Source organism: Ochotona princeps, chromosome 8 (assembly GCF_030435755.1).
Source record: "Ochotona princeps isolate mOchPri1 chromosome 8, mOchPri1.hap1, whole genome shotgun sequence".
Classification (NCBI taxonomy): Eukaryota; Metazoa; Chordata; class Mammalia; order Lagomorpha; family Ochotonidae; genus Ochotona; species Ochotona princeps.
The window spans coordinates 5,343,453-5,415,541 of record NC_080839.1 but is presented as its reverse complement, the minus strand read 5'-3'; the positions used below and the strand labels follow the sequence as shown (position 1 = coordinate 5,415,541).

General features: G+C 43.9%; 1 long non-coding RNA gene across 1 annotated transcript; it reads right to left on the bottom strand.

Moving 5' to 3' along the window:
- Positions 1 to 33,845: 33,845 nt before the first annotated feature.
- Positions 33,846 to 70,490, bottom strand: LOC105942314 (uncharacterized). The gene is made up of 2 exons (XR_009245883.1): positions 70,393 to 70,490; positions 33,846 to 34,791 (listed from the first exon to the last, which is right to left on the bottom strand). It is a non-coding gene; the product is annotated as an uncharacterized LOC105942314 (long non-coding RNA).
- Between the last annotated feature and the right edge of the window lie 1,599 nt (positions 70,491 to 72,089).

Genomic DNA, 72,089 nt, shown 5'->3' with positions numbered 1-72,089 from the left:
AGTTGGGAAGAGAAAAGCTGAGTCCCCGTATCAGCCAAATTCCTTAGACCAGTCTCTTCAACAAGACCCATACAACCAGTGTTACCTCAGTGTTAGAGCCTGCAATGGATGCACTATCCCAGGAGTCCTAACCAGCTCCAAGACCCAAGATCAACCCTGGGCGGGTCCTGAACCCTGGCTCAATAGGCTAATCCCCCACCTGTGGCACCAGCATCCATTATGAGCACTGTTCCGTGTTCCAGCTGCTCTGCTTCTGGAACACCTCCCTGCTTATGGCCCGGGAAAAACAACAGAAGATGGCTCAAGTCCATGGACCCCTGCATCCAGCTGGGAGACTTAGAAGAAGTTCCTGGCTCCTACCTTCAGACTGGCTCAGCTCCACTGCCGCGGCCTTTTGGGGGAATGAATCAGTGGATAGGAGACCTTTTCCACTATCTCTCCTCTCTATAACTCTGCCTCTCAAGTAAACATAAGCCTTAAAAAAAAAATCACCTCAGCTATAAGCAACTGTCTAGGTTGCCTTGTACCTAGGCAACTCAAGTATTTGAGTCAACATCTGCTTTTTCCAAGCAGCATTAGCAAGAAGCTGGGTTGGAAGCAGAGACAGCCCCAGCTGTAGGCAACTGCCTAGGTTGTTTGTACCCAGGCAAGTGTTATACTGCTGGGAAAAAAGCAGCTAATAGTTGATGGGCATTCTGGGCCTGGTTAATACCAAATCTGTTAACTATACCAGTGTGCTGGCATAGTTGCCTATTCTATTTTTTAAAAAGATTTATTTATTTTTTATTACAAAGTTAGATATACATAGATGAGGAGAGACAGAGAGGAAGACCTTCCGTCCAATGATTCACTTCCCAAGTGAACGCAAGGGCCGGTTCTGCGCCAATCCGAAGCCAGGGAACCAGGAACCTCTTCCGGGTCTCCCATGCAGGTGCAGGGTCCCTAAGCTTTGGGCCGTCCTCGACTGCTTTCCCAGGCCACAGGCAGGGAGCTGGATGGGAAGTGGAGCTGCCGGGATTAGAACCGGCGTCCATATGGGATCCCGGGGCATTCAAGGCGAGGACTTTAGCCGCTAGGCCATGGCGCCGGGCCCTGCCTATTCTATTTGTTTCTAAAGATATATGGGGGGAGGGGTGATTCCCAGTTCCAACGAAACTGTATCACATAATACAATGTAATCAATGAATAAAAAAAATTGAAAAAAAAAAAAGATATATGAGGAAGGTGAGTAACACTGAGCCAAGACATAGTACCCTGGCCCCCAAATATGGGTGGAGGAGACCTAGACATTGCCTTGGGAAGGGTGTCTTGACACGTGTTGGAGTGGGAGCAGTTGAGGGCATGTTTGACAGGGAAGGAATGACTTCTGGGGGCTTCCATAGAAGGGGCTACTGTACTCACAAGTAGGCGAGGGAGATGAGACTGGGTGGTTTAGGGAGGAGAAATTGGAGGGCATATCGGGGTCAGACCAAGGCATCCAGCCACATGGGAGACTAGCTGGCAAGTGCCAGAATTAGGTGTCATTTCATGCTAGTACCCCCTGGCAGGTGCAAGATCTGGAGCTCGGAGTGAGCTTGGTAGAGAAACTGTGGGCACTGCCCATCTGGGCTGCAGCTCTTGGTGAGCTTCAGAGCCAAGCTTGGGGACTAGCCAGGCTAGTTAAGGCAGCAGCACCCATCAGAATACATGTAGGCTGGGTCTGGGAGTGGGTCAGGCTGAGCTAAGCTGCAGCATCCATGGGTATGCACAAGAGCTAGATGGGATGCTGGATGGACCAGGCTAGGCCACAGAACATGCTGACATATGCAAAATGTAGGACTAGTGGGGTGGGACTGGTGGGGGGTTATCGGGGGTCCCCCCTGAATAGGCCAGGCCTTCACTGGTGTGTGAGGGCTGGACCTATGGTGGGCTGAGCTGGGCTAGACTGCATCACACATTGGTTTATGTGAGAGAGCAATCTAGCTGTCAAACTGAACAGGCAGTATGCATCCACCAATATACGTGTTGGCTAGTGCAGGTAATGGACTGGACCTGACCCTGCAGTAGCTGGTGCACGCAAGAGTCATATCTGAGGTCATCTCAGATGAGGCTTCTTGGGGGACTCCGCAGCTAGATTGAGGGACTCAAATCCAATCCACAGGGAATAGCTCAAGATACATGGCCCAACCTTGGAGAGCATAACCTGGGCTTCCTCAGTTGCTCATGCCTGTGCAGTGGACAGCACACCCAGATGCACACGGGGGGATACCTCAGCCAGCTCATCCAGGCCAACAGAGGATGGCAAATGTCTTGTCAGAGGATGGAAAGCAGAACAGTTTGGACCACTCTCCTCGCTAAGCTTAGCAGCAGGGTACTGGTGCTGTGAATGCACTGAGGTAGACCTGGTCAGTCAGTGCACCTTGGAAAGATTTTCTCAATCATGGTGCAACGAAGCAGACAATAGCTCAGAACTATCAAACCCACTCAAGTAACACTCTTGGAATATTTTTCAAACATCGGAATCTCTAAGGGGCCGTCAAATGATCATCCCCCATGACTGGGTGCTGATCCCGTTTGACAGCAAGAAGCAATTCCCTCCTCCTCCCCGCTGCCAGCAGACCAGGAAAATAAAAAGCACTGAAACACATCCCACCCACTTTCCTCTATACCTGGACCCTCCCCATCCTACTCAAAGGCCCACCCCTCTTAACTATGTAAACAATGCTTAAAATAAAATTTTAAAAAAGGACAGCCCTGTGAATGATACTGAATCATCAGACAACCACCACCCTGGTGACACAGCCCAATGGTGACCATAAGGAACGGACATCTGGACCCTGGAACCTAGAGCTGGCTTGTGCTCATCCCAGGGCCCTAACTTTTCATTTCACAGAACCAAATTGGTTGGATTCCACCCGATTAAGGCAGAAATACATTCTTCTTTTAAAATCACATCTATTCTAAGAATAATACACATAGCTTGTCAGATACTCAGACCATACAAGTATACACAAAATGGCAGTCCTTTCATTTCTCACCCTGCAGAGTGAGCTGGCCTTTCTGGGAGATATAGACAATGGCAAATTTCACTCAAACATGTATTAATGTGTAATTGAAGAAGGGTTACATTTCAACAAAGTTAAATTCGGTATATCTATTGGCAACCATGGAGATAAGATTGGAAATCCAAAAATCAAGGCATTGCCAGAGCCAGGAGTCTGAAATTGTACAGAATAGCTTTTCTTCCAGCTTTCAGGAGCATCCAACAATCCCCGGCCTTGCTTTGTTTCTAGCTCTGTTACTTTAGTCTCTGCCTTCTGTTTCACATGGCCAGCTACTCCCTGTGTGTGTGTCCTTCTTGTAAGGACACCATCACTGGATTAAGGCCCACTCTAATCCAATATGAGCAAAACTTAATTTGATTACATTTGCGAAAACCTTTTTTTTCCCCCAATATGGTCACATTCTCAAGTTCTGGGGTTAGAACTTCATCATAACTTTTGTGGGAACACAGTTCGACCTCTCAAATATTTGACTGCAGATAGCCTGTGGAAGTCACAAACAAAGAGATGGGATTTAAGCTCATGGAACTTGATGAGTTCAATTACATTTTAACTTTGAGGTTTTTGTTTGCTTGATTGCTTCTTGGCATATAAACAATTTTCTATATTTATGTAGCTCAAATTGGCAATCATTCTTCACATGGTTTCTAATTTTTGAATTATGCACAGAAAGGTCTTCCTTGCTCCAAGATTACAGAAATATTCAAAATTTTCTCTTTTTGTATTTAACCCATTTGAATTTATTTTTTCAAGGGGCTAGTCAAATAACCCAACACTATATAGATAATAACCAAACACTGCTGCATAGATGTGCCATTTTTATCATATGAAACAGTGAGTATTTATTTGGTTGTCTTCCTAGACTATCCATTGATATTATTATTATACTTGTCTATTCCTGCCACCATATAGTATCTCCCTGTTTTCATTACTTAGTTCTATTTAACATTTTAGTAGCACATAGCTTTTTTTTGACCCTTATTGTTACTCTCCTTGTTTTTTTTTTCCCAAAATTATCCTGGGTAGTCCCAAATAAATACTATCTTTTCAGATAAAAACTTGGTAGTGTTTTGATCATATTAAAACAAAACATTCAACCTGGTACTTAGCTGAGCAAGTAGTATGTCCACATCCCACATGAGTGGCTGGGTTTCACGTCTGGCTTCAGTTCCTGACTCCAACTTCTTGCCAGGGCAGGCCCAAGAAGCAGTGGTGATGGCTTTAGTAACAGAGTTCTGTCACCCACCTCAGAGACCGAGGTTGTGTTCCCAACTTCTGGCTCTGTAGCCATTGTGGGCATCTGAGGACTGAATCAACAGATGGGAGTGTTATCTATGTATACATTCATCATCTATGTTATCCATAATATATCTCTGTTCCCGTCTCTCTGCTTCTTAAGTTAAATCAACAAAGTTCTCTTGGGCTTGGATTGGCAGGACTGACTGTTTCACTCTGTCCATATCTTTCCAATAAGAACAAAGTTGTTTCCCCCTTATGCAAATCTTTTTTTCCTTTGTTTCAAATACAAGTTCCTTAGCAGACTCGTGCAATTTTCTTCCACTTAGCGTTTGGACATTTCCTGTGGGATGTATTCTTAGACACTTGTTGTTTTTGTTTGTTTTTCTATTGTGAATGAAATCTTTCCTCCTACTCATTCTCCCATCAACCTGTTAGCAAGAACTGGCAGTTCTTTCTGCATCTGAAACATATGTCAAATCTATGCAGCCTTCCCTCCACCTCCTCCTCTCATCTGGGCCATGGGTTTGGGGATTTCCATTCCAATTTCCTTCAATTCTTTTCTTCACATACCTACTGCAGTCAGCATTCCCAGAAGCCCACTACATCATACCAATGCCCCTCCTACCCATTAGCATCCTTGAAGAGTGTCCTCTCGTACCACAATAAAATCCAGGCTCCTACAGGTGTCCCACACAACTCTGAGAATCTCCCCCATGGGCATCACCTCTTCCCTTGCTCTTTAGCATGCCACATTTTTGTCCTGTGGCTATTTCTCTCCTTATTTCTGTTTGTGCTTACTTCTTGATTTCCTTGCCATTACTGAATGGCTGGTCCTCTCTCTTCACAACTCAGCTCCCTTCTGTCTCCCAGAAAAGGCCTTTCCAGGCCACCCTGGCAAATGCAGGACTCTTCCCAACAGTCTGCCCCTGATCTTTCCTATGCTGCCATCCATCCTGAATTTCTTCCCAGCATTTCTCACTGCCTGAAAAGCCTAGTCTATTTGTCTCCTTGCTTGCCCGCCTATTGTGTATCTCCACAATTTCAAAGCAAGATATTGTAACACAAACTACTCTGTTCTCTTGCAGCTATGCCCCCAGTGCACACAGGCACAAGAGGTTAAAGGCAGAGAGCAGTAGCAACTTGCCTTTCCGGTCTCATCACACCTCACTTCCACCTTTTCTTTTTGTTTCACACTGGGATGATAAAACGCTATAGATGTTAATTTTTTTAGTATCTGATTATCTGTTTCTTTTGCTTTTTAAACAAGGCTGTGTTTGTCTACGGCCATACCACCCTCAATGCGCCCGATCTCGTCTGATCTCGGAAGCTAAGCAGGGTCGGGCCTGGTTAGTACTTGGATGGGAAACAAGGCTGTATTTGAGTCTCATAGTTTTCCAGGTAGACAATCAACAATTGCAAATAACAAAAATTTGCCTCTTTTTTCCAGTACTTATATCTCTCATTTTATCTTTAATTCATTTGATAGGTACTTCTGGAGCAATTTAGATGTTGGCGCTAATACAAACCTCTCACTTGCTACAGACTTTGAAATGCTTCTCTTATAGAATTTTACTACGAATATGTTATAATACTCATACTGAAATTATGTGTGTATGTGTGTGTGTGTGTGTGTGTGTGTGTGTGTCTGTGCGCATGGCATATAGTCATCAAATTAAGGACATGTGAATTTAGACCCTCATCCCATTTATAGGAAAATAAAAAAAAAAACCACACAGTTGGCTATTATCTTTGTGAAATATGTTTCTGCACTTATTTAGATCAATAAATGATCAGTGATAATTTATTAAAGTGGTGAATTACATAAGCAGGTTTCTTCACATTGATCTATCATGACTTTCTGGATCTCTGCTGGTTTTAACAGCCACAAGTAGTAAGATACCCTGCCAAAGTATTGTGTTCATTCAGAACATGGCAGTAGAAGAGGAGAGGTGAGGATCCAATCATTCCGGTTGGACTGGAGTGACCACGTTGTCCAAGAAGAATGAGCAGCTCCTTGTTGGCACCTGTTCTCAGGAATGATCTGGATCCGCTGCAGCGACCGACTAGATCCTCTGTGTGCCGACACTGGAACTCAAGCCGAAGAAGAGAAACCAACTTGACTCTCCTCAAGCGAGAGTGAGAAGTTCTCTTTCCCCCAGCTCTGAAAGCACTCAGGCTTACCTAAATCTAGTTTAAACGTGGATCCACTAAAGACTTTCCATTGATCTTCAGCAAAGAATGCTGTAGAATCAATTAGAATCGACCTCTAATCTAAGCAATGAATGAAGACACCAATTATGCTAAAATATTTAACTTACCATTGAGTTGTTAAGACTAGATAACAATGCTAAGTTAATTACAGCCTGCTGATAATACTAGAAAATACCCTGGCAAAATGGACATAAGTATATACTATAAAATTTTTTTCTGTTTTTCTTTCTCTCTCTCTTTTTTTCAAGTATTTGCACTTTTTTGAGATTCCTAGAGAACCAGATGGATAATGAAAAAATCTCAAAATACCCAGTTTCACATGTGATACTAATATTGGGAGAAAAAAGTGACACCAGAAATTATTTAGTTATTCTGAAATCTGTCACTTCTTGAAAACAGCATCAGAATTAGAAAAGAAAGAATTAATCTTGTAACACTGTGTTCTCACATTCTCAACGCAGCTAATGAATTTGGAGCTAAAACCCATCAAAATACTTACCCCAGAGCCCTACCCCTCTACCTGAGAAAGAATCTTCAAGCCATGTGATGAGTTCAAAACTGTTCCTGGTCCAACTGTCTGCAAGAATCCCTGAGAATCCAGACGGGAGTCCAGAAGATCCACAAGAGAAGATTCACAGAGGGTATAAAAACAGAGGACACTTTGAATGTCAGCCGAGGATCGTGTGTGAGTCAATTCAAGAAACCAGCTTGGAGATGGGCAATCAGTGCAATGGTTAAGTCACCGCTCAGAGCACTCTAAGACATGTGCAGTAACAGTCTGAGTCCTAGTTTGAGCTCCTGGTTCCTGCTAATACGGGTACCCTGGGAGGCAGCAAGTGACAGGTGAAGTAGCTGGGCTCCTGTCACCTATATGGGAGACCTGGATTGAGTGACAGCCTCCCAGCTCTGGCCTGGTTTAGACCCAGCCAATACAGGCATTTGAGTAATAAGTCAGGGGATTCAGAACACTCTCAGGCTCTCTTTCTTTGTCCCCCCTCTCTCTTTCTCACTTGTCTGGTTTTTTTTTTTTTTTTTTTTTTAAGCCAGTGTCCTGAGATGAAATCTCTTAGCAATCCTTGATTGAGCTGTCACCTGGGTGCCTAATTCTTCTGCCTTATTCCACTAATCAGAGTTGTCTGTCTTCTGCTTGGTGTGAGCCACTACCATCACCTGGCTGTACCCTGTAGCAGCTGCCAGCACTGGCTGCCTCGGCTGCAGGCTGGGCTCCCAACAGCCGCAGTCAACTCCCATTTTGACATGAAGTCATTTAAATGGAAATCCAGTTTTATAAAGCACAAGTGACTGGTAATAAAGATGTGAATAATGCTTATGAGAATTTTATTTAATTTTAAATCAATTGTGTATTCTAATTCATTAATAAAGGGAAAAAGAAAGAATACAGGAATGCCTAATCTCTTGCCATTATTCAAATAGAAAAGAGTACTCCATCATATAAAATTCTTAGGGAAATTGTCAATTTCCCATTTTCCCTGAAAATCTATTTTTACAGAAGAACTTGGGAGCAACTTGTTCTGTAAAAAATTGAATTTGACTTTATTGGACATTATATAAACAAGGCAAAATAAGATCCAACCAAGTGCTTGGCTGAATTTTTCACTATCTAATCATTTTTGTTGTTGTATAGATGTTCTAAAAATAACACTGTAAGCCACAAACAACTTGAATTCTGTAATAGTGAAGCATCTAAAAAAAATATGCTAAATCTCATGATAGAATTAAACACCCGAAAAGCACTGTGGTGGAGAGAGCTAGGGATTCTCCTTAGCACATCGAGCTCCTTGAGCCCATGGAGTTCTTGGGGCTGCTCTGGCTTTTCCTAAGGGTCAGGCGAAGGTCAAGGTTGGACAACGGTGATTATTCCAGCTTTTGTTAGCTCCCTGAAGACTTATAAGAGCAAGATACCTGCACCTATATGCCTTCTTTCCTCTACCATGTGAGATCAGAAGGAAAGAAAGGAAAAATAAGCTCTTGGCTGGCATTCTTCCTTTCCTGCCATCTTTAGCTGTGGTTTTGTAGGCAGATCACTTAAACTATGAGTTTTAGGTTAGTCACCTGCAAACTAGCAGTGTTTCTATCTCACAGGATAGAGCCAAGTGAGAAATTATGCATCAGCAAAGTAGGTACGCCGCCCTGAAGGCAGGAAGAGAGCTCTCCAAACATGCAGGCGGTTTTGAACCTATTCAGTAGTACAGAATGTTTGCTGTTTTGATTTTGAGTTTTAAATGCGATTAAGTGAACGTTAAGAAAGGGTACAAGTGTGTATGTCTAAAACACATTGGGAGAGCGCTCAGAGTCTGGGAATTGCAAGGGATGTGGGGAAAGGGAGCTGCTTCCTGCGCTGGCCCACAGAGCGGCAAACTGTCCAACAGCAGCAGCGATAAAAACAGGAGACCATTTTCAGAAACTCCTCACTGTGCAACCACATTGATGACAAAAGTGTACCCCTGGTTGAGCAACTCAGGCTTACTCTCAGGTTTCTGCACTGCCCAGGGCTCAAGTCCAGTGCCTACCGTGGGCCTCACCGCTGTGGCCCCCGTGTCAGCCCCAAGGGTCCGGCAGCTCCTGTCATGGCAGCCTTCCCTTCCAGGGAGCTGAAGCGTGTGTTTGCTTGTCAGCACAACACCAGGGAGTGCTGTGTTGCTTCCTGTGGCTGGGAGAAGCAGCAAGCACAGAACAACGGGTACAAGCTCCACATGTGCCCCTGCACTAAGAGAAACAAAAGCTGGGTCATAAGGCACTGGCCACTGTGCCCCCATGGAAGGCTGGCCCTGTCTCCATCCTCGGGTGGACTTTGTATTTCCACCCCAAAGTTGTTAAGTGCCATTTAAAAGGCTTGTGGGTATGGGCGTGCACCACAAAAGCCACCAATATGTGAATAAGAATATTCCGCACACCTGAAATATATGGCTAGCTTGGTCTGGCTCCCTTTCCTTCGTAATTCCAAACAATCATTTTTCTCCTTGTTATTTGGGGTTTGAAAAGAAGCCACAAATGCACGTTTATTGTACTTCTTAATTCTCTCCTCACTTTATTTTGCAGACAAGTTTTCCCATGTCAGAACACTGAGCTGGAGCCTTGAACCTTTCCAACCCCAGACAGGATTGAGTGACATGAGGCCAGAGGAAGCAGCTGTATCTTGCTGGGGTCATGATCACCTATCCTGGTGAGGTCAGGACACAGTGAGTAGCCACCACCATGCTGCCCCGCAGGAATGAACACACAGTGATGTCAGCCTCTGATTCTGCAGTGTGTGACATTGACTGTGCCAAGGCCATTGTCACCTTGCCCAGGAGCCTGGGTTTGCTTTGGACAGAGACTCTGGAATGTATTCAAGTATTACTCATCTCCAATGTTTTTCTTTCTCCAATAAATTTTCAGATCTGAGTGTCTATGGTCAAGAGCCATGGTCTTATTTCATTTACCTACGTTAAAAGAAGAATGTAATAAGCCTACTGAGAAGAGTTCCAACATGCTGCTCACAACCCAGAAGCAGTCTCACCAAGGCTTGACTCAGCCTTGTTCCCCGGCCCCTAGGCCAGAGGTTCTGCAATGAGCACAGCATCCATGTGCGTGTTGGTGTTCTCTAAGAACAGAGTCCACAGCTGGTGCTAACATTCCTGACGCTTTCCTCAAGCCTGTTGGAGCGGGGAAAGCATGTAGGACCAGAAGCTTTCGGCTGCCAGCTCTGAAATCGTCCCTCATTCCAGCAAGCAAACAATCAGGAGCTCTGCTGCCAGATTTAATATTGGAAGCAGCATTTTGCAGAAATACATGTGAGCAATGTTGATCTACCCAAGTCCAAGTGAGAACACTGGGTGTTCTTTAAAATCTTTTCATTGAAGTATTGCATACACACATGCAAAATACATACTACTCTCTCTGTACAGCTCAACACATTTTCTCATTATTATTTTTTGTCTTTTTTTTTTTTAAAGGCAGGGGTTATTTATTTTTATTGGAAAGGGAAATTTACAGAGAGAAAGAGAGACAGAGAGAAGGACTTTCTGTCTGCTGGTTCATGCCCCATGTAGTCACAATGGCAAGGGCCAAGCTGATCTAGAGCCAGAGGCCAGGAGTTTCCTCCAGGTCTCCAATGTGGATGCAGGCTCCCGAGGCTTTGACCCATCCTCTACTGCTTTCCCAGGCCACAAGCAGGGAGTTGGGTGGAAGTGGAATAGGACATGAACCAGCGCCCATATGGGATCCTGACATGTGCAAAGTAAGGATTTTAGGCACTAGGCCATCAGGCCAGGCTCTCCTGTCTGTTTTTAAAGTTTAGGAAACCAAAGATAGAGTCCAGTTCAATTTTAGCTCATTTTAGCTCAATGGCAAACTCCTCACCTTGCACATGTCAGGAACCCATATGGGTGCCAGTTGGTGTCTGTGCTGCTCCACTTCCATCCAAGTCCTTACTTGTGATCTGGGAAAGAAAGCAGTAGAGGATGACCCAAAGCCTTGGGACCCTGCACCTGCATGGGAGACCTGGAGAAAGCTCCTGGCTTCTGATCAGCTCATCTCTGACTATGGCAGCCACCTGGGGAATGAACCAGTGGACAGGAGGTCTTTCTTTCTCTCCTTCTTTCTATAAATCTGCCTTTCAATAAAAATGAACAAATCTTAAAAACAAAAAAAGAAGGAACAGGTGTTTGGCATAGTCGTTAAGATGCTCCTGAGGATGCCTGGATCCCAGGTTAGAGTACCTGGACTGTTTCTGATTCTACCTTCTTGCTGGTTAGCTCCCTTAGGGTAACCGGTGATGGCTCAAGTAGTTGCTAGGTCCCTGGCATCTCTAAAGGAGAACTAGACGGTGTTCTAGGCTCTCACATTCAGCTTAGCTCTGCCCTGTCTATTGTAGGCATTTGGAGAGTGAGCCAGTGGATAGATCTCCCAGTGGATAGATCTCCCAATATCTCTCTGCCTATAAAATAGATGCATACATTTAAAAACTGTTTTAAATAGAGGCTAAGCCCATTTTGATTTCCTTTCCTTGAAGTTGGGAGACGATGTTTATCTTTTTGTTTATGCAAACTCTGTCACTGGATACAGGGTCATTCACGAGTGTCCAGTTTTTTAAGCTAAGACTCCTCCACAAGATATCGAAAAGACAACTAGATTTTTCCATTGTCCCTCATATTGTGTATTCATTCCAACTGCTCTCTCAAAGCTGCATACTTATTTATCCTCTCTGCATATGTTCTTGGGATATTTCTGTTTAGTAGGAAAGCAAAGCCAATGTGCATCTCTGCTTTATTAAGTTTGTCAAACACCAGAATCTCTGGTCTGTTGGCCAGAATTTGTGAATCTGTTATCACGGCTCCATCCCAATGCAGCTTGTGGAGGCTGCTTTCCAGCACCGCCTTGGGTTCCTCCTTGTAAGTAGTGTTAAGCCCCTTGGTAACTTAACAAAGAGTTAATAATGGATGTGGCATCTTAGTGCCACTTCTTTCAGGGCTCCCAGGTACTTTATTCTGCATTAGCTCCTCTGCAGGTTAATTTATTATGGGAGCTAAAAGTTTCTTCCCGAACTCCAGAAGCCTGCACTGTGAGAGTTGAAAGATGCAGAAACTGAGGGAGAAGACTTTTCTTTGTGAGCAAGCACAAAGACAAAAATTTCCTCTCTTTACTTAGTCAAGGAGCCTCCTGAACATGTATGTAAATCACGGATGCTCCTGGACTCATGAGGGCTTCACAAGTTTCCATCCTGATAGACTCATTGCCATTAGTTTGAAATGCATTTAAACTATCTACCTTATTGAACATCTTCCTTTAACCTAGTCAACCTTAAATGTACTCAAAACATTTGCACTGCGGCTATAGTTAGTCATAATAACCTAACACAAAACTTGTTTCGAAAAATAGTTGGAGATCTCATGTAACACATTAAATACTGTACTGAAAGTGAAGGCAGAGCAGTTGGCTTAGTATATTTGTGCACCATCTTCGAACTGAAAAAAAAAAGTTAAATAGAACTTTTGTTGAGTCAAGGACTGTCTGTGTTGTTATCAAGTCACATGAACTAGGTAGCAGGAATTTCATTTGGTGCCTGGGCAGTGTCTGCAGTAAGGGTTTGGATATATCTGCATATGCTTGGTGATTGGAAGGTCAGTTAAAGTAGAATCCAGCAGTGCGTGGACTTTCAATTTAGGTGAAGAAGCAGAGAGAGTGTTGCCTTCCCTGCAGGAGGGGAGGAAAGGATGGGAGAATGAGAAGGTGCCTGTCTGTGGCTGCTTCTCTCCAACCAAGGCTGAGTTCCAGTCCCTGATAGAAGCTTTGTTGGCTGCAAATGCCACAAGCCAGAATGGATTCCCCAAGATCATGGTAGAAGCAGGATCATTCAGAGCACAAGTGACAGAGGATGCCATGGCAACAGGTCTCTGCCTACCTTTTTGTAGAACCCGGAGCTTCTCAGACACAGTGAAGCACCCATAGCATCCCTTGCCCATAGGTGAGACTCTGCATAGTCCATGGCTGGCAGTAAAATGTCTGATGGACATTACTCCATGAAAGAGTCAATAGGAAGACCAGTCTCTACCTGCACAGAAAATTCAGGAAAGCTTCTATTTTTAGGAAATGCAAGCTCATTGGAGTGCACTAGTGGTGAGAGGTAAAAGAGTGGAAGACTGGGGCAAACTGAAGTAATTTGCATTATGCTTCAAAAGTTTTTGTACACACACACACACACACACTCACACACACTCACACACATTTAAGTTTTTTGAAAGGCAGACACGCAGAGAAAACAAAGAAAGATCTTCCATCCAATAGTTCACTTCCCAAATGGCCACAATAACCAGATCTGGGTCAGATTGATATCAGGACCCCAGAACTCTATTGGGGTCTCCCACATAAATGCAGGAACCCAGTACCTTGGGACATCTTATATTCCCAGAAGTTTATCGTGGAGTTAAATCAGAAGTGGAACAGCTAGGACTGGTCTTGAAGCTCTGATATGGTTTAAGGCACTATGCCACAACAATGACCCCAGTGAGACAATCATACAGCTAAGATAATACCTAACGTTCAAACAGGCCACATTGATTTATTTCTTTTTTTTATTCATTAATTACATTGTATTATGTGACACAGTTTCATAGGTACTTGGATTCTCCCCACCCCTCCCCAAACCCTCCCACCATGGTGGATTCCTCCACCTTGTTGCATAACCACAGTTCAAGTTCAGTTGAGATTCCCCCATTGCAAGCATATACCAAACATAGAGTCCAGCATCTTATTGTCCAGTCAAGTTCAACGGCTTCTTAGGTATACCCTCTCTGGTCTGAAGGCAGAGCCAGCAGAGTATCATCCCGATCAATTAAAAGCTCCAACATACCATCAGCAAAAATTTACATCATTATGGAATTAATTGACATAGTAATGAGTAACCAATATGTTAAAAATAAATGTGAGTGGTTATCAAAACTGCCTGGTACTGGCACAAAGATAGAGAGGAAGATCAATGGAGCAGAATAGAAACACCAGAAGGGAACCCACACAGATACAGCCAAATAATCTTTGACAAAAAGACAGACAACAATCCAGGCAAATGCGAAGGTCTCTTCAATAAATGCTGTTGGGACAACTGGTTGATAGCCTGCAGAAACCAAAAGATAGACCCACATCTCTCACCATACACTAAGAGCAAATCTAAATGGATAACAGATCTAAACCTACATCCAGAAACCTTCAAACTTTTGGAAGACAATGTTGGAAATACTCTGCAAGATCTAGGGGTAGGTCCCGACTTCCTAAAAAGGACACCAAAAGCAATAGCAATCAAGACCAGAATAAACAACTGGGACCTCATCAAGCTAAGAAGCTTCTGTACAGCAAGGGAAATAATCAACAAAGTAAAAAAGCAACCCACAGAATGGGAGAAGATCTTCGCGCACGACATAGGTGATAGAGGGCTGATCCCCAGAATATACAAAGAGCTACAAAACAACCAAAATGTCAAAACAAACAAGCCACTCAAGAAATGGGCATGGGAAATGGGCAAACATTTCACAAAAGAACAAACCCAAATGGCAAATAAACATATGAAAAAATGCTCAAGTTCCCTGGCAATAAGGGAAATCCAAATTAAAACATCAAGGAGGTACCACCTAACGCCAGTAAGACTGGCCCACATGAATAAAAGCACCAACAACACTTGTTGGCGAGGTTGCGGGGGTGGAGGGGGGGAAGGGAACACTACTCCACTGCTGGTGGGGCTGCTGCTGGTACAGCCTCTATGGAAATCAGTATGGAGAACATTCAAACAACTCAAATTCAACATACTGTATGATCCAGCAATAGCACTCCTAGGAATATATCCAGAACACTTGTTTTATGAGAAACCAACATGCACTCCTATGTTCATAGCAGCACAATCAGTAACTGCAAAAACATGGAAGCAGCCAAAATGCCCATCAACAGAGGATTGGATAAGAAAGCTATGGTTCATCTACTCCATGGAATACTACTCAGCTATTAAAAAAAACAAAATGCAGTTCTTTGTGGCCAAATGGGCCAAACTGGAAACCATAATGCTAAGGGAAATGAGCCAATCCCAAAAGGTTAAATACCACATGTTTGCCTTAATTTAAGATGATATGATGTTATGTATAACATGTTATGTTATGTATGTTATATGTTGTGTATAAACTAAAATTGAAATGTCAATGAGGTGGTCACAGAAGGTGGTTAAGATTTATTTCTTTTTACAAACTAAACAATCACAATTTTAAAGCAGATCCTCTCGGTGAGGTTCAATCAGTGCAGAGTCCAATGACTGAGGATGGATTAAGCCCTGCCTCCTTTTACAACATAGAAAACAACTGTGTCCAAAATAATAGCACTGAAACATTTTTATTGTTAAATATTTATTAATATAAAAACAATGGATTTAGGGCATTCTGTAGGTAGAGTCCCAAGATAACTGCACTTCCTCACTCCCCTCTCCCTCTTTAATCTCCTTTCTTCTCCACTCCTTCATCAATTTTTCCAAAAACATAATTTCAATCCACTTTAGATTCACAGGCTTAATTTGCCACCAGCCATACTATTCAACAAGTAAAGGTAGCAAGACCATAGTGTCACTGGACTATAAGCATGAGCTAAAAACAACAATCCTGTCTCTAAGTGATCATTTCATTATTATTCATTTTTTGTATTCCATATTAGTGGCTGCATACAAGAGAAAATGACATTTATCTTGAGCCTGGCTTATTTTCTCTAAGCATAATGATTTCCAGTTGCATCCATTTTATTGTAAAAGACAGGCTTTCCTTTTTTTTAACAGCTGAGTAGTATTCCATAGAGTACATATACCACATTGCCTTTGTCCAGTCATTAGACACTGGGCATCTGGGTTTATTCTATATCTTAGCTATTGTGAACTGAACTATAATAAGTATAACTCTTTCAGAAGCTGATTTTATTTCCTTTGGGTAAATTCTCAGGAGTGTGATTGGCTGGGTTATGTGTTGGGTCTATTTTCAGATCTCCAAGGAATCTCCATACTGTTTTCCCTAATGATTGTCCCACCAACAGTGGATGAGTGTACCTTCTCTGCTGGCATTTTTGCCAGCATTTATTCTTGTCTGGCTTTTAAATGATAGCCCTTCTCAGTGGGGAGAGTGGAAACCTCATCGACAGGCAATTCGTTAGCACAAAGGCTGGAAAGGGAACCAGACAGACCTATCCTGAGAGTGTACAGGAATCCCTGTCCTGTCCTGAGCTCTGACATGTGGGTGTTCATGGCAGTCAGCCACCCTCCGGGGCAGCTCAGCAGACAGGCTCGCGCTAGCTCACGGGCCTGGAGAGCAGCTTGAGAGAAGGGTCTTTGAAGCCCTCTCCTCTGGTGGGTGGCTTCCTCTGCTAACCAAAAGCCCCTGATGTGTGGGTTTCTGATGAGAGTCTTTCAAATGCTAAACAGGACTTACAGGATATTCTTTTCAGAAAAATGCACACATACCTTTCATCCCACAGTGGATTTTGAACAGAACTCTATTTTCTGAGGGAGCCAGTTTGTGCTACTTTGGAGAGAAACCTTCTCTTTTGACCTCTTTGCCTCTCCAACAGATTTTTGAAAATGGTTTAAAACACTGGAGTGTCTGGAAGGACCTTGGGCCACAAACTATAGGTCCTCTCTTTAAGCCATAGCTTTACTTCCAGTATCTCATTTTGGGAAAGAAACAGAAACAGCCAGCTTGGTAAAGCTGATTCTTTGGACTCAAGGTAGATTTTGTGCTGCATTACTGGGCCCTGGCCTTTGCAGAACAAATTCCCCTCCTTCACTATTTGGAAACTGACTGTGACAAGATCGAGTTGACCTCTCAGAGGTCTTAATAAGAAGCTACAAGAAGCACTCAGTACCCATCAGAACCCTCAATTTCCCCAACCCATTTTCCCTGGAGTTATACTCCACCAGCCTGTGAGCTGATACCTGTATTACTACAGGACGTGGTTTGATCACAAGTATTTGACTATGGCTTGTAAAAAGTTGCTGGCCCTCCAGTCTGCAGCATCTGAGTCTTCATCAAGTCAAAGCTACGGATTTCAGACACTTCTACTATCAGATTTTTTCTATTTGATTATGCTGTGCATATAACTGCATGTAATGTAAAAGGGACTTAAAATCGATTTAAAGCAAAAGATACTTATTCTTATTTATATCACTCTCTGCAGGTAGAGGAACAGGCTGGTGTGACCTTGTTCTGTCACTCATAGGTGTCTTGCCAAGTCCAAGGTGTTCTTCTTAGTTCTGTGGTCCAAGAAAGCTTCTGCTACATCCATGTTCCAGGCAGCAGCACCAGGAAGAGGGCAGAACAGTGTCCATCCTCCCTTTAATGATTTTATTTGGAATCTACATATACCTTTTTAAAAGATTTATTTGTTCGTTTCAAAGGCAGCATTATATAGAGGGGGACACACACACAGATCTTCCATCTGCTGACTCACTAACCAAAAGGCTACAACGCATATGGTTAGATCAGATCAAAGTCAGGAGCCTGGAACGCTGTCTGGGTTTCCCATATAGGTGCAGAGTCCCAAGGACTTGGTTCATCTTCTGTCTTCCTGGGTGCAATAGCAGGAGCTGTATCAGAAGAGGAGCAGGTAGGATTTGAATTGACACTAAAATGGGATACTAATCTTTGAGACAGTGGCTTAACTTGCTGTGCCACTGCATCATCCCCTGAATCCATCACTTTTCCATGCATGTGTGCTTTGTTGAACACTTAGTGGATAGCCACACCTGACTACTAAGGAGAATAAGAAATACTCTTATGTAAGACAATACACTCAGCTCTCCATTGAGAGTCTATTACTAAGAGAAAGAAGAGAACAGATCTGAACAGCGCTAATGGAAGTGAGAATCTATGAGGTGAGGCACAGACTTAATATACAGCAGCCAAATGGCATGCAACTGAGCATGCAAGAAGGAGCCATCAAAGATGCGTCAAGACTGGACAGGATTTGGGGAGGACAGCAGTCTCCCCATCTACACAATGGTCCAATAGAAGGTCTCTGATATAAAGCTGTTTTTAGAACATTAAAAGGCTTGCAAACTCCCAGGTGAAGTATTGAGCAGTAAATTGCAGTTCATTTTTATCACTATTTTATCACATACTCGCTACCTGACCATGTGGCGGGGACATATAGCCATGCCACCAGCTCTGCAGCAACAGTAGAAGCCAGGTTTATCAACCAGGACCCCATCCTCTAAGAAATTGAGGACTTGTGTTCTGTCTAGTGACTGTTGGTTTTGCTATTAGAGTTGTGGACACATAAGCGGGCACTATTTACAAGTTTTACCCTCCATATGAAGCAACTTCTTGGGGTTTTAAGAACCACTTACATTCCTTTCCTTCACTGTTTCTCCCCCTCCTCTTTTTTAGGAACCAAAACGTCTAGTTTTCAGCAGCAATAACAACAAACCCAGAAACCTCAACAGAGAAACAAGAAAGTATAGCTCCATCAAAAGAATAAAAATAAAAGAACAAAAGCATTTCTTGGGAAATATGCAAGGCAAAGGTTTTTAAACAACTATCTTAAAGATGCTAAAAAAATAACCAAAGAAATATAAAATGTCAAGAAAGCAACATATGAATAAAATTAAAACATCAAGAACTAAGAAACCAAAAAATAAACCAGGGAGAAATTCTCAAGCTAAATAGTATAATGATTGAAATAAAAATTTCATAGTAGGGATTCAAAGGCAGATATGGGCAAGCAGAAGAAATCAGTGAACATGAAGTTAGAGCATCTGAAACGACTGAGCCTGAAACTGCAGGAAAAACAGCTCAGGGAGCCAAAAGACTCACGTGTGTGTCGGAAGGACCACATATGAATTATGCAAGTCTCACTAGGAGAAGAGAATGAAGGAGACAGATCTTTTAAAGAAATAACACCTGAAAGTTTTCCAAATTTGATGACAAGCAATGAATGTTACTGCCTTCTATTTTTTTTTTTACAAATACTATTGTGCTCTAATTATCCATGTATTTAGAAGAGTAATATGTTGTACTAAATATTTTGTACATCACGCAGCATTTGTAAATAACAGGCTGTAGCACTTGTATTTAGAGAAAAACACCCTACAATGTTCATAAGCTGAAAAAAAATCACCTAAGATACTACTGTAAGTCTGTGTCCACATCATCCAGTAACACATAACCGAATAAATGTCTAAGAAGTCCAGTGATGCCAAACAGCATGACCTCAATGAGACTCACACCATGGGACATTATAATCCAAGCGTTGAAATCCAAGAAGAGAATCATAAGAGAGAAGTGTTTTGTCACATACAATTCTCAATAAAGTTACTAAATATATTACCCTTAAGTTTTATATCTAAAATGCTAAAAGAAAAAATAACTGTCAAGCAAGAATTCTGTTCCAACCAAACTGATGATACTCTGCTGGCTCTGCCTTCAGACCAGAGAGGGTATACCTAAGAAGCCGTTGAACTTGACTGGACAATAAGATGCTGGACTCTATGTTTGGTATATGCTTGCAATGGGGGAATCTCAACTGAACTTGAACTGTGATTATGCAACAAGGTGGAGGAATCCACCATGGTGGGAGGGTTTGAGGAGGGGTGGGGAGAATCCAAGTACCTATGAAACTGTGTCACATAATACAATGTAATTAATGAATATAAAAAATGCTAAAAAAAAAAGTGATGGTGAATTTAAGACACCCCCAGATAAGTAAAAGCCAAAAGAATGCATTACCATCAGTGCAACACTGCAAGTCCTTCTGTTAGAAATTAAAGAATGGTTTAAAAAAAAGTAACTTGAACTTGAATGATGTAAAAATAATGATCTGAGCAAAGGTTAATGCATGGTTCATTTATAAAAAGCTAGTGCCATTTTAACTGCAGTTTGTAACTCTGAATTTAAGAGATCAATAAATTTTTTAAGAGCTATTCATTTCAAATCTTATGCTATTGTAATTTTGGTTTTGCATCTGATTTTCTTAAGCAAGAAGTGCATTTAAAATCAGTTTACACTTTTTGACACGACATTTAGGATATCAATACCTGAAGATATGTGGGTGTGAAATTATTTTAAAAACCAGAGCTTTTGTACATTATTGAAGTTAATCTGGCATGTAATCAATGTAGAGTGTAACATTAAATGCTGATGGCCCAGTGCAGTAGCCTAGTGGCTAAAGTCCTCACCTCGCATGTGCCGGGATACCATATGGGCACTGGTTCTAATCCTGGCAACTCCACTTCCCATCCAGCTCCCTGTTTATGGCCTGGGAAAGCAGAAAAGGATGGTCCAAAGCTTTGGGACCCTGAACCTGCCTGAGAGACCCAGAAGAGGCTCCAGGCTCCTGGCTTAGAATTGGCACAGCTATGGCCATTGCAGCTGCTTGGGAGTGAATCATTGGACGGAAGCTGTTCCTCTCTGTCTCTCCTCCTCTCTGTATATCTGAATGTCCAATATAAATAAATCTTCCCCCAAAAAATTAAATACTAGATGTAAACCCCATAGTAATTCCAAAAAAATACAGCTATAGAGTATATTTTATTGCCTTAATGTATTACTCAGGAGGAAATGAGAAGGGAATTAAAACATTTTACCAAAAAAAAAAAAAAATCAAGGGAAATACAAAAGAAGACAGTAATTTAAAAATTAAGAGTTAATAAAAGGTATAAAGAATAGAAAACAAAGAGCAAAAGAACAAGTTTCTCCGTATCAGTAATCACTATAAATATAAATGGATTAAACTTTCCCGACAGAAGACACATTAGTAAATGATTAAAATAAACACATGATCCAGGTATTTGTTGCCTACAAGAGACTCACTTTAGACATAGAAAAAAAAATAGATTGAGAGTGCAAGGATAGAAAGTAACATTCCATTCACAAAGTAAGGTGAGGAGGGCGTGTGGGTCAGCAAGTCAATGAGGGAAAGAGAACTGCATGGCTGCACTGAAGCAAAGTATATAGAATCTTCAGATTCGTTTAGAAAGAGAGTAGAAGATTGGCTTCCAGAATCTGGGGTTTGGGGGGAGGTTGAGGCAGGCAGTATTAGAGTGTAAGTGTTTAATTAGACGTCGAGCTTCAGTTTTGCAAGATGAGCAAGTCCTGGAGCTAAATGGTAGCAGCTATTACTGTGTGATAGTATAAATGTTCTTTGTAGAAAGGTTGATTGATTTATTTGAAAAGCAAGGGAAAAGAGACAGAGTGGGATTGAGAAAGAGATCCTGCATTTGCTAGTTCAGTTCCCAGTTGCTCATAATGGCCAGAGCTGGGCCGATCTGGGACAAGAGCTTTGTATGGATCTCCAACATGGGTGCAGGGGCCCAAACAGGTGGGCCATACTCTATAGCTTTCTCACACACATTAGCAGGGAGTTGGATGAGAAGTGGAACGTTCGGGACTCAAACTGGTTCTCATATGGGATGCTGGAACTGCAAATGGTACTTTTATCCACTATCCTACACTGTCGGCCCCAGCATATATGTTCTTACTACCATTGAGCTGTTTATGTTTTGCCTATTACACAATTCTAAACATGTGTCATGCTTAAAAATCAAACCAGGGCAACAGACACAAATCAGACACAAATCAGACACAAATCAGACATCATGTGTACAGATGATGTCATAAATTTTGGGTTTTCAGGATGAAGGGAAAATTCTAAGTGAGTAAGAGTAAGGGGTATTTGAGTTTGACAGAAAAACATTTTGACTACTTTGTCCAACATTGATTTTGGGACCTGAACATACTGCCAAACTCTCTTCTTATTACTTTGTATGCGAACCATCTCCTCCATTCTTTCACTGTCAGTCTCTTTGGTCTTTATATCCAAACACAATCAGATCCAAGGAAAAGGAGGAGACTCCCTCACTTCCAACTAATCCCCTGATCCAGCTCTCATGCCCTTATTTACATCACCTGGGTCAACAACAAGGTTTGTCTTCCCAGAATGTCTCATCATACAATTTTTCCTGGATTTATATTAATACGATTTTCAAAAATAAGAAATAATTACAGATCCTCTTTAATGCTCTTTAACCATAATACCTTCTTTTCCAATTCAGCTTTTGCGTTTGAGTATTCATCATTTTATGTCTGTCTTTTAGCTTTGTAGTCCTCTATCTGCATAGAATCACTGTTCTTGTAAAATATTATATCCAGCTTTCAAGCTGCACATGTTTCCACTTGTTCATGAAGCACAGCTTCTGCAGGATGCATTACCCACTGTAGAGGCTCCTCTGCTAGCAACAAACCCATCGACGTTGAAAAGATCTTGAGCCACAAAGCATTTAATCCTTGCAATCTATTGAATCAAGATCTGAAATATGGTTTTTACTGAACAGAATCACTTTCACACCATTGTAGAACTGAAAAATTCTAAGTCAAACTATCCCATGTCGGGAGCCAACTGTATTCTTATAAACCAGTACCTAAATTTTGCTAGTTTGCAAAAATGGTTCACTCCACACCTTTCTCTGTGATTTGTGGTATAGTAAGATAACCCTGGACCCAGTGGCTAAATTCTCTCCTTGCATGCACTGGGATTCCATATGGGTGCTGGTTTGTTTCCTCGCTGCTTCACTTCCATCCAGCTCCCTGCTAGAGGCCTGGGAAAGCAGTACAGGATGGCCCAAGACCTTGCACCCTGCACCAGCATGGGAGACCTGGAAGAAGCTCCTGGCTCCTGGCTTTGGATCAGCTCAGTTCCAGCCACTGCAGCCACTTGGGGAGTGAACCAGAGAAAGGAATATCTTTCAATCTCTTCTTCTCTCTGTACATCTGCCTTTCAAGTAAAAATAACTTTTTAAAAACCCTTTATTTCTATTTTCTAGCAAGATAGTAATATTACAAACAAGGAAAGATGGATTGCAAACATATTTTAATCCTGAAAGTTTTAGCACATGTAGGGAGCATGCTATTTAGGGTCTGTCGAGAAGCCCAATCCCTGAAAAAGTGAATCTTCACTCCTGGCCTATCTTAGAGCAATGTGGCTATTCCCGCTCTGGGTTTTGTAATCATGCCCAAGAGTGATTAGAAGCACTGAGAATCTGATTTTTCATTAGCCCTTCCAGCATTCATTTTGGTATCTTGGATATCAGTTGTGCCAGGTAAAGGCACAACTTCACCAGAGAACACAATTGTGATTAGCTTATCGGATCACTGAGTGATAATGAGGTGATACGTCTTCAATAAGAAAGGATTTCGTGGGAAGTATGTGCTGGTGATACTGGCAATAAGAGAATGGAACAGCGTGGGTACTCCTGTCTTGTGATAACCCTCAATACAAGCAAACAGGGAGAAGGAGGCTACTGGACCAACCAATCACTCTCCCCAGAATGTACGGAACTGGGTGCTGTAACTACACACCCTGTGGAACCTGGAGAAAGTGCAGGAAAGAGTCTTTGAAGTCAGAAACAACTTTGACACTGGAATATAAGGGAAATGAAATAACTAGTGGCTATTTTGATTTTACCTACATTGAAGATGAAGGAGCTACAATCCTTCTCTTTGCCCATAGTGAGAGAGAAGTATGGTTTGTGGGTGCAGCTTTGAATCTTGCACTCTGGCTAGAATTTCCTGATGATGAGTTATTTTGTTTGTTTCAAAGGCTATTTGGGGCTAGTATCTTAGTTCATTCTGCTTTAACAAATTACCATAAAGATGCATTAAACAATAAATTTTGACTTTTTCAAAGTTCCAGAGTCTGGAAGTCCAGTTCTTCTCTTTTGGACAGTCGGGAGTGAAAGGAGAAAGAGAGAGAGAGAGAACGGGAGATCTTCCCCACACCAGTTCACTCCCAAGATGGTTACGGCAGCCAGGACTGGGTCATGGGAAACTCAGAAGCCTAGAACTCCATCCTGGTCTCCCATACAAGTGGAAACAGCCCAAGCGCTTGTTCATCTTCTGCTGCTTTCCCATGCACATGAGTTGAGCATTTGGAGCAGCTAAGATTTGAGCTGTAACTCTGGTGTGGGATGCTAGTGTTGCAAGCTGGTGACAGAACCCACTGTACTGCCGGTCTCTCATGATCTTATACACACACACACACACACACACACACACACACACAATATCTAGTGCAGAAACTATTGCACAAAAAGATTAAGCAACCTCCTGAAGAGTAAATGATTTCCTGGCATCCAGACCAAAGTCCAACAAACATCAGTTCTTATTGAGCTCAACTAAAACTGGCTGCCAAGGACCCTGCAGCCAGGTAAATGTAGATTGATGATGGTACCTGGGACCCAGAGCCTTCGCGGGGCAAGTCAAGGCCTGCTCCAGGCTTCCAGCATGGATCTTCTAATAACACCATTTTGTTTGAGAATCCTGTGCTCTGCTAGAAAATTTGAAAAACATATTTCCATAAAGTGTGAATGCCTGTTACTGTAATGGGTAAAATTATACAACTACAGAACATTAAAAATAAAGAACAGCTTTCCCTCCTTTACTTGACCCAAAAGCTTTGTGTATATCTTTCTAGAAGAATGTCCTAAACACAGAGCAAGCTCCATATTAGCAAGGGCTGAATGGTTCAAATACTTTCCTCCCTGAATCAGAGTTGCCTTTCAAAGTCTTATGTGAATGGCGCCAATAAGGTGGGCACTTCATTCAGTTCTGGTGCTTAGCGCTTGCAGTGTGGGCTTAGTCTGCATCTAGTTCTTAGAGGGGCGAGTGCTCCAGTGAGTGATTCTAGCTATCTCTGTGAGACTACAGCAACTTTTTTTTCTTTAAAGATTTATTTATTTTTATTGGAAAGCCAGATTTATAAAGAGAAGGAGAGACAGAGAGAAAGATCTTCTGTTTGCTGGTTCATTACCCAACTGGCCAAACAGCTGGAGCTGAACTGATCCATAGCCAGGAGCTTCTTCTAGGTCTCCCACAGAGGTGCAAGGTTCCAAGGCACTGGGCTACCCTCTGCAGCTTTCTCAGGTCACAAGCAGGGAGCTGGATGGGAAGTGGAGCAGCCAGGACACGAATTGGCATCCATATGGAATGCTGGTGTGTCAAAGGTGAGAATTTAGCGACTGAGCCACTACTCTGGGCCCACCACAGGACTTTTTAAGTTCTTTTGGCATTCTACCAGCAAGAACATCCTCACAGGAGCCCAAGCTAATGGAGTTTGCCCAACCTTGGATGGTGAGCATTCAAAACTGTGAGTCAAAACAAAACTAGGTCCACTTCTCTTTTCTTTACAAAATTGGCCTGTCTCAGGTATTTCGTTACAGTAGTGAAAAGCTGACTGACACAAGGGCCCTCTTTTTATTTTTTTATTTTTGTCTATTACTTTTTTTAATGATTTGCTAGCACGATGTCATAAGTGATTGGTATTATGAGAAGTCAAGATTAATCATAACAGAAAAAAATTATGTTTAACTTTTTGTATCTAATTTTTGAAATTGCAACTAGTTAATGACAATAGTTAAGGCTTTTTAAAATACAGTTATTGTTAATGACAATACTTAAGGCTCTTTTAAAACATGTTTACTTGTTTTCATCTACTTGAAAGACAATGTGACAGAAACGGGGAGCGATGGAAGTTGTTTTATCTGTTGACACACTCCTCAGAGGTATGCAACATGCCAAAGCCAGGAAGCTGGCACTCCAGCTGGGTTTCCCAGATGGGTGACAGGGAGCCAGGACTTGAGCCACTTGCTGCTATTTTCCAGAATGTGTTAGTGGGAAGTTGGATCGGAAGGGGAGCCATCAAGACTCAGACGAGAACTCTGACTTGGGATAAGAGCATCGCCAAAGCTGGCTTAACCAGCTGTGCCACCATGGCTTGCCTGACTCACCAAGTCTTCCTAGTGATTCTTTTTGCATAGGGACTGTAAAAAGTCCCTTCTATACAAGTGTTCTCCAAACGTTTCATGATAAAGAAATGAACTAAAAGATAAGCTTATTTGGGGATGAAAAACAAAAACATGTAATCCACACATATGCCCTGTATTACCTTAGTGATGCGTACTGGTTTTACAGGTAGGACCCAGGGGAGGGGGGCCTGGGAGAGGACAAGCCTCTGAGTCTCCCAGCACCTACGTGAGAAGCAGCAATTGAACCTGGGCAGCAGACCTCCTATCCTGTGTTGTGAACCATGCTGGCAGACCGTAATTCACATGGGAAAAACAGAAAAATCATACTACTCCAAGGCACAATTCACCCCGAAAAAGTACATATTTGCATTGATTTTATCTGACTCCTCTGGGGAGTTTCTTTCATGGATTCCCAGTATAGACACAGACAAAAACTCTCCCAGCTAATACAGCTACCTGGTTTGTGAACATATCCACATAGAAAGTTCTACGCTAGGAAAGGAGTCCAGTTACTGTTAGTTACACAAGGAATCATGCACTCAGCTGAGAGGAACATTCTGGAAACCCCGGGACTTGTCATGTCCCCAAGTGCAGGAAGGGTGGGAGTGCTTCCATTACATGTGGCCTTTCTGTAAGGCCTGTCCTGTCAGGGACCCCACGATAGTGACAGTAGATAAACAGGCATGTGGCTGGGCCCTTGGCATCTGGAAAGTCAACTGGATCCCAGTGATTGAGCCCATTCCAAGCACCTATCAGCCTGCTAACCCTCCCTGGCACCCAAATGCAGCAAGGCAAGGCAGATCAGCTGGTACCACTGAGGACACTCACCACTGCCTCTTTTTCAGCTCAGCTATTGGTGAAGTTACACGAAGTACGATGCTACCTAGAACTGTCTTCAAGAACCTGCTACACGTGGGTATCATGATATTTATAATTTCATTACCATTCAGGTCGTGGCAAATAGCTAAAGAAATTGCTTTAGAAACTGTATAGCTGGGTCTCTGTGTATTTGTTGTTATTAATGATAAAGAAACGAGGACTGCTAATATCCCTCTTACATGACAGTCTTCAGGATGTTGCTATTTTTCTAAATGGGTTTAGGAAAAACTGGGAAGTGTGAGTTGGAAATAGCGTTCGGAGGATGCTACTAGGCAATGCATCCTTCATCTTGCTCCTGGATGTGGTCAGATATAAATAGCAGCACAGACATTTAAGAGCTATTCTCGCTGGGAAAAAAAGTAATTAATTGGTGTTATACACAAAGGACTACTATTTTTTTTTTTTTTGGAACCAGCACAGCTTTAATTACAAGTAATTGTTCTCAAAAATCAGCCTGCTCCTCAGTTGTGCATTCTAGACACTGATTATGCATCAATACACTAATCTATCACTTTCATTATTTTAGTCATTTGGGTGTGTAAATTTGTATTTAATTCAGACAACACACTAGGCACTTCCTAATGCTGGTTTCTCTCTGCATGGGTCTTTTTAACACACAGTTTGGAAAACTCAGGCACCGTTTCTTTTGCTTACGCTTGGGAAGATAGTGCATTTCTGTGGGATTTTTTTTTTTAAATCCTAAGTTAGGACGATGGTACCCAATGTCCAAGAGACTGGGTTTGTTGCTGGTTAGACATTTCACTAGATATCTCCGTACATATGCACTCGCTGCTTCCATGTTACCAGCTGGAGTTGGCAGAAACTCTTCAGAAATCTCTCTATGGATAAACCAAATCCATCGCTTACCCCATGCACATTTGTGTGTTTCCACCCTCCCAGGTTATAGATGAGAACTGTCCTTCTGGACTGCCACACTCCAGGACACTCTTCACTCTTTGTACATCTGAGCGAATTTTGAAAATGAAATTCAAAAGCTTCCGCAGGACATCTGAGGGGAATACATTAGCTCCATCTTGTCCTTGTGGATGACACCACGACGCTGTTTTCTGATCTCTTATGCATGCATGCAGAAAGTCTTTATCTCCTGAATAAAATCAGTATTTTTTTTAAATGCAAGACAAAAAAAAAAAATGCTGTTGCCCTTTGTTCCTGCTCTAACTTGATTTTTGCTATGATAGTCCAATTTTTGGGCTAGAGAGTTTTAAGGGAAAAAGTAGAACCCATATTCGTACACATGCAAAAATGAAAGCTCAAGTGATAACTTTGCTGGTGATTTACTAGGTATAATAACCCCTACAGAATATGCACCAAAAATGTTTCAACTAAACTGGAGGGTACATTATCTGATGACAAATGATATTGTTATCCATGTCAAAATGGATTTAGAAACAGATGAAAAATGTTGAACAAAATTTACATTTAAAATGACTCCTTCTCTTTGTTAAATTTGTATTAGTCTTTCTCATTAAAAATGCATATTATGAAGTTTAAACTAACCCAGAACTAGAGTGTTTTGTGCAATCCTATTTTCCTAGGTACTGTGGGAATTTTGCCTAAGTAGAAAACTGACATTTCCTGAGGGGCTTATCTGATCCTAGATATTCAGTATGAAATAACTCATAGCAGAAGAAGAAAGAGAAGAAGGTATAGTCTTGTCCTTATACAGGAGTTCCTAGCTCACACTGAGATGTTCATGTGTGTTCTGCTTGCACATGTACACACACATGCCCTCACATAGGGCACTTGCCCCAAATACATGTATGTAATAAAAGCTGGAGAACTGAGAAGCAAAATCTGTACAGGAGAAAAGGACCTGAAGCCCTCTACTTACTGTAGTACAATCCATGACAGCAAAAACATGAAAATAACTTACATGTCCAGGGAAAGAGGAGTGGGTAAAGAAACGAGTACATCCACACCATGGAATAATACACAGCCATCATCAGAAATGAAACGTTATCCTCTGCAACAAAATGCTCCAACTGGAGACCATTATGCTCAGTGAAATAACCTAGTCTCCAAAGGACGAATACCATATGTTGTCGTGGATAGAACATAGCTTTCATGCAAAATACGAAGCAAATAAATATATAAGCATGCATATACCTATATTCTCATAAACAAACTGAATAATGGAGATTAGCGCTTTGGGAATTGAAGGTACATTGCAGCATGCATTTCTGCCCCTAAAGAAGAGAAAGGGACTGCAGATGAAATTGTTGAATACATCCCGACAATAGGAGACTGTCTTTCCTACCATTGTCTATACCTGCAATGCCATGATACATTTAAGTAGCAGAATGTTAAACTTGTAACTGTTACTAAATTAGGAGTATACTACTCTAATAACCTGGGGAGAAAGAAGGAGGGAGCAAATGGAAGTGGAGGTGGGAATCCCTATAACTACAAAGCTGCATCATGCAAAATTGTAATAACAACTAAAAGACTTTTTAACGAGAGCAATGTAAATTACCACAAAGAGTTTAGGAATTTATTCCACGCTAATTGTATGATTTGGACTTTTTGTGTATTTGCCTCTGCCTTAGTCAAGAATAAATTTTTTTAAAGATTCATGTATTTTCATTGGAAAGGCAGATTGACAGAGAGGAGAAACAGACAGAACAATCTTCCACCTACTGGTCACCCACCAAGTAGCCACAATGGCCGAAGCTGAGCTGATCCAAAGCCAGGAGCCAGGAGCCAGGAGCTTCATCTGGGTCTCCCACATGGATATAGAATCCCAAGGCTTTGGGCCATCCTTAACTGCTTTCCCAGGCCACAAGCAGAGTGGAGTGGGAAGTAGGAAGTGGAGAAGCCAGAACATGAACTGGCACCCAAATGGGCTGCTGTGCCTGCCGGCTTAAGATTAGCCAGTTGAGCCATGTTGCAGGCCACAAGAAAACAATTTTTTTTAAAGATTTATTCATTTTATTACAGCCAGATATACACAGAGGAGGAGAGACAGAGAGGAAGATCTTCCGTCCGATGATTCACTCCCCAAGTGAGCCGCAACGGGCTGATGCGCGCCGATCCGAAACCAGAAATCTGGAACCTCTTCCAGGTCTCCCACACGGTGCAGTGTCCCTAAGCTTTGGGCCGTCCTTGACTGCTTTCCCAGGCCACAAGCAGGGAGCTGGATGGGAAGTGGAGCTGCCGGGACCAGAACCGGCGCCCATATGGGAACCCCGGGGCCCCCAAGGCGAGGACTTTAGCCACTAGGCCACGCCTCCGGGCCCAATTTTTTAATAAATAAAAAAATAAAAGCTACAGACCACAGGGTGATTGAAAGACATGACAAAGTTTCTAATCCAGCATGAGTCAGTCAAGCAGAAAAGGAAGTTGAGATTGGTGAAACACGGTATCTGCACAAAGCAAGCAGGTGATTCCGTGAGAACAAGTGATGGAGGTGGAAGGAAGATGCAGACTCAGGCAGCTTTGCTGCAGTGAGTGGCGGGGCAGCAGAAGCCTTACGTTCTCCCATAGATCACTTAACATCCATCACCCAAACCAAAGGTGAGTGAAGTTGACAAATGCTGTGGGGACACACGCTTGGTCTCTGCCTATGGATCTCAAAGCAGGTCAGTGTAGTGCAAAGAGATTACATAGAAACCAAGGAAACCCAAGCACATATTTACATTGTGAAATTCTATTTTTGATTTGAGATACAAGCAGGGAAAACCCATCTGCTGGTTCGCTCCCCAAATTCCTCCAATGGCTGAGGCTGGTCCTGGCAAAATCTGAGAGCTCAGAACAGGATCCAGCTCTCCCAGGTGGGTGGCAGGGGCCTGAGGGCTCGGCCCACAAATGCAGCCTCCCGCAGGAGCCGGGGCCAGCACGGGAATACGGGAAGTGTGATGTGGGATACGAGGGTCCCAACGGCTGTGTCTCTCTCCAGGCCAGGTATCCCTCTTACATTTTCATTTCAATCCCAGGATCAGTGAAAGAATGTGTTGCCAGAGAGTGTTGTCATCCCAGTATGATCTTGCCTTTGAACACATAGCAAATGGTTAAGGGAAACGGCACCTCAGTTATGTAAATGAATGTGCTGCTTCCAATTATTGACATGAGCAAAAAAAAGCCAACACAAGACCATACTCCTAACTCAATGTGCTTTTGAAATATCACTTTTCTGTTGCTTATTTGCACTTACTGAGTGCTCTAAATGGTTCTTCAAGAAATGAATTTGCTACTTTGCCATGTGATTTGTATCACACGCAAAAAGAACAGCAGCAGCAACCCATCAATAGACCATGGGAGTGGGTGTGAGGCTCAACCACCAAAGCATGCTAAGGGTGAGGGTGTGGGGCAGCCTCCTAATCACCCCTTTATGAATCTGAGTTCACTTCTCTATGGTGATAGCTTCTGTTTCCGTAAAAGGCTAATTCTTAAGTGGCTAAGTGAGTTACTAACCATTAGAGAACTCTGATAAAAATTAAGGAATTAGAAGCAAAAAGAAGGATGGATGTTATCAGAATGTACAGCAACTCATTGAAAATTCCCAGCTAGAAACCTCAGGTGTTATTTTTATGGTGGTCCTGGAGAATTTTGTGGAGGGAGAGATTGTCTGTATTGTTGGATTGTGAGAGAAGTGGTCAAGAAGCAAACAAGCCCTGTAGCATTTGAAATGTTTATCAAGGAAAGATTGGGTGGCCAAGGGTGCTGCTGGTTAGGGATGCCTGTGTCCTATATAGATGTTCCTGGGTTCAAGTCCTGACTGTTCTTGGTTCCAACTCTGCTGGTGTGCACCCTGGGAAGCCTCAGGTAACAGCTTGAACAGTTGTTCATGCCACCCATGTAGGAGACCCAAATTGAGTTCCTGTCTTGTGGCTTCATCAGGGTTCTGCCCTACATGTAGTGGCCAGACTTGTTCTTTCTCTCCGCTGTCCTCTCTTCCCCTGCTTCCAAATAAAATAGTAATTTAGAAAATTGAGCAGCTAAACAAACTGTCACACGAAGCGTACATGAAAAGGGTGTGTCTTCTACACAGCCACTCAAGCGATTCCCGTGGGATGAGAGTATGGCCACTGTTCCCAGGTAAGGGAGGTGCTACTGCAACGGAGGGAAAAAGGACAGCCCCAAGTCTGTGCTGAAGTCAGGGAGTTCCTCCTGTAGGTGGGGGACTGCACTGTTGTAAAGGGCATGCGGCCTTTTCTGAGGAAGCTTCCATTCGGTCATTCTGCCAAGTAGAGGCTAGCAAAAGCAGTGCCCATGGAGCAGACTTGGAGTCCTTGGGTAAGATTTTCACCTGCGCATGTCTTTTGTGGGCTATTTCAAGCTTTGATCTCCCCCCCACTCTCTCGCTTAATCACACACACACACACACACACACACACACACACACACACATCCCAGAAAGAAAACCATGTTTACCAAGAAATTAGGAGACTGTAGCCCTGACCAGGAATATGAAGACCTTGGCATCCTCACCTTCAGGAGGGGGATGGGTTGTCTTGGGAAGGTCATGTGTACCCTCACTGAGAGCTCAGAAGCCCATTCTCCAAGTGGCTGATCATTTCCACATGAGCAGTGGAGAGCGCTCGCTTCTCCAGGAGCCCCCAGGAGAGGGAACGCCCTCTTCCATCCAGAGCGGCCAGGTCCTGTGCAATAGTATGATAGATTCGAGTTGCATCAAGCTGCATTCACTGGGGGAGGAGAGGGGCCAAGAGCGCGGGTGAGGGGAGCTATGACCCAAAGGCCAGCCTCTGGGATGGGAGTCATCTCAGTATGCCATGCCCTCTGTGTGTGACACGCTGTCTCAGGAGCTCCCTGCATCGATGGTTTCACAGCCCAGTGAGGCCTGTGTGAGCACAGCTCCGCTACACCCTCCTGCTCCAACAATCATCTGCTAGGAATTACAACTCCAATGCTCAGAGAAGAGAGAGCCAGGCGCATGATCACATTTTTCTGAAAATTTGCTTTTTTTTTTTCCTCTGTAATCTCCATCTTCTTTTTTCAATCAACTGATTTGCAAATAGGCCTGACTTCAAAGACCTTGTTGGTCAGCTTTAGCTGTATATAACGTAAGGAATCATCCGTGGTATTGTTATTACTATTATTTAATCTCATCTTTCTATCTTTCCAATAGCATCTGGACGATCTTTCAATTCTTGTCTGGTGATAATAAAATCATTAAAAAATGTACCAGAACCCTTTTGCTTATCTCTGTGCCATTTGGAACATATGTGGATAAATTGAACACCACTTGCTCACTAGGTTTCTGCTTTAACTCGCTGCCTTGTTTTCATAAGTCCCGTTTGAATTCAGGCCCTGACAATGCTGGGCATCTGAGCTAACCATGGTGCCGAGAGGTACACATCGCTGCCCTCCACATGACCTTGATCTAGACAGAAAGCCACAATTGGCCCAGCACATTGTTGTGGCTTCAATGACCTGGAGACTGAGGTTGTCTTTGTTGAAGATTTTCTGTAAGGTTCCAAGTTGATTTTACAGCAATCACGGCCACCCCTGTTGGGGCATTTCACAAACAGCTCCAAGATGACCATGGGAGGTAGGGCTATGCTATTGGGACTAGTAGCTGAAATATCTTAGAGTGTCTGTCATAGATCAAAAAGCATCTTGCCCTTTCGTGGAAGCCACATTGCCAGCCTGTTCCAGCCGCAGCAGAGAGGGGAGGAGTTCTGACTCATCTCAGGAGAGGGTTCCCTGAACGGTGGGGAAGACTGTTCCACACGGAGTTTCTCCAAAGCTTGAAAGGTTGTGTCCCCAGCCTATCATTCAAAAAAGTTTGCAAGACCTTTTTAAGAAAACAATTTAAACCCAGCTGCCCTCATCGATCAGTGATTTGATTTTGCTTTGTTAGGAGGGATTTGTAATCTGCTTTTAAAATGTTTTTTGTTTCTGGCCTTCTTTGATAGCGAGTTCTGCCTGAGGCAACTTCTCAAAAACTTGTCACTGGAGCTTTCAAGTCGGCGTGAAAAACTGGAATAATTTGAATTTGGATCTTTCCCTCTCGAGCCACCCTCTCCCCTCCTTCCCGGCTGTAAACAGATGGAAATGTGGAAGGCTCCTAAGAAGTTTTGCATCAAGTTGTATCAGACCTAGCAGCAAAATCATTTGTCTTTTAAAAATGGTGGTGGACATAACCTAAGAGAGAAAACTGGTTGTATATAATTAGGGAGCGCCAGTCAGATTTCGTTTTCTTTGGGTATATTTCAGTGAATCTCAAAGAATAAACCATTTCTTTGTATCTGCTGCAACTGAAAAATAAATTTCAACACAAGGTATCCAAATTGTAGTGAAACATATGTGACCGAGGTTGTGGGACAGGTTACTCACAGCTGACTGGGAAAGTGGCAGCTGTGCCTTCCTGGGCACCACCATGATCCGGTACTGTCATGTCTCGGTAGACTACCACAAGAGTGACTGTTTCATGATCAACGTTTGAATTAAAGAATGGAAACTGTATTCCTAATCCAATGAATCATTCTGGGTACTTCTCAAGCTTACAGAACCCAAAAGCGCTTGAGAGCTGTCTGCTCTTCGATTTTCTTGATGCAATGCACACACGTGTTATGTCTTCACAACATGTGTGTATGCCTGCACATGTATGATCTCTGGGAGTTTCTTTCCTAAGAAACGTAATATGTGAGGAAAACACATGTTTCAAATGGTACTTCGCTTCTTGCTCATGCATTTCCATAGGTCATTACGGAATGTTTACGGGTCCTGCATGAAACAACTTTACACCAAAGAAGAGGGTAGCATATCGTCATTGTTTATAAAAATGACAGCTCCTAATGGACCCTATTAGCTTCAACACAAACTATTAAATCCCCTTCATTACAGTTTTCTGTGTTCTGTTTCGGCATCTCGTTAGCTCTGGGAAGTAGGTGCAAACTCCTAAGGAAACATGAGACACATTGAGACGATTAGAGAAGATGGTTCTCAGATAAGCCCCGGGAGGATGTTTTTCTTGGGCTGCTCACAAGCATTTTGAAAGAGTCGTGTTCCAGGTTTGAGGTCCCGTGTTTCTTCCTCTTAAACTATGAGCAGCTACAACACATGACCTACTTGTGTAGGGCCCTGTAATGATTTCCTTCCTTCGGAGGCTTCAGGAGTCCTCCTTCTGCCCTGTGAAAAAAGGCACAAATATTTTAATCCAAGCAAAATGCTGAAGCAGGTTTTGTTGGTTTCAGGGAAGAAACTCAATACAGCTCCAGCGCTGAGTGTAAGGCCTCAAATTGGAGCCATCTGGGCTGCACAGGGGGCTCTGAGACCTTTGGGGAAGGCCGAGACAGCCTTGCCTAAGGGCTGCGGCCCATACACCTGCAGAGCCCGCCTGCATCTTGGCAACCGTGAGTTCGCTCACCCAGGAACCAGCACTGCAGCCTCATGTGTGCAGGAGTCTCACTGCCCGACACTTACATTTAGGGCCCTGATGGAGGCTAGGGTGACAAATGCCCAGGTGCTGACTTACTAGGTAAATCCTCCTGGCAGCAAAAAGACTGCCTCGCTCTGTTTTGGAACGTATCTGACACAAACCAGACAGAAACACATTTCCTCATTTTTCCTTCTTAGCACTCAATGAGGAAAGTACTTGGGAAGCTAACAGTTGGTCTACATCATGTTTTCTAGAGTTAGCCTCAAAGCCAGAGGGACACGGGGTGTTGAAAAGAGCAAGACATGGAGGTTGACATCATCCACATTTTTTCAAAAAGTTTTGTTTAGCGAATCATAATACTTGCTGGTTCATCTTAGTTTCCAACTAAGTAAAAGGACTTTTCAAATGTGGCTTTCATATCTAAATATGGAAGACAGGTCAACTGCCCGTAGAAATCATTTTAAAGTTATTTAAAAATATTTTGTATTGCATCATCTCAAAGGTACCAATCCATTTCTAAACAGAAAGGATGAGAACCTGGGCTTAAAGTCAAAGACCAGAAATTTCATCATGGTATTTTAAAACCAGCTTGGGATATGTTTTCTGGAAAGAAAATGGGACATAAAGAACAGATTGAAATTGCAGACAAGTTGTCTCCTCGATAAATATATTTTCCAAATGCTGGCTGATGAGGGAAAAAAAAATCATTCTCTCAACTGGGCTGTAAATTATTTATTGTGATTAGAAGTGTTAATGATTCCAGCGTGCCCATTAAAGAGACCCTAACAACATTTCCAAAGCTGACGTTCTGGGAGACAAGAGCCCCCTAACCACAAGCAAGGAAGAGGGAGATTTATTGAGAAATCAACAGAAAAGACAGTAATTCAGGGACAATCAGGTGGTTGAAGTTTGAGCTTAGTGAAATCCATAGAACTGTAAATTTATCAGCCTTCTTTTAACTCCTAAAATGAACCAATGGACCACAGTTCCATGCTTACTAAAAGCACATTTATTTGTTTATTGTAAGTAACTTGACTGACTGATGAGAATGACAAAGTCAAGTAGATGATACAGAATACTTCCCAAAGTTCATGGAAAATGGACTTAATAGAAAAGCTAAAGAGTTTCAAAATCCACACATTGAAGACACCCTCAGCTACTAGAAGTGCGTATTAATTATGGAAAAAAAAAACTCTGCCTGCCTATTTGTTTTTCGCCAAAATAAATTTACCTTTTCATTCCATTTTTGCATGCACTTGCCGAAGTATCTCTGAGATTAAAAGTTTGTATATTTTTAACATAAAGAATTGTCAGCAAGAATACATAATTTTTTTTTTCTAATTCTAAGAGTGAAAAGAAGCATTTCAGAACAGTATTTATAAGTAGCAACGCTCACAGGGTGGCGTTTTCAGGATTTCCATTGATATCCGAGGTGGAGAAACCAGGGCCGTGGTTGCCTCCGAGATGTTCTCACGGGTTCCTTTCTACAGGAGCCCATAAAGACCCTGATTTGGGCTCCTCCGTGCCACCACTGCCCCCCTTTCCAAATGTATATGAATCTACATTTTTACCCAAGTCTCTATTCTCTTTGCTCTTGAGATGGCTTCACACTCCTACCCACACACCCAGCTGCACCCCGAGTTCTAGTCCCACCCCCTAGCCTCCCCCGGCAGCCCGCACCACGGCTCAGCACTCCCCCTCTCCACTTCCTGTGCAGAGCCAGCCAGCTGCAACTGGGAAAGGCCCAAGCCACCCTGAGCCAGGTGAACATCAGATGGCTAGCCCAGTGTGGGGCAGCTTCCAGAAGGCGCTCCCTGCTGTGAAAAGCCATTATTTTGTTACCTTTGATAGGCCTTGGGTTTCTCTAGCAAACACTGGCATAATCTCATTCATGTCGCTCTGGGCGGACGCCCATGCCTGGTACCAGGGCCAAGCCTGCCCGCAACTCCAATGAATTGGTATAAAAGCCCAGATTCAGAAATGAAGAAAGTGTGTGCTGTGTCTTCATCGGACTTGGTAAACGCAGGGTTTACTGTCATCAGTCTGGTCCCGGAGTGGAAGCAATGGCTCCGGCGATCACTAAGCCGCACAGCCAAGTTTCTGAGGGTTTTATTTGAGGAGTGCCCTTCTCTGCAAATGAAAACTGATCAGTCGCAGCCACACCTGCGTGAGAGAGGTGAGCCCACCCTGCTCTCGGAGAGGGAGGAGAGTCAGGAGTGATTTATGAACTGGGAAAGTACTTCTGATCCCCCCCCCTCCAAAAATATATATATATTTGGCCCAACCGGTCAGGAGGTGATGCGCACTGGCTTCCCAGCCCTTGACTGCCAAATCTTAACTGCTTCAAAACATACAGAAACACCGGATTAAAACTAGAATAAAAATCTCCAGTTGCCTTCAGTAAACCACAGCACAAGGGTGGGAAAACGGTGCCAGGTTGCAGTTTAAGTATAGTTACTTGGCGCCTACTGAAAGCCCTGTTCCCTTCCTGTCTAATAATTAATTCAATTTTAAAACCCCAAGGATCTGGACTCAGCACCCGCCGCACAAAGCAGTACAGAAACAAAATGCTTCCAGAACTGGAGAGGGGTGGGGGATCCAGGAAGAAAGCATCTAACATTTCAAGAAACATCACCACATGAGGCCGCCTAGCGGGGGGGTGGGGCTGGGAGGCGGAAAGAAACAGGGTGGAGAAATCCAAAAATCAAATACAAAGCAAGGTTATTCACGGCCACTGGCACCAGGATGGGGAGAGGTACAGCCAGCCGGAACCCATCCATTCAGGAAGCGGGGCCGGGTGCCTGCAGGCCGTTGCGGACTGGACGGGGTAAGGGACTCAATCTCTGAAAAAGGGACCCAGCCCTGCTCTCCATCAGTGGCCACTGCTCCTTAGTCGGAGTGTGGCTGTGGGGCCTTTTGGGACCAAAGCCGGGCTGGGGCTCCTGCCCCAGCTTCTCTCACTCTCCTGCCACACCCACCACCTCTCCACCGTGCCTTCACCTGAAAAATGGCTGGATAGTGCATACACACACAGACGCATGCGCGCACACACACACAACACACACACGCGTGCACATGCACACTCCTACACAAACACACACAGAGTTGAAGGGAAGAGGGAAAGGACGTGCATCAACAACACAAAACTGAGCAAGTTTCTAGAGTTCAACATTCCGCTGCGGAACTTCACCCAAGACAGTAGCAAGCAGCCCACCTCCAGTGGGAATCGGGCTCTGTGGTGTTTACAAACTGTGGAACTGCTTTCTTTCTCCAAATGGGTGGATCCAGCACAGACAGCAACACAGTGTTGATGCTTAGAACTGACAGGAACTGATAAAAGCATACCAAGTCTCTTACAAGGCCCAGGATGAAAGAGGGGGTGTCTCCCAGTGACGCCATGTGGAGTCGTCTCCAGCTGTGGCATGGAGACGCCAGCATGCCTCTGCACCGCAATACGGTACACACCAGCAACGAACAGATTAATTAAACGAAATGAAGGCCCGAGTGGCCAAAAGGAAAGAAGAAAGCTATTTAAACACCAAATTGTGTTTACTTTTGGCTTATTATTATTATAAAGAAGACGTGGCATCGAACACTCATGCATATCCTCTGAGATCGTAATCGGGAATTTTGAAAAAGACATTCACATAATTAAATGGTTGAGCTGAACAAATGATGACCTGAGTATCTTTCTAATCCTTAAAAAGGGATGTTTTTATACTCCACACTTACCGAAACCGTGTGGGTTTTCTTTATATCTTACCATATACACAAATTAGTCATAAAGTGGTTAAAGTATGCTTCAACGGCGTGTCTCACATCTCGTATTCAGATGGATGGTGTTGCTCTGAAATGCAATAACTGTCTTGAAAAGCAGTTTTTGCATTCCTCTTGACTGATGTCTGAAAGCTGAATCCAACCTGGGTGTCAGTTACTCAACAGTTTCAAGCCCGGAAGGTCAATACGGTTTCTCTGTTTTGGGGTCAGTGAACGTCTAACTGCCATCTGCCGCTTCTTTCTTCCTTTCTTTTTCCTTCTCCATCTTTGTTTGTTTGTTTGTTTTCATTTTGAGTTCAGTTTCTAGCTAATGTGCCTATTTTCTTGCAAAGCTCATATTGGTTCATGTGGGTTGATGAGGGAGCCAATCTCAAGCAAATGAACTAGCCACCCTGTCCCTGCATCTCCCGATCTGTGAAATGGAGACGATTTTGCAGGGCTGTTCTAGGGGTGTAAGGGCAGAGTGCATGGGAGCTGGCTGCTGGCTGCCTCTTCTCCCAGGTGTGTGAACTATGGCCCTTCCTCACTTGGCCATGATTTTCCTCGTATGCTTAAATGTAAATATATAATATCCTTGATATAGACCGAGTCCTCATATGCCTTTTTTCATGTTTTGTTTTAAAGATCTGCTTATTTATTTGAAAGGCAGAGTTCTAGAGAGAGAGATCTTCAATCTGCTGCCTTGCCCCACAGATGGCTACAATGGCCAATGCTGAGCCACACTGAAGCCAGGGAGCAAAATCCAGGAGCTTTAGCCAGGTCTCTTGCATAAGTGCTGGGGTCCAAGACCCTGGGCCATTATCTACTGGTTTCCCCGGCACATGATCAGGGAGCTAGATCAGAAATGGAGCAGCTGGGACTCCAGCCTGTGTCCATCTGTGATTCTGGTATCTCACGCAGGGATTTAAGCCACTGGACCATAATGTCAGCATCCTCCCACCCTTAAGTTTATAAAATACATGAGTTTTAAAGAGTAGTTGAACCCATTATATTTGCAAGCCATAGGGAAAGAGCTTCCTAAGTGAACAGAATGGCAAATTCTTTTGTGGTAGGAATAAGTTTCTGTCAGCTTATCTCCTAAAAAGAAAAGAAAGCAAATCCAGATATTTCCATGGGGTCTATTGTAGGAGGATGAGACTGGCCTCTAAGGCAAGTCAATCCACTGCATGGCCCGGTGCACACAGCTGGACGCACTTAGACAAGTTACAGGCTCAGGCACAAACCCAGGGCCAGTTCACACCACTGCTGCTGAGGGAGGAGTTCGTGTGCCTCTCCAAGTGCACTGTGCCAACCACACAGGGCACCCTACTGTGGGGAGCGGAGGGAAGACGCGCAACAGCCCACTCTCAGCCAGTACAGACTGAGGTAGTGCTGAAGTGGAACCATGAGTTAACCACACAACAGCATTGGAAAGGCCTGTGCTTTCCTCCAGCTCCAACTGACTCCCTGTGAACGATGTATCCACTGACATTGGGGCATGAGCTAAGGCACGGACCTCACTCTATATGCAAGTAAGTACTGTTGGTCCTCATCCAAACTGGATTTTTTTTTTAAAAAAAAAAATGTTTATTCATTCTCACTCAAAAGGCAGATCTACAGAAAGGAGAGACAGAGAGAAAGCCAGATCTTCTATCTACTCGTTCACTCCCCAGATGACAACACTGGGAGCTGAGCCAATCCAAGGCCAGGAGGCCAGAAACTTCCTCAGAATCTCCCATATTCGTGCAGGATCCCAAGGGCTTGGGCTGTCCTCTACTGTTTTCCCATGCCATAAGCAGAGAACTGAATCTGAAATGGAGCAGCTGAAACTAGAAACTGCACCTATATGGGATGCTGACTTTGTAGGCAGAGGATCAGCCTATTGAGCCATCATACTGGCCCTCCATCTTGGCTTTCTAAATCACAGGATTGGGGTATGCACCTGGAAGATTAGCATTCAGGGATGTACCACATGCCCTGAAAAGGACGTGTAGAAGATCACCCCTGAATGTCTGCCTGCTTAGCCCATGGTCATAAGCACACGCACACTGTGTCCCCAGGGGAACCCCCCGACCATAGTCTCGGCTGACCAAGACTTCAACCTGGTCTGTTCACTGGGCATGCCGTGAGAGCAGTGGGCTGCACCCCAGTCTGTCTTCTCTGTCCTTGGACGAGCTGTGCTGGAACTTCCTTGATGAGCAACTCTAAGAAGTCAAGTACGATCCACAGCCTAACTGCCAGCCGTGACCTAAGGCATAGCTTCTAGTTTATGTGCTAGCTTATATGCTCAAGTGAGTCACAACCTGCCTGAGGCACAGCTTCCAGCCCGCAAGAGGAACATGACCTGTAACTTGGTTGAAGGGTCCAGAGAGATGGACATGTCTTCAGGCCAGTTACAATGTCATTGTTGGTGGGGGGACTGTCGAGGCTGCCCTTGCTTCTGCCTTCCCCTTTTCTTAGTCTATATAAGTTTGTACTCACTTTACGATAAACGGGCGCATTCCATCAAACTGTCCCAGGTGGTTGCACAGCTGAAGAACACGGTGGCCTCATCCTTCAGTGGTCTTGGGGCCCGCCGGCAAGAAATCACCCCAAAAACTAAAGAGTTGACCTCACGATTAAAAGTGGATGCGCAGCTTAAAAGTTATCAACACACAGTTAAAATACTGTGGCATAAAATTAGCAGATAAAACAGGAATAAAAGGCAAATGGCACAACTTCTTCTTAGGCCATTTATGACCCTCCTTTGAAGAGGGTGCACTTGGTACAGTACTGAATGATCATCCTGGAGTCTCTCAGCTGAAAAGCAGGAATTTCAGCCTTAGCTGCTTGCCTGGACGAGAACCTAAATTGATACATGTCCATCTCTTAGTAGAATAGTCAGCAGTTACCAAATTCTCAGTTTCTACCAGCAGTCATTATGAATCATGTTCAACCAAGGAGCACCCCCCTAACTATTATATAACTAGTACTACCAGATAAAGATTCTTTTTTCCTCTGTGTAGAACTGCCATTAACAATGCCACCGACTGTGCGACTTCACAGAAGTTTGTTTTCTCACGGTTCTGCAGATTGCAAATGTAAGGTCAAGGTGCCAGGAGGCTTGTTGCCTTCTGAGGCCCCGCCCACCGGCTTGCAGCTGCCTCGTTCGTCTGCAGGTGGTCCCTTCCCTTTGCCTGTCAGTGGCCTCATCTCCTCTTACAGGGACACCACTCAGCTGGGGGTTAGGACCCAACGACCTCATTTAACCCTCATTATCTCTTTAAAGACCCTACTTCCAAATACACTCCCAATCTGAAGTCCTGAAGGTTAAGACTTTAACCTGTGAGTTTGGGGGACACACAATACAGCCCATCACAGCCCCCATATACCAGTAAAAGCACAGCTTACAGTAAGCAGCTTAAAATACCGGCAGGTGTTATAGTTTAACAGATTAAGCTGCCACTTATCAGAGTACCTTAACCCATCCAGCTTCCTCTTTCTACCCAGCTTCCTGCTCAGGCACGCTCTAAGAAGCAGCCTATGATGGCTCAAGACCTTGGGTCCCTGACACCTAAATGTGAGACCTGAATGCATTTTCTGGCCCCTGGCTTCCTCCTGGCCCAGCCCTATCTGTTGCAGACATTTTGAGAATGAACAAGTAGATATCTCTCTCTTTCTCTCTGTCTCTCCATCTTTCAAAAAAAATGAACTTGAAAAAAATAATAATAAAAACAACAGAAGCTAAGGTTTGTAGCCATGGCTATAAACATGAAAGAAAGCATGAGGAAGCAGGCTGTACTCAGACCCAGACATACTTGCCCTGAGATGAAGCGCATGGCCTCTGACCACTTCTCACTGAGGGATGGGATCTTGTAGTTAGAAGAAAGTTAAAAATCAGACAACGGTGGGGTCTACTCGAGCACTGGCTTAACAGTAAGGTGTGATGTCTTTGCACACTCAACTCACAACGCCTTGAGAATAGGAACCATCAGTAATCTGCTGGAACCTGGGTTCATTCAAGCCAAGGAGGAAGCCAATGCGAGGCTTTGGGCTTTGATGAGCTTGGCTCACCACTTCACTTTGTGAGCTAGCAATCTGTAGCCACGAGGAGTGTTGGACAAACGCAGCTCTCCTGTGGGTGCGGTCATTGGTGACTAATGAGTGCACCTGTTTCCTGTCTTCTCCTGACTATCTCCCTGTAACATCCCATCCGCTACTACCTTTTGCTGCCGTGGCTCTGTTGTCATTACTCTTGTGCAAGAGAGGATGAGGTCAGCTATTTCAGTAATTTCTATTTTTGTAGCAGATCTGTTGGACAGCAAGTTGAGCTGCTACCTGCAACGCTAGCATCCGTAAGGACACCAGTTCAAGTCCCAGTTGCTGTTCTTCCAATCCGGCTCCCTGCTAATGCACCTGGGAAGGCAGCGGAAAACGGTCCAACTTCTTGGGTCCCTGTCACCCATGTGGACGACCTGGCTCCTGGTGCCAACCTGGCCTGATCCCAGCCATTGCAACCATTGGAGGAATGAACCATTGGATGAATGATCTCTCAGTGTAACTCTTTCAAATAAGTCATGAATGTATAATAAACCAATTTGTATTTTACATCTGTTAACTTAATACATTTAGAAGCATATTGATGTTCCTTTCAAATGTTTCTCTTTGGGGTAATTTTATGCTCTCATTTAGGAATTTGATGAATATGTCAGACCAGGAAGGCATTTGAACAGCAAGTAATTTCATTAGATATTGTTCATCACATTGCTTGAACTTGAAGCTTTCAAGAAAAATTAAAATGAAAAAAAAGAGAGAGAGAGAGAGATGGAGACAGGGGATTGGTTATTAACTCCACCTCAGGGTGACTTCTCTTCAGGGGCAATTAAATAGCGGCTCTGGGCTGTTAACTTTAGTGGCTTTCCTGGCAGGTGCCTAACTCTTCTTCAAGGATGGTCTCAGTTCAGATCAGCTCTGACTGGACGTGATGATCCCGAGGCTGCCCCTGCAAAGCCGAATTTCTTCTGAAACGGTAGATGTGACCACATCCCCATGCTCTGACCTTTCCTCTTTAAGAGACAAGTTTTGCATTACCAGGTAAATGCCTTTTCGGTGGAATTCGCATGGAACGCTGGGGCCATCCTGTGGTCAGTTTGGTTTAAGACAACCAGCCGACTGTTTCAGGAACAACCCTGACAGAAAGCAGCAAATTTCCCACATAAATCCTAGTTTGTTGCGTAAGACCAAAAAGGGGGGTGGGGGAAAATGGAATACGAATTCTTGCACGATGAAGAACCAAAACATCTCTTTTTGTGAACACCACAATTGTGCAATGAATGTGGATGGAGCAAGTTCCAGCAGTGAGTAATTTTTGTTACGGGCAGATAGCTCGCAGAAACAAACTACAGCTTCATCTGAACAGGGAAGCATGCCATGTCGCCAGGCATGGCTCCTCCAGGGTACCTGACCCTTTCCATCTGCGACAGTGAGCTCGTTGTACCTTGGCTCCGCTTCCAGTCCTCGCAGGAGACAGCCTATTGCAAAAGAGTGCTCAGCGTGGCTTAAAGGGGAAAGCAGTGGGTATTTTGGCAGTTTCACACCACAGATCATGCACCAGTGACACTAAATTGAAGCCATTTAGTTGTAAATGTGATATCGCAGTTGACGGCTTCCTTGGCAGAGTGCTGAGCCTCCCACATTGAACAGAGGCAAAGACAAGGAACTCGGGGAGAAGAACCAGCCACCAGAGCAGCGGACCACGGAGGCTCATAAAGCATTTGTCGGTCATTTAGCCTCCTAACTCAGCTCAGCACGCAGGGTACCAGGAGCAAGCAACCCGCTTGGTGGAAGCAGCGGAGAGCAGGCAATGGAGTTTATGTTGTTCCCCTGTTTATTAAAAACGGATGGGAGCACTTGACAGAAAAATCAAACTTCTGGTCATGGCTCATTAATCCCCGTTGTATCTGTCAGGGGTGTGTGCTCGGTGTTCCAACAAGCCTCCGGAAGCGAGATCACCGCTGAGCTTTGCAGCTCGCCCTCGTTGGGAATGGAGTGAGATGCCAATCATCTAGGATAAGAGACAGAACCCCAAGTTATTTTTAACCCACCTTCTTCAGCGGTCATTAAATATAGCTGAGTTGATTTAAGAGAAAAATGATTATGGCTAATAATTTTATGGCCCATATTTATCATGGAACTTGCTATAGGAGTAGCAGGGTAGACGTGAATAGAATAAAACCCAATATTGGAGACAGAGCTCTGGGGCGAGTTTTGCCAACCCTGTCACAGGCCCATATGCTCGCTGAAGTGTAGCTGCCTAAGAAATAACCTCTGGCCTTCCCAGCCAGATTTGGAGATCAGAGTGTGGTCAACCCAGACTGTTTACATCAACCCACCAGACAGGATCAGCAGTGTTCCAACCCCTCTGTTGGGAACAATGATCAATGATAAGAAAATGCACCTTTCAGAGTCATCCCCTCTCCCAGAGCCTGCTGTATCCTCACAGCAGAGGAAGAAACACAGGCTTTCAGGATCACTCAAGGGCTAGAGCACTGAGGTCCACATTTCTGACCCCCGCCCCTGATGGCCTCTCTTTTTCTGGAGAAGAGGTGTAAGGCACTAGTGTAGCAGACACCTCAGTGTTTCCCAAGGATTAAACGAGATAACGCATGGAAAGCTCTTGAACCCAACTCCCGGCACAGAGACACTCAGTAAAAGTTGTTCTTGAAATTGCAGTCAGAAACAGCCTCTCCCTCCTCCTCATGCCAAAGGGCACTCTTGGCCCTAAGTTGTGCTCTCTGCACATGATATTGTCAAGCTGTACAGCAGAAACTGGTGGGGAAGGCAAAGGGAGGGTAGAGAAGGGTCTTGCTAGGTCAACTATTCCACTTGTTGGAGCAATGATTGCACTAATATTTTGTTTTTATGAGAGGAGAGAGAAATTATTCCTACCTGCTGGCTCACTCCCATAAGGTCCATGAGGGCCGGGACTAAGCTGGATGAACACCAGGAGCCAGGAACTCAATGCGGTTTCCCATGTAGGGTGGAGGAGAGCCAACTACTTGAGCTGACACTGTTGCTCTTCAGGGCACACATTTGTAGGAAGCTAGAACTGGGAGTCAGTGGCAAGAATTGAACCATGACCCTCCACTGCTGGAAATGGGCGTTCACCTGACCTTTCTGCCTCCCAAACTGACCCACACACACCTCTTTTTTGGTACAATACTCAGCACCAAGTATTGTGTGATAGTGATAGCAAATGAACCAACACCAGGAGTTTACAAAGCTCCTGTAGAAAGTGTGTTATATGAAAAGTTGCGCGAAATTTCAAATTTTTTTTGGCACCAGAACAAATTAGTCTTTTTTTTTTTAAGATTTATTATTATTATTGGAAAGCCGGATATACAGAGAGGAGGAAAGACAGAGAGGAAGATCTTCCATCCGATGTTTCACTCCCCAAGTGAGCTGCAATGGCCGGCGCTGCGCCGATCCGAAGCTGGGAACCAGGAACCTCTTCCAAGTCTCCCACGCGGGTGCAGGGTCCCAAAGCCTTGGGCCATCCTCGACTGCTTTCCCAGGCCACAGGCAGGGAACTGGATGGGAAGTGGAGCTGCCGGGATTAGAACCGGCGCCCATATGGGATCCCGGCTTTCAAGGCGAGGACTTTAGCCGCTAGGCGACGCCGCCGGGCCCCAAATTAGTCTTTTAATTTCACTTTACCGTAAACTCGCTGCAGCCCTCTTGTACTATGAGAAACAGGAAGAGCTAGCAAAACAGGACGGAGTTCAGATGCAGAGGAAGTCCCCCTCTTGAGATCACTCTGGAAGACGGTCAGGTGCTGAATGTAAGTGGTAGGACCATCTCCCAGAGGACATTCCAAGGGGAGAGACTGTCAGCAGGGAACTGAGGACAAGATACTCAGACACTAATATAGGAAAGACTATTAGGACACCTGCGGAGCCTCTGCTGGAATCTCTGCTCCATAAGGAGGAGCACAAATATTCAAGGACTGCTTTGCACAGAAAGCCTTAGCCTGCTCATCTCTGCACCAGTTCACTCCACCCCAAGAGGTTAATCCAGATCTGGGAATCTAATTAACCATGTGGTTTTTATTTATGTTACAGCCCAAACCTGTCTGCCCTTCCCCTTCTGCCTGGGCCAGGTCTTACGAATCCCAGGACTGGGGGCAGCTGCGTCATAAAGGAACATCGCCACTGTGAGCCATATTTTCAATTTTTATTAGCATTTCTTATTTGCCCACAGCCTGATTTCTTTTAGGCCTGACATAATTTGCATGATTGAGTTAATCCAAGTGTGAAATGCAGTAGGGACCTGATTCAATGGGTGGCAGGAAAGGCAGCATTATGAGGACATAAAGGAGAGGGAACCGGCTCGGCCCCCACACCTGCAGGTGCACACAGCACAATGGGACGCTCAAACTGATCCACAGGACAGGAGGATGCACCAAGAACGAGCTGTGTGCGCTCGACCCAGGAAATGCATTTTTCAAGACCCTTGTTCACAAACTATTTCTTGGGACGGGTGCTGCATCAGAGGCGTGCGAAATCCCACCCTTCAAATGGTGGCCAAATCTCTCTGCTTAACTTCTCCCGCACTCCTTGTAAAATGACCAATTCTCTCTCTCTCCCCCTTTCTCTGTCTGCTTCCACCCAGCCATCACATACGACCTGTTTTCCATCATCTAATTCCTATATGTATACTTTCTATTTTACAATCATTTTAGATTTGTGGACAGCAATAGAGTTTACGAATGCTAGTGTTGTCTTTCTGTAGTACATTGGTCAACACTAGCACTCCTAAATGAGTACAGCTGCACCGACTAGATGTCAGACTTCATTTGAATTTACCCAGTTGCCCTTTCAACTTCACTTTATTTATGCCAAAGAAGACTTACCACCCTTTCCTCACAAAAACGGTGGAAAATATCCTTTCCACTTTGCCATCGGATGGCTTCGCTTGCTCTTTTGGGTCATCAGGAACACAGCAAACTCCCCACAAAGTCTGGCAAGTCCTCCAAGCCCTTATGTGTGCTGCTCATTCTTGCCAGAAACTCCGGGGAAGACAAGTTTCCAACTCAGCCACTCCCAGGGCACTTGGAAGTCTGAGGAGCTGTGGAGCAGCTGTACAGCGGCTGGCAATCTACAGATTCTGGCAGAGGGTGCTGGGCACATGCGGGCAGCATCTTTGGAGCTGAGCAAAGGCCTGGGAGGACAGACTGAGGATGCTCAGGGGCACATCTGGTCTGGATCTTACCCAGCAGAGGTTCTTCCTTTTAATAACTCTTTAAATAATAAATATATACACACGTATATGTGTGTGTACAGCATCCCTGATACACTCTTAGAAATGTTTCCAGATAGTTTCACTGTGCTCTGATACAACTACATTCAAAAATTTTATGATAATGTTAGCAATACTATACACCAGCTTATCTTAATTGAATCTGAATGCAAATAATACAGGCTATATCATTCCCTTTAGAGCCATATTTTAGGGAAAAGGACATTGTGTTGGCCAACTCGTTTTTCAATGCAAAGTGTCTCAAACTTAGAGAGAGATTGTAGATTCAGTACTCTGTAATAACAATACATTACTCTGTCCAATGCATTAGAAAACCATTATATGGACTAATGTATAGAAACCCTTTTATTTTTCCTTTTAAATTTTAAATATTTATGTATTTATTTTTATTGAAGAAACAAGTCAGATTTACAGGCAAGAGAGACAGAGAGAAAGATCTCCCATCTATTGCTTGTCTCCCAAAAAGCAGCAATGGCCAAAGCTGAACCGATCTGAAGCCAGGAGGCAAAAGTGTCTTCTGCGTCTCCCGTGCAGGTACAGGTTTCCAAGGCCTTGGGCCGTCCTCCACTGCTTTTCCAGGCAATTTAGCATGGAGCTGGATTGGGGGTGGAGTATCCAAGACACAAATCGGTGCCCATATGGGATGCTGGTGCTGGCAGGCTATCATGCTGGCCTTGAAACTCTCTTTTTTTTTTTTTTTAAGATTTATTATTATTATTGGAAAGCCGGATATACACAGAGGAGGAGAGACAGAGAAGATCTTTCATCCAATGTTTCACTCCCCAAGTGAGCCGCAATGGCCGGTGCTGCGTCGATCCGAAGCCAGGAACCAGGAACCTCTTCCGGGTCTCCCACGCGGGTGCAGGGTCCCAAAGCCTTGGGCCATCCTCGACTGCTTTCCCAGGCCACAAGCAGGGAGCTGGATGGGAAGTGGAGCTGCCGGGATTAGAACCGGCGCCCATATGGGATCCTGGGGCATTCAAGGCGAGGACTTTAGCTGCTAGGCCACGCCGCCCGGCCCGAACCCCTTTTTTAAAAAGCTTATTTAAAAAAGAATTTTTTTTGGAAAGATGAAACAATGAAGAAAAAAGAGACAGAGACAGAAATCTTCCATTTGTTGGTTTACCCCAAATGCCTGCAACAGTCAGTACTGGGCCAAGCTGAAGAGAGAAAACAGAAATTCCTTCCAGATCTCCAACGAGGGTGACAGGAACTCAAGTATTTGAGTCATCACCTGCTTTCCCCAAGCGGCATTAGCACGAAGTTGGGTTGGAAGCAGAGACAGCCCCAGCTGTAGGCAACTGCCTTGGTTGCTTTGTACCCAGACAAGTGCTACACTTCTGGGAAAAAAAGCAGTCAGTAGCTGGTGGAACTTCTGGACCTGGTTAATACCAAATCTGTGTTAACTCTACCAGTGTTCCAGTATAGTTATCTATTCTAGTTTTTGATTTTTTTAAAAGATACTTGGGAAACTCTGTGGGCCCCTGCACCGCACTGCACAGGTAGGGGACACAAGGCCAGGCCACCACCAGCCCAGTCCCCAGGCATGCCACACACCACCATGTGGTGGGGGTATGGGGCTGCAGATTGTCCGGAGGGAAAGGGGTCTGGGCACATGTTGGAGTGGGGACCACCGAAGGCATGTTTGACAGGTGAGGAATGACTTCTGGGGGCTTCCATGGATCAAGCAACAGGTGCTCACAGGTGGGCAAGGAAGCTGATACAAGGTGGTTTAGGGAGGGGAAACTGGGGAGGACCCACGTGGGAAACCTTGGTTGGGCTAAGTAGCACTGCCCACTGCCTGCCAGCACACACAAAATCTGGGACTGGGGGACATGCCTGGCTGTAGCACCTGCCAGCACACAGTATCTGCCCATGAGTGTCTGGAAGAGATTTAGGGCTTGCCCCTGTGCACTAACTGCAACAATTATGAGTGGTGTCAGGTCAAGATAAGCTGGACCATGGAACTTACCTGACACAAACTCATCTGACACTAGTGGGAGCCAGGGCTGGGGGCGGGGAGCCCAGGTTGGACCTGGTTGCAGTGTCTTCTGGCATATGCAAAGAGTGGGACTGAGGGCAAACTATGCCAAACAGAGCCATAGCATTTGACAGCATGCATGAGATCTGGAGCTGGAAGTTGGGGAGCTTGGGGAAATCCCTTACTAGGCTGAAGCTCCCCCTGGAGCAGATGAGAATTGGGGCTGTGGGTGGGCCAAGCAAGGCAAGGCTGCAGGACTTTTTGGCATATGTACAGTTCAGGTCTGGAAGTAGGCTCTCCTGGACCAGGCAGTAGCACCTGCTGGCATGCACAAGAGCCAGGATGAGGTGTGGGTCATGTCAGTCTGGGCTATGCTGCAACACCCACCAGCAAGAGCTTACTGGGTTGGGGGCCAGACAAGGCTTAGCCAAAGTACCCACCCACCACCACACACAAGATCCAGGGCTAAGAACAGACCTGGTAGGGAACTTAGTGGACTTCTTTCCTAGGCTCCCACTGATGGGCATGAGAGCCAGGCCATGAGAGCAGACCATGCTGGGTAAGGCTGCAGCATTGTTAGCATACATGTGAGCTACAGGGAATTCCAAACTGGACTAGGCCCCAGCATCTGCTGGAACTTGTAAGAGCCACAGTGGGTACAGGATGGGCTGGGATAGACCACAGAACCCATTGGTTCACATGAGAGCCAGGTCTAGGGGTGGGCCACACTACAGAACCCACCAGCAAGAACCAGAATGGGAGAATGGGCGCAAGCTAGAAGGACTAGGCCATGGTACCCACCTGTGAGTGCCAGGACTGGGGGCAGGCTACGGCTGGCTGTACCATAGCGCCTGATGCAGCACACAATTTCCACAGCTATGAGTGAGCCTGCTAGGAGGACTAATTCCCTGCTAGTCTTCAGCTCCCTCTAGTGAGCACAGGAGCCAGGGCTCAGGCAGGCCAGGTTGCTGCACCTGTCAACATACATGTGGGCCAGGTTGGGGCAGGCTGGTCTGGGCCAGTCTGCATCACACACTGGAATAAGCAATAGCAAGGTTAGGGTGCAGGCCAGGCCAGGTTGGACCATGACAACTGCCAGTGCACATGAGGGCCAGCCTGGGAGTGGACCAGGTTGAGCAAAGCTGTAGCACCCACCAGCAAATGCCAAGTCTGGAGGTGGATCATGCCAGGCTGGGTCCATGCCAGCATGCCCAAGACTTGGGGCTGGGAGTGGATCTGATAGGGTAGCTTCAGGGACTCCCCTGCTACACTGCTGTTTCTACCACTGAGTATGAGAGCTGGGACTGAGGGTAGTCCAGTTTGGGCAAGGCTGTAGCTCCCATTGGCACATGAAAGAATGAGAATGCTTGCAGACAGGCCAGGCTAGGTTGAAAACCCATTGGCAAGTACCAGGACTGGATGCAAGTCTTGAAGGCTGGACCACAATATCTGTTGCCAAGCACAAGCTCCAGGGTTGGAAATAGGCCTGGTAGAAGAACTATGGGCACTCCCCTGATGGGCTGCAGATCCCACTGGTGAGCGTGAGAGCTGGGGTGAGCCAGGCTGGATGTTGTGGCAGCACCCATTACATACATGACAGCTGGGTCTGGTGTGTGTTGGGCTAAGCTAAGCCTCAGCACCCATGGTGTGCATGAAAGCCAGGGGGGATGTAGGACAGGATGCACTAGGCTGCAGCACAAAAACCATGACCGAGGGAGGACCTGGTGGGAGTTAGTGTCGATTGCCCTGACTAAGCCATGGTACCCACTGGTATATATGAGAACCAGACCTGTGGCAGGCTGGGGTGGGCTAAGCCGCAATATCCATCAGTTCACGGGAGAGGACTGACAAGGCAGTTGTATCCACCAGCATATGTGTTGGCTGGCACAAGTGATGGACCAAACCTGAACCTACACTAGATGGCACACACAGGAGTCAAATCTGAGGTCTCTCCAGACAAGGTTTCTTGGGGGGTCTGCTCAACTGGATCACTAGACTCAAGGGAAAATCACAAGATATGTGATCCAACCTTAGAAAGCATGCATCAGGACCAGGACTCCTCAACTGCTGGTGCCTGTGCCGTGGAGAGCATGCTTAGCTGCACACAGGGGACATAACAGCCAGCTCATGCAGGTCAGCAGAGCGTGTTCACTGCCTCATCAGAGGATGGAAAGCAGAACAGGTTGGACCAATCTCCTGGCCAGGATTTACAAAATGTTCCTAAGTCTATGATTGCACTAACATGAAACTGGTCAGCCAATAGATCTTAGAAAGATCTTCTCAACCTTGGTGCAGAAATACCAAAACCACTCAGTTGACATCCCCCTGAAACATTCTTCCCTACATTGGGATCTCTAAGGTGTCATCAATGACAATCCCCCCATCCTTGGGTACTGATGCAGTTTGAGAGCAAGGAGCAGCTTCCCTTACCCCTCTGCAGACACAGGAGGAAAAAAAACAAGAAAAGAAAACTGAAATATTTATTCCACCCACTTTGTTCCATACCTCCACCCTCCCCATCCTAATTGAAGACCAATATGGACATAAATCCTGATAAGCCATGTAAAGAACATTAAAAATAAAAAATTAAATTAGAATCTAAAATGAAAAAAGGTATGCAGAATTTTGATGTGAAGCTAGAAGATTATCCTATTGAGCTATAGTGTCAGCCCTATCCTTTTCTAAGATTTATTTAATACATTTTTAAAATTTGAAACTCAGAATTAAAGAGAAAGAGAGAGAGAAATAGAGACAGAGAAATCTTCCTCCTCTGGTTCACTCTCCAAATGGCCACAGCAGCCAAAGCTGGGCCAATCCAAAGCCAGGAGCAGGAGCTCCTTCCAGTTCTCTCACATGGGTGCAGGGTCCCAAAGACTTGAGCCATCCTCTGTTCCTTTCCCAAGGTGTTAGTAGGGAGCTGGATCTGAGGTGGAATAACAAGGCCCTAAACCGTACCCATATATGATGCTACTGCCACAGTCAAAGGCTTAGCCTACTACACTATGGCATCTCCCCTAGTTCATCTTTTTAAATTGATTTTTACAGGCTAGTGACACAGCTGTGTGTAAGGTAAGACACCTGTAGATCAATGCAGATACTCAAAGCTTTAAGAGAACCTTACAAACCACTATTACTATATGCTCCATCTTAACTATTTGGCAAAATCAGAGTATCTTATGCTTCTCTTTCCAGCCAGCTTGTCAAATATGAGCTTGAACCACACAATGCGTAACTAGGAATAGAACTAAGCTAAACCTATGCAATGGTAAAAGCCACCCAGCTGTGAGGCCTATCCATCTGCACCTGTCAGTGAGTTACAAATATAGCTGTCTCCATTCATCTTCTAATACTGTAGCTAAATAACACTGACTGAAGAAGAAACATAGTACATGACAATGGCACGACACTAGCATGATGTGAGGGCCTTCCAGTGTGGCCATAATATGGTATTACAAGGCAGGAGAGTGTCCCAGCACAGGCCTCTCCTCTTCTGATAAAGCCGCCGCACTTTGGGATTAGGAACTTCCTCTTATGACCCCATTTAACCATAACTGCCTTCCCACAAAGTCCCTCTCAAAATTCCAAAATCAAATTAAATGTCTACACTCTTACACGTGACATGAGCTTTGGTGGGGACATTCAGACTATAGTGACATCCATGAGATCCAGAGTTGCTGCCAGCACACTCACTAGACAAATAGTGGAGAGCTCAGAAGCCATTTAAAGGACATTGTTTAGTGTGTGTCTAGTGGGCACCTTTGGACAGCTGGGAAGAAACTGTGTCTTTGGACAGAGAAGGAACAAAAGCAAAAGGGGAGAGGCATAATTAGAAGTTTAATTACTGACTGTTAATGTATTCTCACCAACTTCATCATTTTTGACTCCTATCACTCCTATACCCCCTTTATTTGAACATTCTTGACCACCCAGTTCACAAAGATTTCTTACTAAATCTCCCTAACAGACTACTCCACGAAGAAAAGACAGGTGGCCAAGTAAAGCTGATACGGGAACAGGCAGACACTGATATTCTCAAGAAAAGCGTCTAACCATAGCTTCCATTTTTGTTGACCTGGTAGTAAAGGCTTATATGTATATACGTATGTGTGAGAAACACTGGGCATGGAACAGCACATTATTCATACTTAGAACCATAACACTGCAACAAGGTGGCTTATAGAATTTGCCATTTTGATTATTTGCTTGTTTCTTCCATTTACCACAGAGAAACCTAGGTTCTGGGGTGAATATTTGGTACAGTAATTGGATCACTGCTTGGGAAACCACATCCACTGTCAGAGTACCTGCATCAAGTCTGGCTCCTTGGCTTCTAATCCAACTTCCTGCTAATGCACATCCTTGAAGCAGGCAATGGCTCATGTAGTGGCATCTCAACCATTCATTTCGGAGAGCTGACTTGTGTTCCAGGCTCCTAAATTTTACCTGTTTCTGTCTTGGCTGTTAAAGCACTTTAGGAATGAACCTGAGGAGACTCTTCCTGTCTCTTTCCTTTTTCAAATAAGCAAGTGAGTACATAAATAAACACACACATCAATTTTAGCAGGAAAGCCCTGGCTATAACAGTTCTTTCCTCTTCCCAAGGAGACAAGCTAGTAGTTGAAATTCCAGGTTTTACTGTGACCTGATACATTAGGATGTGATGCAACTGTTAGTAAGAGACATATTTTTTATTCTGTTGTAGGAGTTAACCTTCAACTTCTCAGGAAGGGAAATTGAAAGAAAGCATCTGTTTCAGGACAAACTGCAAAAGGAAATCTTTATGTTACACACTAGCTAATTCTCGAGAGATACGTGACTTGGCAAGCTTAGGCCTGATGGTCAATTCCCATCTGGTGTGTGAGCTGAGGCTGGGCTGTGGTAGGAAGACAAGTCACAGGGATGCTTCATTAGAAGTGAAGGAATCTGAACTTTGCAACACTTCTCTGCACCCTGTTATGCCTTCACTCATCCATTGTTTCACGTTTAGGACTTCAGATTTTAGGAGGGCATGGTCTTTGTTTGCTTAATAGAAAGACCTGGTAGCAAGGAATGTGTCCTCCCGGGGCCAGTTAATTTATACCAAAAAACAAAACAAAACAAAAAAAACCCCTTACATTCCATCTTCTCTACTGACAGTGAATATTCCTTTCAAAAATGTTTCAGGGCCCAGCGCGTAGCCCAGCAGCTAAAGCCCTTCCCTTGCATGTGCCAGGATCCCATATGGGATCTAATCCTGGCAGCCCCTCTTCCCATCCAGCTCCCTGCTTGTGACCTGGGAAAGAAGTTGAAGATGACCCAAAACCTTGGGTCCCTGCACTCACATGGGAGACCTGGAAGAAGCTTCTGGCTTCTGGCTTCTGGCTTCTGGCTTCTGATTGGTTAAGCTCAAACCATTGTGGTCACTTGAGGAGTAAACCATCGGACAGAAGATCTTCCTCTCTGTCTCTGTTGCTCTCTGTATACCTAACTTCGCAACAAAAAAATTAATAAATTTTTTAAAAAATGTTTCAGATGGAGAGCATTATGGCAATATAGGGTAAGGACAGGATAATCATTAGCCAGCACGAAGCAGAGAGGGCAGATCCCAGGAAAAAGGAGAGAACAGGCTAATGGCAGAGGGGCATATGGAGACAACAGAGCAGTGTAGCAGTAACCAAATACCCCCAGCTTCGCAGCAATTGGCAATAGGCAATTAGAGCTCCACCAGTGGCCAGGTGGAAAGGGGAGCTCACCAGGAACTGAGGAGGTGAACCCAGGCATAGAGCTGCCCATATTGCTGATTAGTTTGATCCAGTCATGAGTGGAGACTTAGTGGTAAGCCTCAAGCATATGGTGCAGAAATGAGGTGGATTCCTCAGCCCATACCCGACCAGTGCCATATCCGGTGCCATTTGTGACCTGAGGTAAAGGTTGTGGGACTGGAGTGGCAACAGTAAGCTGTACATGTGCTAACCTTGGATTGAACTCACTTCTGGTTCAGCACATTGCGCTGGTCTCACAGAGAAAACAGTACAGACTTGGCATCCTACAAGTTCCACCCAAAATGGCTCCAGGAATCCCCTAGACCTTACAGTCAGCAGACACAGAGCTCCACCAGTACCACATCAGGAGCCATTTTATATGCTGAGGAAATGGCTTTGGGACTGGAGGGACAAGAGCAAGCTGCATATGCTCTATGGGAAAGAATTCACTCTGGGTCAGCATATTGCGCTGGTCCCACAGGGAAAACAATACTGACTTGGCAACCTACAGATTCCATGCAAAACAGGTCTGGGTGGCCCTCAGACTTAGTGGCCAACAGGTTCCAGCAATACCAGCATCCAGTGATTTAGGATAGCTGGTGTCTCCCAGGCACTGCTCAAACCAGCAGCTGGAGAAAGGCTGTGGAGACAACAGTGTCATCACAATACAGGATCACAGAAGGTGGAGACAGAGTGGTGAGTCACGAGCTGGGACTACTGAGACCATGGTGGAAACCTACCATAAGAGTCTGGAACTGAAACTTGCTGGAGGGAGTGGCACACGTGATGGCAAATTAATTGGGTACCAAACGCAATCACTAAGTTCGACTTATAGACCTGTGGGTGACACAACATAGAAAACTGCCCAAAGGACAAGAGTGTGCTAACCAGAAGTGCAATGACCAGGAGCAAAAGAACAGAGACAGAGGCACAATAAATATTACTGACACCTCTCCTGAAAAGGAGCAAAAACCTTTGCCAAACTCAGAATTAACTAAAGAATACATCAAAGAAATAAGGGATAAAGAATTTTAAGAATTATAAAGTTATAAAGCTTCTTATCAACATCAAGAAACACATAGAGGAGTACAAGGAATTTAGGAATATGTCATACAGGAAACAGTAGCAACAAATCAAATGAAAGCTGATATATTAGAAATTAAGAACACAATGGAGTAAAATTTTTTTTTTTAAAGATCTTATTGTTATTGGAAAGCCGGATATACACAGAGGAGGAGAGACAGAGAGGAAGGTCTTCCATCCGATGTTTCACTCCCCAAGTGAGCCGCAATGGGCCGGTGCGCGCCGATCCGATACCGGGACCAGGAACCTCTTCCGGGTCTCCCACGCGGGTGCAGGGTCCCAAAGCCTTGGGCCATCCTCGACTGCTTTCCCAGGCCACAAGTAGGGAGCTGGATGGGAAGTGGAGCTGCCAGGATTAGAACTGGTGCCCATATGGGATCCCGGGGCTTTCAAGGCGAGGACTTTAGCCGCTAGGCCACGCTGCCAGGCCCCACAATGGAGTAAATTAAAAATTCTGCTATTAAGCAGAATGAATGAGGCAGAAGAAGGAATCTCAGAATTAGAAGACATTTCTTGCCACAATGGGGAAACAATCAAAAAAGCTGGAACTGGAACTGGAACTGAGTCAAGCCAAAAAAAGTATTCAAGATTTACGAAACACTGTTAAACAGCCAAGTATAAGAGTTATGGGAGTTCTAGAAGGCTCAGAAAGAGAAGTTTGGTTTAAAGATGTATTCAATGAAATAATAAGGGAAAACTTCCCTAATTTGGAGAAGGAATTGGGAAACAACATACAGGAGGGGCACAGAATTCCAAATAGGCTGACCAAAAGTGATCTTCACTAAGACACATGATAATCAAGCTTTCTTCAATCAAACATAAGGAAAAGATCCTTAAATATGCACATGAAAAAATCAATTAACATGTAGAGGAACCCAATCAGACTCACAGCTGACCTCTCAGAGGAAACTCTACAGGCCAGAAGAGAATGGAGTGACATACTGTAGATTCTAAAAGGAAATAATTGTCAGCCCAGACTAATATACCTAGCAAAACTTTCCTTTGTCTTTGAAAATAAAATAAAATTCCCCCACAGCAAACAAAAGCTCAAAAAAATTGCCTCTTCTAGACCTGCCCTACAGATGATACTTAAAGATGTTCTCTTGACAGAGAAAAGGAATAGTACCCACCAAAACCACAGGCAAAAATGGAGTATATCCCAGTAAAAGGTCAACAGAAGACTAAATCAAACGATGAGCAACCCATTGCTAAAACAACATGAACAAATTGCTTCCTGCCCATATTAACCCTGAATCTAAATGGCTTAAACTTATAAATCAAATGTCATAGATTAGTAGGCTGGATTAAAAATCAAAACCCATCTATTAGTTGCCTTCAGGAGACACAGCTCACCAACGAAGATCAGCAGAAATGGAAAGTGAAAGGAAGGAAAAAGATATCCCAAGTTAATGGTAAGGAAAAACAAGTGGGTGTAGCCATTCTTATATCAGATAATATATACTTTGAATTGAAAAAAAATTAAGAGATGAAAGACACCACATAATGATCAAAGGATCAATTTAGTAAGAAGAGATCACTGTAATAAATGTATATACACCAAATGCCAGGGCACCTAGCTATGTGAAACAAATATTAATGAATTTGAAGGGAGAAATAGTCTCCAATACAATAATAGTGGAGACCATAATACACCATTAGCATCAACTGACAGATAGATGAGACAGAAACTCGGTGAAAAAACAATAGAACTTACCCAGACACTACAGCAAATGGACTTCATTGATATCTACAGAACATTTCATCCTACAGATAGAGAATACACTTTTTCATCAGCACGTGAAACTTTCTCCAGGATTGACCACATTATAGGCCACAATTAAATGAAATTAAATTTTAAAAATCAAAATTACACATGCAACTTCTCAGGCCAACTGGAGACCAATAATCAAAATACCCCAAAAGAGATGCAAAATATTCAGAGGCTAAATAATTTGCTACTAAATGAACAATGGGTTATAGATAAAATCAAAGGGGGAATTTAAAAATTGTTTGAAACAACTGAAGGCATCAACACATTAATGGAACATCAGAGGAAAGTTCATCTCAATCAATGCTTATGTTAACAAATTAGAAAAGCACCAAGTACATGAGCTAACCACACATTTGAAGGAGCTAGAAAAGCAGCAACAAAGCAATCCCAAGATTAGCAGGAAAAAATAAATTACTAAAATAAAGGAGGAAGGTGGGTGCAGGTTTGAGTCCCAGTGGTGGGGGATTCGGCAGGGCTTGGGTCTCCTGTCCTGGGCCCTGAGGCCCACCTACTAGGTGGTTGTTGAGTTTGTGAGCTCGGAAACCTGGCCCAACTACTTGGCCTTGCCTGCAAGAACATACCCTGCTTAATGAAAACGTGGAGCAGTGGACACAGGCCCTGTTATAAAAGGGGAATACAGTAACACATTTGATGCTGTAGCAGAAGAACAGAACTGGAAAACTATCCCAAACAAATGATGACAGCAAAAAATCTCGGTGAATGGAGCCATTGAACATTGGGAGGGTGGCATCATCCTTGGATCGGTGAAATCAGCAGCATTTCAGAACTATCTAAACCACTTGGACAAAATCCTCAGAATATGCACACACTGAGACTCTGGGTTGATATGAGGTGGTGGTTCCTCATCCCTGGGTACTGGGACGTGTGGAAAGTCGTGAGTGGTTTCCCCTGTGTTTTCTCCCCTTCCCCAAGAACAACAAGAAGAAATAGTAAATGTGGAAGCAACGAATTCACCCAATTTTCCCTAAACCTCGATCCTTTCCACACTGATTAACCATGTAATCATTATTTTAAAAAATAATAAAATACTAAAAAATAAAATAAAAAAGGAAATAAACCAGAGACAAAAGAACAATATTTAAGATCAATGAGTCAAAGAGCTGATTCTATGAGAAAATCAATAAAATAGACTCCCTACTAACCAATACCATCAGAGAAAGGAAATATAACACCAGGTACCTCAGACATACAGAGAACTATTAGGAACTATTACAAGCAACTATATGCCAACAAATCAAAGATCTAGAAGAAACAGAAAAATTTTTGGACATATACAATCTGCCAAAATCGAATCATGAGGCAATGAATCTAAACAGACCTATAATAAGGACTGAGTTTGAATTGGTAATAAATCCACCCCCACCCCAACCAAGAAAAGCCCTGAACCAAATGACTTCATGGTAGAATTCTATCAAATATTTCAAGAAGAATTTACCCCAATCCTCCACCAGCTCTTTCAAATAATAGAAAGAGGGGCAAGTCTTGCAAGCTCTTTCTATGAAGCCAGTGTCACCTCAATACCAAAGCCAGATAGAGACACAACAGAAAAAGAGAACTACAGACCGATATCCTTGATGAACATAAATGAAAGGATCTTCAGCAAAATACTAGCCAACAGGATCCAACAGCACATCAGGCAGATCATTCACCTGGACCAGGTGCGATTCGTTCCTGGCATGCAAGAATGATTTTAACATTCTCAAATCAATAAATGTGATTCACCACATCTACATATTGAAAAATAAAAACCATATGCTCATCTCAATAGATGCAGAGAAACCATTTAATAAAATCCAACAACTTTTCATGCTAAAAACCTTAAGCAAGACAGACGTAGAAGGAACATTCTATAACACAAACAAAGCAATATAAAAAAAACACTGAAAACCAAAAAAAAAAAAAAAAAAAAAAAAAACCGCCACATCGTACTATGGGGAAATGCTGGAAGCTTTTTCACTAAGAACTGGAACGAGACAAGGATGTCCATTTTAACCACTGCTTTTCAATACGGTATTGGAAGGCCTTGCCAGATATAATAGACACAAAAACAAATTAAAGGAATTCAAACTGAAACTGTTTGCAGATGACATGATTCTCTACATAGGCAAACCAGAAGATTCAATCAAGACACTACTGGAACTCAAAAGAGAATTTGGCAGGGTAGCAGGATACAAAATTAATGAACATGAACTGATGGCACTAGTATACACAAACTCTCCATGGCTGAAAAAAATTTATAAATACAGTCCTCTTTAAAATAACAGAAAGGAATCTTAAATACCTTGAAATTTACCTAAGGAAACATGTAAAAAACCTCTATAGCGAAAATTATAAAACATAAAAAAAGAAGAAATAGAGAAGACATTAAAACATGAAGAAACCTATCATATTCCTGGATCAGCAGGATCAACATCATCAGAACGTCCATATTGCCAAGAGTAATATACAGATTCAAAGTGATCCAAATCAAAATCCCAATAATGTCCTTCTCAGAAATGGAAAAGATGACACAAAATTCCATCCATCTACATACACAAAGAGATATGAACAGCCAAAGGTATCCTGAGAAATAAAAATCTAGCTGGAGGAATCACAATTCCAGACCTCAAGAGAATATATAGAGAAGTGATCATCAAAACAATCCTGTACTGGTACAGAAAGAGAGATCAATGGAACAGAATAGGAACATCAAAAAGGAGCCCACAGAAGTACAGCCAGTTAACCTTTGCAGAAAGAGGGGCAAACTGAAAACAACCCAGGGAAAAAGCCTCGTCTCTTCAACAAGAGCTGTTGGACAATTGGATAGCAGTCTGCAGAGGTAAGAAGCAAGACCTGCACCTGCCACCTTATACAAAAATTAATTCTAAATGTAACAAAGACTGAAATCTGTACACAGAAAGCATCAAACTATTAGAAGAAAACAGAGGAAGCATTCTCCAAGATATAGGAATGGGGAAAGACTGCCGAGAAATGCACCAAAAACACAGGCAGTCAAAGCCAAAATAAATAAATGGGACTACATCAGACTAAAAAGCTTCCATACAGCAAAAGAAACGATCAATAAAGCAAAGAAGCAAAAAATGGAACGGGAGAAAATCTTTGCACACTACATAACCAAGAAGTGGACTAAGATCCAGGATTTACAAAGAGCTTCAGACACTCAACAACAGCAAAACAAACAACCCTGTGAAGAAATGGGTGAAGGAAATGAACAGACATTTCTCAAAGGAACAAATTCAAATTCAAATAGACATATGAAAACATGCTCAGCTCCCCAGCTGTCAAGGACATGCAAGTCAAAACCACATTGGGGTTCCACCCAACTCCAGTGAGACTGGCCTACCTTCAGAACCCTACTAACAACACCTGCTGGTGTGGGGGTGGGAAGAAGGGTACCCTACTCCTGTGGTGCATCTACTCCATGGAGTACTACTCAACCATTATTAAGAATGAAATCTACCATTTGCAATTCAGTGGTCCAAGTAGAGACCATTATGCTCAGTGAAACAAGTCAAATCCCAAAAGGATAAATATGATACGTCCTCTCTAATATAAGACACCCTTCATGTAAAATACAAGATTCATTTTCCTTTCCACATTCTTGGTATATCTTGGAATTCTGATATTTTTGTTTTTGTTTTCAGTTCTTCAAAACATTTTTTGTTAGTTTCTTCACTGACTCATAACATTGTTTACAGTAGCATCATTTGCCTCAAGAAGTTTTTTTTTTATTTTCTGTTGCATTTCTTCATCAACACATTAGTCATTCAGTAGCATGCTATTTAGCCTCATGTTCTAAATTTTCTATTTTTCCTCCTGTTGTTGATTTTGTTTTATGATTTTTTTCATTTAAGATGATTTAGATCACTATATAATAGCCACTATCATATCTAGATGTGAAGATAAAATGCAGTGTGGATCTCTACTTCCAAATTAAAGACAACAGGATGCTGGACTCTATTATTGTCAAGATACACTTAAATAAGCAACATGATGGGATTATGAGTTTTGATGAAGAAATATATTATTGTATAATATAGGGGAAATCAGAGGAAGGAAGAGGATTTGGTGGGGAGGGAAAAATCTCAGAGCCTATGGAATTGTATTGTAAGATAATACAAATAAATTCTTTAAAAGAGAAGTTTAGAAAATGGGTCTGTAACTACAACATTTAGTCTAATCATTATCTGTTATTTTATTCTCCTTTCTTCACATTTGTTAAATGCCATCCCCTCTCTGTATGTGTTTACAGTGCAATTGATGGGGAGTTGGCTTTACTGGGTAGGTATCGCGTGCAGGGTTGAAAGTGTACTGGGTGGAGGAAGCTAAGTATAAAGGAGGAATCCTATCTCTCTTGAAGGAAATGTGTAAAGAAATTACTAAAACACTGTGATGACTACAGTGGTAGGAATGTGTACAGTGGAGAGAAGGTGTGCAGGGTTTATTTTGCCATGTGAGAAATATGATGTTTTGGGAGATATCATATTGACCCTTTTGCAAATATAGCTCTTGAATGCCTCGAAATTTCTCCCACTGAAAGAGAAGGGCTGTATCATTTGACCTTGAACCTGGTCTCTGAGTGCTAGGCTAGTAGAATGTGGTAGAAGTGATGCTGCTAGTTTCAAGCCCAGACCTTAAAGAACTGGCAACTTGGACTGAAGTTACTGGCTCTTGGAAGTTACTGGCTCTTGGAAGTCACCACCATGCTTCACTTGGAGTGAACACATAGTGAGGCTGAGATACCATGAAAACAGAGGAATGTGGGCCCAGCACCATCGCCTAGTGACTAAAGACCTCACATTGCATACTCTGGGATCCCATATGAGTGCCGGTTTGCATCCTGGCTGATCCACTTCTCTTCCAGCTCCCTGCTTGTGGTCTGGGAAATCAGTTGAGGAGGGCCCAAAGCCTTGGGACCCTGCGTCCACATGGAAGACCTGGAAGAAGCGCCTGGCTTCTGATCAGCTGAGGTCCAGCTATTTGAAGAGTGAACCAGTGGAGGGAAGGTCTCTCTCTCTGTCTCTTCTTCTCTCTGTAAATCTACCTTTTAAATAAAAATAAAAAGCAATCTTAAAAAAGGAAAGGAAAGAGGGGGATGCCAGTCAGGGTTCCCCTGCTTCCTGCTTGAGCACAGTTCTGCTGAACTTGCCAGGGTTTCTCATATGATGCACCCAATAACTTCCGAGCTTCAGAGCCATGTGAAGTCTTGACCATGACCAACAAATGGTTTCCCTTTCTCCCTCCACCTGGCATCAACACCTTTCCATGCAGCTGCCTGCGCCTGCTTCACTGTGCATTAATATCAAAGGAATTGAACTTTTTCCACGGCAGCTGTTGCTTACCCTTAGAATGGATATTTCAAGAAAATAAAAGAAAAGCTCTAAAGCTTTTTGGATCAGAATTTTTTATGCCAGCCCAGATTCAATATTTAGAGTATCACACAAGGGCACCACGACTAGGGGCCAGCTTAGTGAACAGGGTTTGTTTGGTGATGATGAAACACACTTTGGATTTTAAGCAGGAGAGAGGTTTGGAAGGCTTTAAAAAAAATAGGAAAAACAAAAAAACAGGTACCAGCACTATAACAGGTTAAATCTGTGCCTGCAATGATAAAATCCCATATGGGTACTGGTTCGTGTCTTGGCTGCTCCATTTCCCATCTCGCTCTCTGCCAATAACCTAAGGAAACAATGACAGACAGCCCAAGTCCTAGGGCCATTGAACTCATATGGAGGACCTTGAAGAAACTCCAAGCTCCTGGCTTCAGCCTGGCCTGGCCATTTGGGAGTCAACCAGCAGAGGAAAGTCTCTCTCTCTCTCTCTCTCTCTCTCTCTCTCTCTCTCTCTCTCTCTCTCTCTCTCTCTCTCTTTCTTCCTACCCCTGTGTGTATGTGTCTCCTTCTGTAACCCTGCCTTTCAAATAAACAACCAAATATTTAATTCTTGAACTAAGTGACTAGACCAGGAAAGCATGACACACTTCCTTTCTGGGTAACAACACAGATGTATGGGAGAGGCATGAAGACTGCTCATACTCCTCATAAAGGTTTGAAACACAGAAAGTGTGCACATATGCACGGAGCAGCCAGAGCTGCTCCATAGAGAACTTTCAGTATGGTTTTGGTTTTCTCTGCCACACTCCAACATAACCGTTTTGTCTTCAAAGATGGATCAGCACAATTTGGACTGAGGGATGCAAGAGCAGCGCAGTGGTGATCAATAGAAGAGGAAAGATTTCTCACATTGCCATACATCTGTTGAGTGCCAAGGACTGGCTTACCTCTTTCTAAACATTCCTTAGTTTAATTCTTGAACCAGGCACCCAAGCCGTTGTCACATTTTTCCGAGAAGAGAAAGCTGATATCTAGTTTACCCAAGATCTCCTGGTCTTCAAGGGTTGAAGCCAGAAACATAAATGAAAGTTTGGAGACAGTGTTGTGGTGCAGCAAGTAAAGCTGCTGCCAATGACAAGGCATTCCATCCTGGAGCACCAGTTTGAGTCCTGGGTGCTCTGCTTCCCACACGGTTCCTTGCCAATGCACCTGCGAAGGCAGTGGAAGGTGGTCCACAGGCTTGGACCCCTGCCACCCACCAGAGAGACCCAAGTCATGTTTCAGGCTCCCGCCTCAGCCTGGCACAGACCTGGCCATGGCGGCCATTTGGTGGAGTGAACCAGTGAATGCAAAATCTTTCCGTATTTCTCCCTCTTTCTAGCACTCTGCTTTTAAAATAAATAAATGCTTTTTGTTCTCTGTTTGTTTGTTAAAATAAATGATGGCTTTCAACCCATGCCCATACTCTGTCCTACATGGCTTTTAAAATATCCTTTTCAACATTTTGGCATTTAGAGTATGTGAATAAAGAATAAGACTTTACAGCTTACAGTAACCCACTCTCTGAGTTCTGTGGGTTGTTCTGACAGATAGTCTAATGATGCCTTCTAAACGGAAAAACAAAACATGAGGCCACAGACACTCGAGCTCAGAGCTTCTAATTCTTTCATCAGCTCCCTGAAGAAATCCCTTTATTTTCTTGTTGAAGAATTCTCAGCCGAGTTCTGCTGGGAAAACTGGCAAATGCTCCTCTTACAGCTCCTGTTTCTCTCATTTCTACAATGCTGCCACCGCCTGGGCTTTCACAGCCTACTAAGTACGCAGCGACATTTGGCATGCCTGGTGATTTCCAGCAGCACAACTGTACCAGGCTACCACGAGTCTCCAACACCTTGAAAAAACTGTAGTTACAGCTCATAGACACCAAGTCCTGTGGCATTGTGGTCTCAGAATGGCAGGAGAAGCTGAGCTCCCCCAAGTCGGTCAGTGTCCGGACTTGTAGTGGCTTCAGGGTATCGAAGTGGTGTCAAGGTACCAGGACACGAGAACTGGACCAGCTACTTTAACAGAGATCACTGAACATAAAACACAAGAACTAGTAACTAGGTATTGAGAAACCAAAAACGTCAAGGGCAACACAACAATATCACATGGCAACAAGCGATCGGTTTAGAGGGTGAGCCTTCAAGCTTCTGCAGAGATAAGGGCCCCTGCTGTCAGAACTGGAAAAGGACACCCTAGCATCACTTGTTCTTCCTGCAAGGAACTCTTGTAGCCCGGTTAAAAAGGAAGGTTGGGATGAGGCCAAGTGGAAAGTACCAGCTCTCCCTTCTGCCTCAAAGCCGCACAATCCTCTAGCATTGCTCATCAGTAGAGTCCACTGTCAAAACACCCACTAAACTAAAAAGTGGTTTGTAGTCCCAGCCCTGCTATTACAAAGCTCCGCACAAGTGGGCTTGAAGTTGAAACCCACTAGATTAACAACTGGTGTATTTGATAAGATTCTCAAAATACCAAAACAAGAACAAACAAACCAAAAAAACCATCGTAACATCCAAAGATACTCATCTTAGAAAATGTTTCAAATTTAGCCATTTGCTTTTTACGTGAAGCCATTGCTTTGGTACTGGAAGAGGAGAAAAGTATCACGTTATTATTGGAAACCCTGCATTCAAGTAATGCAAATCCGTCTTCAAGTTCATTTAACAAAGTGACATTTAAATTACTAAGAAGAATGGAATAAACTCTATGTTATTTGCACTTCTCCGATATACTGGGATGAAATTGTCCCGGGATCAGCAACTGATTAAGCTGATTATATGCCTCATACATGTAGGATGTAGTTTTCAACCAGCCACAATCAAAATACAATTTACTTCTGTTAGTGTAATAATGTAGATGCTATAAAAGGTAAGCGCTTTTCATTTACATTTCTCCTACTATTAGCAGGGTGTTTTCACAATCTCACTCTGTCTTCTCTCTGCCTCTAGTTCCACATTCTAGCCGTGGCATTTTTTGAACCTCTCAGTCTTGGAAGCAGACCCTGATGCTTGATGACAAGGTAGAGCGGGACAGGGTGAGTTGCTAGGAAACCAAGGCTAGCCTGGAAAATGGCAGTGAACATGACTGCTGAAACCGTGTTGGGCAAACTGTAAGGAGGGACAGCGGAACAGTCACCAACAGGACCCATGGAAATGGATCTACCATCCCAAGAAAAAAACTCCGAATCCATTTGTTCTACAAAGAAATAGGTACTAGGGTCGTGATCCTCAGGAGCGATACTCATCTGAAAGGAAACTCTTGATTCGCCAGTTAGATGTCGAGAGCAACTTCCTGTTCTTCAATCAGTGCATCATCCCTCAACCAGATTGCTTGGGAAGAGACCTCAGAAGTTATGAAGCAGTGGGGCAGGTCTGCTTGCTCACATTAGGACCAATAGGAACATGTGTAGCAACCTTAAGGGTCATCCAGCAAAACAGAACCTGCAAAATGAGTGTGTGTGTGTGTGTGTGTGTGTGTGTGTGTGTGAGCAAGAGTCCTGACAGTTTGGAGGCTAAGAAGTTCTAGGATCTGCCATCTGCCAACTGTTGAAAGCAAGGGTATGCTTTTCATCTAAGCCCAAATCTTTTTTTTTTAAGATTTATTTTATTTTCATTGGAAAGTCAGATTTTTACACAGAGGAGAGATAGAGAGAAAGATCCTTGATCCAGTGGTTCACTCCCCAAGTAGCTGCAATGACTGGAGCTAATCCAATCCGAAGCCATGAGCCACAAGCTTCTTCCGGGTCTCCCACATGGGTGCAAGGTCCCAAGGTGTTAGGCCATTCTCCACCACTTTCCCAGACAACAAACAGGGAGCTGGAAGGGAAGTGGAGCAGCCGGGATACGAACCGGTGCCCATATGGGGTCCTGGCAAGTGCAAAATAAGCACTTTATCCACTAGGCTACCGCAGTGGGCCCTAAGCCCAAATCTTAAGAAATAGTGGAGCCAATGCTGCAAGTTCCAGCCTGAATTTGAAGGATCCAGAATTAGGAGCTTGATCTGTGCTCACAAACGGAAGGTGGATAGCCCATCTCAGAAGAAAGTAAATTTCCCTTCCTCTAACTTTTGCTCTATTAACCACTTAGAAGACTGGATGACATCTATCTACAGTGGTAAGAAAGCGTCTTCATTACTCAGTCTATGAATCCAAACGCTATTCTCTTTCGGAAAAGTTATGTATTACTGGCATTCCTGGGTGTTCTTTATGTATTGCTGGACATTCTTTAGCCCAGTCAAATCAACACTTGAAATTAACTATCAAACTGCTCGTTTTAGTCCTACTTTTGTCCCTTCCAAACTATTCTCCAGGAAGCAATCTGGCAATTCAAATTGGACCGTGCTGTTTTACCAACAAGTTCTCGGAAATTTCCATTTTGTTAGGTTAAAATGAATATTTTAAAGAGGTTTATTTATTTATTTATTTATTTGGAAAGCAGAGTCGAGAGAGAGAGAGAGAGAGAGAGAGAGAGAGAAATAACCTTCCATCCACTGATTCACCCCTGCAGTGGCCACAACAGCCAGGGCTGAGCCAAGTGGAAGCCAAGAGGCTCTTGGTTTCCCACGTGGATGCCAGGGGCCCAATTACTAGAACCATTTTTCACTCTGTCTCATCCACACTGACAGGAAGTTGGCTCAAAGGTGGACATGACACCTCTTGGATACCAGCCACAGACAGCAGTTCAACCCACCATGCCACATTACTGGCCCTTAAAATCAATGTCAAGGGTCTTCTCAATCCCATCCCTGTTTAGCATGACAGATCCTTTGGAGGCCACTCTCTGGTCGCTTCGTGATGACTGGTGTCTGTTCATCTGCTAATCTTGCCTGATTCTATCTCTCTGCCTTGCAACCACTCAGCCTTTGACACTGAGCTCAGATCTGCTTCCTCAGCAGAACCACTCTGGTTCCTTCAGCCCTTTCCTTTGTTCGGAAGAAAGTCCCGTGTTCTTTATTGCTAGCTCCTAACTTTAACTAGGAATCCAAGTGCATTTATTTAGTTCATCTCCTGTTCTCTCCTAGGAGAAAGACTGGAATCTTGGACTTCTCTTCCTTTAAATCTGGGTTCCTAGTGCTTCACATGGGCCTCACATGTGATAAGTGCTTAGTGAATATCTGCTGGAAGAAACAGCAGCAGGAGAAGGTACTGTCAAACACAGATGGCCTCAGCAGCCCTGGTCATCCTCCTCCGCCGGAAGCAAGGTTTTAGTGGGCAAGTTCATGCGCCTCCCTGTGCTGTGCTTTCAAGCTGTTCTACTCCTAGGCATCCCTGACACCCGGCTTAGCTGTCACCCGCTAACATCTAAAGCTATTTATTTATCTTCTGCCTAGATAAGCATGACACCTCAGTGGGCCCCAGACTAAACACCAGGCCTGCCTTTGCACATATTCAAATATGTGATGATCTGCCAAATGAAGGGCTCACTTCTCTAGTCTCCACTCTTTGACCGCTGGGAGAACCTGTCTGCCAGTTCCTCCAACATCAGTGTCTATAAGCAAAGGGGAAATTATTTGCGTGTGTGTGTAAAGTTCTCTTCCATTCCCAATGTCCTAACAATCTTTACTTCTCTTTCCACGTGTGGTCTGTGTATGCTGTGATCATAGGATGTGGGTTTCCTCTCACAAACTGAGAGAAGTTTAGTCCTCCTGTGTTCAAGTCCAGATCCATTCATTCGAACTGCCAGATAAAACTTGGTGCATGGCACATGCGTGTTAGAGGGCAACAGGACTGCAGGAAGGGTAACCCTTTTCCATGGATGCGGTTCACACGGAGATTCTGATTTTCAGCAAGGGATTTATCTCCTTGTTGCATTCCCTCAAATATGCCAAAATATTTTTAACGTGGTACTATATGTTTTAAGGAATGAATATTTCATTTCTTATTTTCAAATATTCTAGTTAACATAGTTGCTCTGGAAATTATTTTGCACTAGTTAAGAAAGATTACATTTGCATACATCCTCATTGTCTTAGTTCATACAGCTATAATAAGTCAAGATGCACTGGATGGTTTGGAAGGAATAGAAACGTATTTCTCATGATCCCAAGGGCTGAGAAGTACAAGGTGAAGACACAGGTAGGTGTCAACTTGGGGGTCAGGACATGAGCACAGGACTTTTTTAAAGGACACCAACATTCAAACTATAGACCCCATAATGAAAGAATAGCAAGTGCACCCGACAGAACCCTTATTATCTTGCCAGCTATAACACTTTCTCTAGTTCCGTAAGTAGGCGGTGTAAATCAGCTCTATAAGTAGGTGTAAAGTGCATGGAAAGGTCTTACAAACTAATGGTGGCGACAGCATTAACACTTCAGTCTTAACTCACATTAAGCCAGGAATGGTCCCTTTTGCAGAATCCAAAGTACAGAGGAAACTCCATTGACCACAATCAGATTACAACATCTCAAATGCAACGCAGTCCTGCCACGATGATATAAAGCAAGTCCCTCCATGAGAAATCTGCCAGTGTGACTGCTGTGGTGGGCGCCAGATTCTAAATGCAGAAATTACAATGACAGAACTCATCAGGCCTAAAAACAGGAAAGCATATGCATGATTCAACCACTAGCAAATGGAAATGTTTGACGCAGCAACATCGAAAAAGACCAGAAATGTTCACTCTTCGCTAACTCTAAGCAGATTTAAGTTTAGCTGCTTAAAATAGAGAAATGTAATCCAAGTGGGATCAGACTTGGAACTTTCACAAGTACCTTTCGTTTAAAACTTTTTACTCTTGTATGTGATGGAGGCATTTTCACATCTTAAACTCCAGGTAGAAAGCAAGAGGAGAATGACAACGCCCAGTCTGGGCCCATTTAATCTAGCTAGTGGTTGAGTTAGAAGCAGCACCCATGACCTCTTCCAGACACCTTCAGCACTGTCATTGCACCTTCATTCCCTAACTCCATAGCATAGAGGAAGAAAAGAGACACCGCATAGCCCAGGAGAAGCCTCAGCGGTATGTGGAGGCAGCTGAACTCCATATTAAACCTTTTTTTGATGTGTGTGTGTGTGTGGTGGGCGGGAGGACAGCTCAGATTTACGGAGAAGAGAGACAGAGAAAGATCTTCCATTCACGGGTTCACTCCCAAAATGGCCTCAAAGGCCAGAGCTGATGGAATTTAAAGTCAGGAGCCAGGAGCTTCCTCTGGATCTCCCATGCAGGTGCTGGATCCCAAGGCTTTGGGTCATCCTCTACTACTTTCCCAGGACACAAGCAGGGAGCTAGAAGTGGAGTAGCCAGGACACAAACCGGCACCCATATGTGATCCCCGTGTATACAAGGTGAAGATTCTAGCACTAGGTTATCATGCCAGCTCCTAAAAGATGTTTTTAAATATTTATTTATTTTTATTGGAAAGGCAGATTTACAGAGAGAAGGAGAGACACAGAAAAAAGTCTTCCACCCATTGGTCCACTTCCCAAATGGCCACAGAGGCCGGAGCTGAGCTGATCTGAAGCCAGGAGCTTCTTCCAGATCTCCCACACAGGTGCAGGGTCTCAAGGGTTTGGGCCATCTCTGCTGTTTTCCCAGGCCATAAGCAGGAAGCTCGATGGGAAGTGGAGCAGGCAGGACACGAATTGGCACCCATTTGGGAGCCAGGCACATGGAAGGTGAAGATTTGGCCACTGAGCCATCGTACCAGGCCCATTGAATGTCTTTTTGATTTGCTCGGAGAGGACATGATTTCTTCGTAAACAGGCAAAATGACTCTGAAACATGTCACACAGCCACTTAACTAGGAGGTATACGAATTAACGTGGGGGTAGCTGAGGCAACTTGACAGCACTAGTTATATAAGCATGGCTTTGCTTGCAAAGAGATTATAACCTGGAAGCCACAACAGCCAATATGTAACTTCTATGAAATCTCATCTTTAGCCCACTAGGTCACCCATATTTTAACAATAAAGTACGCAGAAACTCAATTATCTACACTGCAGGGACTTCACTGCTCCCCTTCACGTCCAAAGAATCTGCGAGAAGGAGTCCAGATGCCTCTCTCTATCTCCTTGTCCAAGG